Raw genomic sequence first — 63,446 nt, 5'->3', positions numbered from 1 at the left:
ATATCTCTTATCTCACATCCACTTTTCCTTTTATCCAATCCTACTGCCACCCTCCCCCCCAATCATTTCTCACTGTGAATACTGTAAGAGCTGCTTAAGTGGTCTCTTAGTTTCTAGTCTCTGTTAAGTTCATTTTTCATGCAGCTTCCAAAATATCTTTCTAAAGAGCATAGCTTTGTCAGGTCCCTACACAAAGACTGTCAGTGCTTCCCTACTGCCTACAGGATAATAGACAACTCAGTAACTTACAAGACAAGATTCTCCTTGAGGTTCCAATTTGTCTCTCTAGCCTTATTTTACTTTGCTCAGCTTTACACATTCTCACCTAAAAGAGAATTGGTTTGTTCCCAGTATCATTCTACTCCCTCAACTTGGTAAATTTCCTCATGTCCAGAGACCTGCTTCCAAGTCTGAGGCAGCTAATAATAAAGTGGATAGTGTTGAACTTGGATTATGGAAAACCTGAGTCCCTTTACACATTCTCACCTAAAAGAGAATTGGTAAATTTCCTCATGTCCAGAGACCTGCTTCCAAGTCTGAGGCAGCTAATAATAAAGTGGATAGTGTTGAACTTGGATTATGGAAAACCTGAGTCCAAACCCAACCTCAGATTTGCTTTATAATCCTGGGCAATCACCTAACCTTTCAGGCTATTTTGTCATCTGTGAGATGAGGATAATAGCACCTACTTCCCAGGGTGTCTGTGGGGATCAAATGAGATAGTTGTAAAGCACTGAGCAGTGACTGTCAGAATAGATGCTTAATAAAATGTTTATTTCATTCCTTTCATGAAGCTGCCTCTGATTCCCCTTTGCCCTCACCCAAAGATGACTTCTCCCTCTCAACCTTCCTATGGCACTTGATGCCCATCTTTCCTTTGCCCCTGAAGGCAGAGGATTTTTTTTTTTTAAAGAGGCAGTCTAGGGGCATCTAGGTGTGGAAGTGCATAAAGCACTGGCCCTGAAGTCAGAAGGACCCAAGTTTAAATTTGGCTTCAAGCCACATAACACTTACTAGCTGCATGATCCTGGGCAAGTCATTTAAACCCAATTTTCTCACCAGAAAAAAAGAAGCAGCAGCTATCTAGTATAGTGCATAGAGCCTAGAGTCAGGAAGATTACCTGGTTGATATTAAGCCTCAAACATTCTCACTAATTATGTAACGCTGAGCAAGTCATAATCTCTCATTCTGAGTTTCTTCATCTGAAAAATGAAGATAATATCTTCAGTACACAGGACTGTAATGAGGGTTAAATAGGGCTGTTAAATGCTATAAGGGAGGATTTCCCCTGCTCCATCATGGTATCCTAAGTACCTAACATAAACAAGCATTTAATCAAATCTTATTGAATTTAATTGCCTCATTTATAAAAGATTACATGTTTCTTAGTTACCTAACAGGGTTGGCGACTGAATGATATAAAGCACTTTAAAAAGAATATACATCAATACCCATGCTTCATGATACTTAAAATAACTTTCTACAGTTTTTTCTGTATTAATCCAAGTAATGCTCCCATTTTCTGTGCTCTCCTCCTACTCCATTGTTTGCTCCTTTTTTGATAACCAGAATTTACCTTATAATCAGCAATTTTCCAGCAAATGCCTGTATGTATACTCCCCACCTTGCCCCCTTTCAAAGATCTTATTCAAGGGGTACAATCTTTTGCAACAATGTGTGTGTAATGAGGAAGAACCTGAGGGTCAGAGATTAAGGGATTAGCTCAAAGTCCTCTAGTCACTAGGTGGTAAGTATAGAACCACAACCCAGTTCTTGACTCAATCCAGTTTCCATTTTAAGGCCTCCTCATAAAGAGTGCCATATGGAAAAAGAGCACTGCCTTTGGATTCAGTTTGTAAACACTGGCCTTGCTAACAACAAATTTCCACCCCAAGCAGGACTAGCATTCTTTGGAGGCTTCTGGGGCTCCCCTGCATGGATGTACCTGAAGCAGTGCCTCACCCAGTGCCAGGGAACTGCAGCTGGGCCTAAGAAATGCTAAATAGTTTATACAAAGCTTATACAAAGCCCCAGCAACTGGGCATGCAGGAGCTGTCCGTCGCAGTCCAGCTGATTCTCAGACTCTGCAAAGGGAGCTTGTCAAACCTCAAAGTACTAGGAGAAGGTAAGCACCTCTCCTGACTCAGCCCCTCCACTTCTAGGCCCATGTGCAACCTCACAAAAACAGGGAAGGGCTTCCTCTGGTCTATCTATTCCACCTCCTTTGGGTACAACCTAGTCTCTCATTCTCCTCCCTGCTCCAGAGGTTGCCCTAATGAACGAATCTCTCTCCCTCTCTCTCTACCTTCTTCCTATTCTTTTCTTCCAGGATGCAAACACACCTCTCCACAGGCCCAATCTTTCACCCCACCTCCTCCCCACCTTGATTCACCAATCAAACAGAGACATTTTAAAGGTAGTCCTATCAAATCCTTAGGCAGACCGAAGGCTATGGGGAAATTCATGGCAGGTACCCAGCACTCAGCACAGTGCTGGGCACACACCAGGCCCTTAACCAAAGACTTGGCAACTCAATCTCTCCATCCATCCCAAATAAACCCTTTTCTAACTGTCTACCCCAACATAAGGGCCAATCCAATCCTCAGCTATAAAACAGGACAGCTAGGAAGATGGGTAAGAGTTAGAGTTAGACTACATGATCTCTAAGGTCTCTAGCATATGAGAAACTTTCACAAAACACTCCTGCTCCCTTCGTCCTTCCCTCCTTACCTTAGGAACGCCTAAGCCCAGAGAAGAGTTCAGAAGAATGGTTTCTTTCCTTTTTTTTTTTTTTTTTTTTTTTTTTTTTTTTGGCAAGGCAGCTGGATTTAACACAATGTTAAGTATCTGATACTAGAGTTGAACTCAGGTCCTCTGGACTCCAGGGCCAGTGCTCTATCCACTGCACCATCTAGTTGCCCCAACCAAGAATAATTTCAAGATGAGACATTTTTGTTCAGATGGGAAAGGCTGGGAGTAGGGCAAAGGAGTAGAAAGAAAAATAAGGGAAATAGACTTTTTAAAAAAGAGCAGAGAAATCACAAGAGTGAAACTACACAAAGGTTGTCATCAGTAAATTCTTCACCATCCCCACCACTGACTGTCATCTTGGTCCCAGTCTTCAACTTTAACAATCCCCACTAGGACTATAACTAATAGGGTCCTTTCATTACTTCCTGAGGATTTTTTTTCTTCTTCTTGGGAGTTATTTTCCCCAAATTTCCAATTACTCTACTTGTCTGAGTACCAAACTAGGGCCCCTCTCCTTCAAGCATCCTCTTAGGATGGCGAAGGAATCTTTGTCATCTCTGCTTGACTCCAAGGGATCATTTCCCAAGAGAAACTGCAACATAAACCACTGGCTGCTTTTTGGTCTGCCTTTTCTTCTATTTTTCCTTAGTATCTTCACTTTGGCTTTTGCAATTCCAAAACTCCTCCCTACTTTTGGAACCAAATACAAGTTTCTAACAAAAATGAACAAAAATGTCTTCCACTAGTTCTTGCCAACCGCAGCCCAAGCTTTTCCCTTAACATCACAATTGCCTTCCTCCATTATGCCTGCTCTAGTAAATTCATATACTGTGAAAAAAAGATTCTCCATTACAATGCCTTTCTGCCCACATTTTCATGTGTCAAAAAACTGCTCCCAAAAATTCTGCCCATTTTCAAGCCCAATTTGCCAAGACTAATGTTTTCACATTTAAGTTCATTATTCCCAAATTTCAACTCAATATTCTTACGTTTCAGCCAACAGGATGTTGGTTTTTTCTATTTTCCCTCAAGTTTCCTGAAACTGAGTTAGTTTTATTATGCATACTATGCTGCTACCACAGCACTGTCTTTCATGGGACTTAAAGACTCAACTATCAAGTCAACACAAAAGCTATTATTGTATTCTTAAACTTAGAGCTAGAAGGAATAGTGGAAGCCATTTGATCTTTCAAAAACGAAGAAACTGAGGCAGAAGTCAAATGACCTACCCAAGTCATTATGGCATCTAAATAGCCTTTACTTCTCAAGGTAAGTCCCTTTACCTTTCGGTTTATTTGTTCACTTGTGAAATCAGAATAATAATGAGAAACCATATATAAACGCTATAAAAGTGTGAGATCATATTAAATGACAGAGCCAAGATTTAAAACCAGATCCTTAACTCCCCATTCAGGGTTTCTTCCACTACTCCAACCTGCTGCCTTAAGAGTGATAATTCAGGAATTAAAAGACTCCATTTGGTTGAGTCTGTAACACATTAGGTTAAAAAAATAATTGAAGCTGGATAGTACCATATAATTGTGAAGGCTTCTATACAAAAATTGGATCATTTTGCAGTCCCCCAGCCTTTGCTGCCCAGTCACCTCTTCTTTCTTGCATAGGGACTGTATACTCGACACTGCAAATGGATGAAATGACTGCCAGGTAGACAGAGGCTGAGTGTCCCTTTCGGACCACTATGAACCTGTCTAGCTCCAACTTGAAGTAGGTCAGGTTTCAGATAAACCCATGGCTTTCCTGTAAATGAACTCTCCCTTATACTTAATAAGAAACAGACTCCTAACTTACCCAGGCAGTCAGGGGTATCACAGAGCATTTGCCTGAATCCTGACCTATCCATTTTCACAGGCTCATTACACATCTCTTTACTATTCTCCTGACCTCTCCTCAACTGTGTGATATTGCCCCAAGAATCATTCAGTCCTACCTCTGCCTGCTCAAGGAACAGTAACTCCTTATGACTTACAGGAAAAAATCTTGTCCTGTGCTTGAGCCTTCCTTCCTCTGCTCCTTTCTTCCAGATGGGATTCCAATTGCCTTCATACAGAACATCTTTCTGTACTAGTGCACATTTTTGCACACAATTATCCCAAGTGTTTATATAAATATCTACTGTAGCATCTTGATTCCCAACTGAATTGTAAATACCTAAGGATTGTACAATATCTACTTCATTGTACCTAAGGCACTGCTAACAGTCCCACAACATAGTTTAGCAAGAAGCAAAGTGGAGTCTAGGGACCTGCTGTGTTTCTTTCAGGACTGGGAAATTATAAGTTACTAGTATAAAAAGACCTCCAAAGTTATTTGATCCAGCCCCCTGCCTTCAAACTATCTGGTCAAATTGACTCCAGGCTAAAACTACACTGATCCTTATTTTAATCATTAAGAATCCAACATCTCATTTGCTCCCAGAATTCAAATCTTTAAAGGTCAGATGGTACCTTCCTTTATATTTAACTTCTCAGGTTGCAGGGTTTAGAATGGCAAGTAGTAAGTCATGCTCCTGACCTCTCCTTGAACCTTCTTTTAGCCATCAAAAATGCCTCCTTAGATGGCTTAGGCTTTTCTCTTAGGAGAAAAGAGAAGCACTCAACAAGGAGCAGCCCAGGAAGTTATCACAGAGTACTTTACATGAGGTACAAACAAATCAGGGGCAAAGAACAACAAATAAAGAGGTGTGGTTCAGAGAAAGGAAACCACAGCAGAAGAGGAGGAAGGGTGCAGGGTAAGCAGCTTCTGTCAGGATGGATGTTTTATTTCAACAGACATCTTTGTTTTTGTTTAAAAAACAAAAACAAAAAACAAAAACAAAACAAAAACAAAATCCAGAATTCAACCAGTCATCTCACCCTGTTAGGGAGCTAAGTTCCCAACCTAGAATTCAACAGTTGTTTCTGGAAGAGTCACTCAGGAGTCTTTGTGGCTCCAAGAGATATGGAAGCTGCATTTTCTAAGTTTTATTAAGAAAATGAAATCCATTGTGTTCCTTCTCAAGGAAGTGATGGCTGGGGCCCTAAGGAAGAAGGTCCTGGACTTGGAGCTTCTGGGGCTCCCAAAGATGTTAGCTGGAAAGGGCAAGGCCAGGCCACCTGGTACTGGGTAAAGGGGAAGATGGGATCAGTTCCAGAAGCCTAGAATCCATATTTGGCTTGGGTCTGCCGACGACTGAGCTTGTTCTCTGACCAGGTATTCTTCAGCTCCAATTCTCGCTCTTTAGCCTAAAAAGTCAGGAAAAAATTTTAGGAAAAGATTTAATGTACTAAAAGTTTTTCCTCTTTGCCCCTAGGAGTATCAGCTTCCAAAATTTCCTATTGTGCTAACTATCCAAGCCTAGCCCTTTACCAGCCCAAGCAGATGGGAAAGTCATGTTTTTGGGTAGGAATGATAAAATGATTAATGATTACTGGGGAGCACATAAACCTTAAAATGCTATATAAATGTGAATTATGACTAATCATAACAAGCTATTTACTTTCCCCACTAGTCTCCTGGCTCAACTGTTCCTTGCTTCTTTCTAGAAATGAATAATATCACTCACCCATCTAACAAGACACTCCCTCTATCACCCCAAAAGAAAGACCTGACTCTTAAAAGCAAGTGACTGAATTTTGCTTTTTGTTTGATGGGATTCTCATTCATTTGTGAATTATGTGACCATTGAAAGTCTGTAATAGCTCATTTTCCCTAATGTTTGCAGGAATAAGACTAGAGATAAGGATTCGACCAAAGGATCACTGAATTAGGGAAGGCAAAAAATGCCACAAGAAAAACGAAAAATATCTTCTACGGATATTTTACTTGAATATAAGCTACCAAAGAAGATCATATCCAATATCTCTGCCTCTCCCATGATGCCTAGCATAAAGTCTAATATGCTGTAAAGATCCCAGTATATTATTAATAGCTGCCATTTATAAAACACATTCAAGCTTTGCAAAGAACTTTATGTATATATTATCTCATTTGTGATCCCAAATTGAAAGACAGCTAGAGGAGTTAGGAGACCTAAATTCAAATCCGAAGTATGATTGCATCCTACATAAGTCACTTAGTCTTAATAAACCTCAATTTTTCTGTATGAAATGGAGAAAATTCTTACACCACCCTCAAAGGGATGTTTTCAGAAAAAGTACAACTTTAAAGTTATATGTAAATGAGTTACTCCTCAGCATTCAAATGTTCAAGAATTGATATAAAAATCACATTTCAGAACAAAAACAAAGATATCCCAAAATCACAGAGAAAGATTACATGTTTTATCAGATTTACCTGTGCTACTGCCGCACTCTGGTCCTGAGGTGACTAGTGTTAATTATAAAACATAATTCACTTTTTATGCGCTAGATTCTGAAAATCTGGTCAGAAACTGAATTTTGGGAAATCATTTAGTTTAAGGAATCCTATGAGGGAACCTTTTAGAAACTCCCTTGCTTAAAACAAGGTACATACAAAGAAGTTACTGCCACCTAGTGGCATAGCTGGAGATTAGCCAAGCAATTAAGGTTGGCCACATAGCAGGCAAGCTCCTCTCCGGAACAGAGAGCTCGGGCTTCCCCCGTGGCTAGGAGCTATCTGGGGAGGGAGGCTGGGTCCCTGCCCTGGCTCACCTGGTGAATCAGATATGTGATTTGGTGTTTTCGCCTCTGCTGGCCGGTCGGCTGCTCACCCTTCTTCTATAAGACAAAGAAAGAAACTGTCAGTCTGGGAAGGCAGACCTGTCCATATTCGGGGAAGGACAAAGAAAAAATTCAGAATAGACATTTGAGAAATGATGTGGTTGTAGCTGTTGGGGGAAAAACAGCTGAAAACCCAGGTCAAAAAAGGTTTCTTTATTTTAAAAAACAAAGAAATTAAGCACTCAGCAGAAAACTTGGGCTCACCAAGCCCACTTGCTGGAGGTGTCCAGGCTGTACTGCTATTACGTTAGATTTCTTGAAGACAGATCAGGGTTTCTTCTTTCTTAAAATGCTCCCAGCACAAAGACATCATCTTGGACAGTCTTCCTCATGCAACTCCTACCTGCCTGGCATTTATTTCCAACCCAAAGCTCCTTCAACAGCTGGTCTTTTTTTTTTTTTTTAAACCAGTTGAACTTTTCTCATCTGCCATCCTTTTCCTGAGCCACAGAACTGGAAAATTCTCTTGCTCTCTGCCTCACTAGGTGCTCTCATTATTCAATCTCCTCCTAAATTGCCCCTCATTTGGGAAGTCTCTCCAGTTCTATCATGTAAAGGCCAATCATTTCTTTGAATCTGCAACTCCTACAACTATAGATGCTCTGCGCACCATTCTACCTCCATGTCCTTCTATAAATCCTCTACTGACATCCACCCAGAGAAATGGGAGAAAGGGGAAGGTTTCCTAGTCACTAATGAAACTACATATAACAACAATAACAAAATTATATTTAGTAGTAAACTCACTGAGGGCAAGAACTATTTCTTTTGCATATTATCAACAAAAATGTTATCCTTTGTGTGTAAAAATGATGCTATAACCTGCCAAAACTGGATGTGCCCTTTTTGTTTTATTTTCAGGAAATGATGGGGTGTTTATACTGCTCTAACTACTCTCTCTTGCTCAATATAACCAGAGACACTCAGATGCAAGACACATGTCTAAGGCTAAAGTGACCATCTGACCTTCCCTTTGTAGTTTGCTCATCCACAATTGTTTGTGTGTTGTCCCCTCCATTAGAGGGTGAGATCCTTGCAGTATGATCTGTCTGCTGCTTTTTTTTGTATCCCCTGACTTAGCACAGAGCCTGGGACATAGTAGGACTCACTAAATGTTTGCTGAATAACAGTGCCCATGAAACTGAGTCAACACAAATTTATGGCCTTGATCTCACCACTGCTGGGCTAATGCAAGGCTTCTAATATTTTTCCCTTTCCATGTTAGATCATAAATGTTAAATGCTGCATGTTGTGAAGCACTCCCCACTCCCACTGGGGAAAACTGGTGTAGACATGATGAAAGGGGGCAAGGATAACACACACCTTGCTCCAGTAGTGAAGGATAAGGACAGGAGGAAAAGGCACATGTATATAGAACTCAACAACTTAGCTACTGCCAGCCCTGCCCTATATTCTGATTCAACAAGATAGAAAGAAGAATGTGAGTGTGGGCTGTTGGATATTTGGGGATGAACATGAGTTCAAATATTAAACAGGGGCCATCACAATCACATAGTTCTTTTCACAAAAACAAATTGTGGTATATGTACGTAATGGAATAGTACTATGCTATGAGAAGTTACAAAAAAGAAAATTTCAGAGAAACCTGGGACAGTCAAATAAGCAGAATGAGAACAATTTATGCAATAATATGATGAGAAACAACTCTGAAGAATGTTGGTCAATGTAATCATCAGCTAAGAATCCTGAACATTCATAATGAAATAATGAAGCATGCTACCCACCCATCTCCTGACAACTTAGTGATCAACTAAACCAAGTGTGGAATGAGACATTTTTGGAGTTGACCCAATGTGCTGTAATTAAAATTATGCATACTTGCTACATGGGTCTGGCTTTTTTTTTCCCCCCCATGGGAGTTGGAGGGAGAGAGAAGAGGATAAGCTGTTTCTAACACTCCTAAGGGTGTTCACCAGTCCCTCTTATTCTACCTTACTGAATGACTTCATGGTTTTTTCTTCCGTCAAGGACTTGGTCATCCACTGCTGGGCCCCACTGAGCTGGTCATCTCCTTTGATCTCCACAAAATTAATTTCTTCTCTTCCCCGGTTCCTCTTGCCCTGAAGTCGCTTGAACTAGAAAAGAATATAAATTAGAAAAGTCATAAGTAGCCTATAAAGGAAGTGAGACAAAGGGTAGGATATAGAATAATTTGGACCACTTGGATTCTCAGTAAAGTTTGTGAAATGCCCACTCCCAATTTTACCCTAGTCACCTCCACATAATATACCCTCAGGTCACATGCCAAACTACTTCTTCTTTCAATTTCATCTGAAGTACTCCCTATTTCATAAAGTCCTCCTAAGTTCAACACAAGGTTAGCTGAGAGTCAAATGCAAATATACAACTATCTGCACAAGATCAGTTGCATTTATATTTAATCTAAAAACACTAGATAGAACATTTTCAAAATTTTTCCAATGAAGGTTGTTTCTCCACAATTTTGTCCAGTTTTTTTTTTTTGTTGTTGTTGTTCAATCTTACTAACCCAGATTACTATACATCAAAAATATATGGAAGACAGGAAAGAAATACTGAGTTTAATAAGGGTCATGAGAGAAAAACTGCAAAAGAGACTAATCTAGACTACCAAAGGATCTCAGGAAACTTGGTTATTATTCTAATAATTGCTATTTGTTGTCCTTCCTGGAAAAATATCAGTTCCATACATAAATTCAAGTTACCCAATTGGGGCATGAAGGCAGATAAATAGCCCAAATTACTAAAAACTTCCAGCTGAATGCAACTATGTAGTTCAATCACCAATGAGACCAAGGAGACAATTATTTAGATGTAATTATAATCATAATAAATATAATCATGATGATGGTAACACTGAAAGGGTAAGCACATAATTTAAAATAAACAAGATTTCAGATATGAAAAAATAAAAGGAAGAGAAGAAAATTTTAAAATAATTTTTATGCAAAAAAAAAATTAGTTTCCACAGTCTCAGAAATTTTATATCCCCAGAGCATCCCAATTCCCTTGTTTGAGAAACTCTATACTAAGCATCTCTGTGCTTTAACCCAAATAACATTTAGACAAAGTGCTTAGAGAGTTATTACTAAAGATTAGTCACTAATAGATAATTTTTTTTTTTTTTTTACTTATAGTAACTTGTGAGTGGCCAATACAAAAGAATAGAGGGGCTATATACGTTATACTGGTGGAGAAAGGGTAAGTTATCAATAAATTTATGAGGCTTTTTTTTAAAAATGAAAGTTTTTGAAAGAAATTAAGTTCTAGGGCTATGAAAATCTCCCTGCTAAATACCCCAAATATAGACTTAAAGACCATGAGATAGAGGTTTCTCAGCTTCCTGATTTAGGGAAGACTTCTAAAGGAAGCAGTACTTCAAATGGTCTCACAAACTGTGAGAGAACATACTTCTATGAAACAAATCAGCTGAGAAACCCAAATTTTTTTAGAATCTGTCAAAATCGTCTTAAGTCAAAATTAATAAAAGTAATATGTTAACTTACCGCTTCATCATCAATGAAAGAGGCGTCTGGGGTAATCTCCTGGGGAGGAACTAAGGCTGGATCAGACTCAGGGTAGTAGCCACTACTGTAATAATCCTAAAGCCAGAATAAATACAATTTAATATCAACATTTATTAAGCACCTACTATGTGAAAAGCACTGTGCCAAGCATTTGGATACAAAGATGAAATAAGACACCTTCCTTCACATTCACAAAGAGCTTACAATTTAATTGGATGAGGAGGAGAGATAAAACATACAAATAACTATAATGCAAGGCAGAAAATGATACACAGGAAGAAGAATCTCATAAAGTACTATGGAAAAGTTAAAGAGAGAAAAAGTATACACAAAGGGAAGGTCTACAAGGCATTTAGAAGGAGAAGAAAAAAAAAGGCAATCAATACTTGTACTCAAGTACTTGGAAACAACACTTTTTTTAAACTTAAAATTCACTATATTGCTTTAGATCTCTACGTTAAAAAAACACACACACACAATAAATTTCAAGAATAGAGAATTAAGATATTTTTATAGGGTTGTCAAAATGATAGGACCTCAAAGCTTATCTAGATCCCGGGTTCTTAAACTGTGCTTTGCAACCCCATATGGGATCTTGTAAATGAATGTGGGGGTCATGAAATTATGATGTATTATCAGTATATGGTTAAATTTTTTTTTTTTTTTTTTTGACTTGCCCGGGTCACCCAGCTAGGAAATAGTAAGTGTCTGAGGCCAAATTTGAACTCAGGTCCTCCTGACTTCAGGGCTGGTACTCTATCCACTGAGCCACCTAGCTTCCCTTATATGTTTTATTTTTATGCCTATTTTATATACCTACTTGCCCAGGTTCACATAAAAACATCTTGGGTAAAAAAGGGGTCATGAGTGAAAATAGTTTAAGAAAGCCTGATCTGGAACAGTGATGTCAAACTCAAATAGAAAAAGGGAAGGGATGACTAAACTGTATAGAAGAATCCCTGCTGGCCACAAATTGATCCCGAAAATTATACATTAACATTATTGATGTGTATGTGCACGAATGTTTGTGGCAGCCCTTTATGTAGTGGCTAGAAACTGGAAACTGAATGGATGTCCATCAGTTGGAGAATGGCTGAATAAATTGTGGTATATGAAAATTATGGAATATTACTGTTCTGTAAGAAATGACCAACAGGATGATTTCAGAAAGGCCTGGAGAGACTTACACGAACTGATGCTAAGTGAAATGAGCAGGACCAGGAGATCATTATATACTTCAACAACAATACTAGATGATGACCAGTTCTGATGGATCAGGCCATCCTCAGCAACGAGATCAACCAAATCATTTCTAATGGAGCAGTAATGAACTGAACTAGCTATACCCAGAAAAAGAACTCTGGGAGATGACTAAAAACCATTACATTGAATTCCCAGTCCCTATATTTATGCACACCTGCATCTTTGATTTCCTTCACAAGCTAATTGTACAATAATTCAGAGTCTGATTCTTTTTGTACAGCAAAATAATGTTTTGGTCATGTATACTTATTGTGTATCTAAGTTATATTTTAATATATTTAACATCTACTGGTCATCCTGCCATTTAGGGGAGGGGGGGGGGTAAGAGGTGAAAAATTGGAACAAGAGGTTTGGCAATTGTTAATGCTGTAAAGTTACCCATGTATATATCCTGTAAATTAAAGGCTATTAAATAAAAAAAAATAAAATAAAATAAATTTACCTCTAAAAAAAAAAAAAAAAAAAAAAAAAAAAACATTATTGATGTTTTACTATATTTTTGGCTGCACTCAGTGCTGTAAGCTGCAATTTTGACACCTGATACAATCCAACCTCAATATTTTACAAGAGAAGAAAAAGTTATACCATGGTCAAGTGTTTTATTCAACATCTAACAGCTGGTAACAGCAAGGATTTGAGGAGAGGTCTTCTAAATCCAAATCCAGTGCTTTTCCCTTCATACCATCCTGATATTCCTTTCAGAAATACCCATCAACACTAGACTCTTGAGAAACAAACCTTTAACAGAATGTCATCAAATAAATATTAGAGATTTTCAAAACTGGAAGGGACTTCAGAAGCCATCTATAGTTCAATCAATGCTCAGAAATTAATTTCTACTATGCAACACCTGACAAGTGATTACCTAATCTCTACTGGAAGACCTCCAAAAAGAACAAGGACCTCAATACCTCCTGAGGTAGTCCATTCAGTTTACTGAAAGCTCTAAAATTAGTAAAAGTTTCTTTACATTAAATTTAAATCTGTTTCTTTATAATTTCCATCCATTAGTCCTAGTTCTGACTTCTGAATCCAAATTTCTTCTATAACCCTTCAAAAATACATGAAAACAGCTATTATGTGCTTCCTGAACCTTCTCTTCTTCAAACTAAACACATACGGTTCCTTTAAACCATTCTTATGTGCAATGGGCTCAAATCTTTGCTGCTCTCCCTGGATATTTTCCAACTGCCAACATCCTTCCTAAATCGTAACCCCAGAAATGAATACAGTACTATAGTTGTGGCCTGACCAGTACAGTACAGTGAGACTCTATCTCCTCTCTTGTCCTGGATACAATGCCTTTACTAATATAAGCCAAGCTCACATCTGGTTGTCATGGCACGCTGAGTATGAAACTCATTAAAACCCTTGAGTCTTTTTTCATGACAAATTGTTTACTTTGTCTTTGATATTAATATTTATGAAATTAATTCTTGAACCCAAATATAAGACTTAACATTTATCTCTACTGAATTTCAAGTTGTTTAATTCAGCCAAAATTTCTAACCTAAAGCTCTTTCTGGATCCTGTCATTCAGAATATGACCTATCCCAGCATTGTGTCATCTGAAAGTCTGATAAGCATCAATATCACTTTTATATTTGCATTTCTAGTACCTAGCACAGTACCCATCAACATAGTCGATACTTACTACATGCTTATTGATTGATTAATCTATGCCTTTATCCAATTCTGACACAAATGTCAACAGCACAGGCCAAACAAAGATTTCTAGGATCTTCCACTGCAGAAGATCACCTGTCAAGTTGACATGAAATCATTAATTACTATTCTTTTGAATGTAGCCATATAATAAGTTCCAAATCTTCCAAATTATATCTTTATCTAGCTTACATCTCTCCATCTTTTACATAAGAATAGCACCAAGATGTTTTATAAAGTGCTTTGTTAAAAATCCAAGTAACTCTACCTATAACATTCTCCTTTCAGTATCCCTGTCAAAAAAAACAAACAAAAAAAAAAACTAAGGCTATTCTTGATGAAGTCACAGTGGCTTTTGTAATTAGTTGTTTATCTAGATAGACTCTAATCATATATTTAATAATTCATACTTGAATTTTAGAAGGAATTAAGCTTTACAAGGAAGATAAGTTCTCTATCTCTTCCTTTTTCTTAAATTGGGACACTTGCCTTTTTCTAGACCTGCAGTAGCTTTCATGTCCTCATGATCTTTCAAATATTACTGAGACCAGTTAATAGTCACAATAGGACTTAGTTCTTTCCTTTCTGGCCCCCAAATTACTATTTACTCAGTTCTGTGCCTTAGAAGAATTTGAAGATCAAAAGTTGGAAGACATGCTCAAAGAATTTTTCACTCTAAAAAGCAGACTAATCCAACACTCCATCCTTTTTCTTTTCTATGTTGTTTATGACAAGAGAATGATAACAGACAGTACCTCAGACATAAAGCAAACCAATACTCCAGTTGTTCACTATTGCTAAGTCACAAAATAACTTTTAAATGTAGCAAGAATCTGTGATTAAAACATGAAAATTCCTTCCACCACCACAAATCTAAACTAGTCTATATTTTAGCAAATTAGAGTTGCCTGAGGTTTGGAGAGATTAAATGATCTGCCTGTGACCACCCAGTTAATTAAATGTTTTTTTGGTTCAGTCATTTCAGTTCTCTCCAACTCTCTATGAATCTATTTGAGGCTTTCTTGGCAGAGATACTGGAGTGGCTTGTTACTTCCTTCTCCATTTCATTTTACAGGTGAAGAAACTGAGGCAAACAGGGTGAAGTAATTTGCCCAGGGTCACACAGCTATTAAGTGTCAGATTTAAACTCAGAAAAATGAATCTTACTGATATGACCTACACCTATATTAGTAAAGGCTCAGTACTCTATCCTTGATAGCACCATGAAGCTACCATAGTAAGTGTTTAGGTACAATTTGAATTAGCCCTCTGACCATACCCACAGGCCATAGAATTGGGTATTTCAGTGGTCTTCCTTCAAGGAATGCGTACAGTCTGGTACTATCCCACAAAGAAAAGAGAAAGGAACTTTTCTGGTCCAGCCAAGTCAGAGTCACAGTCCTCATGAGCTGCTCTCTGCTACCCTTGGAAGTCTTTAACTCCTACTCTTTGCCTATGTTTTCTGGACAAATCATCCATTTTAAGTCAGGAATTGAAAAGAAAATGAGACTCAGAAACACATGGAATACCTTATAAGCAAAATAAAAATATATGAGACAAAATTGGTAGTTGATTTTTCACTTTACAAAACCATCTGCAATATGGTGAATTTCAATAGCAAGTTTCCTGAATTTCAATAGCAAGTTTCCTTAGTAATTAAGAAAAAAAAAAATCCACTAATTAAAGGCCACCCCTAAACCAGAGATATCTGTGTTTAAATTTCATCTCCAACACCTACTGGCAATTCTCTATGAAAGTTTCCATATCTCTATGTCTCTTATACCAATAAACCATAGGTGTAGGTTCCTATCTTTATTTTGAATGCAAATTTCAACTTTATTTCATTTATGTGTGTGTATTCAGATATAGATATATAGAGAAAGGAAGGGAGGGAGGGAGAGAGGGAGAGGGGGAGAGAGAGAGAAAGAGGGAAGAGGGAGGGAGAAAGTGACTGACTCTTATTATCAGTCCGTTAGCTTCTTAAGGACAGGGACTATCTTTACTTTTATTTTTGTAATTCCAATCCTTAGCACAAAGTTTGGCATAACCCTCTGTTACTTTTGATTGTTAAGAGATAAAAACATTTTCACAGCTATAATCTTCTTTTTCTTAACATTCTTGGGGAAAAAGCAAATGGCATGATTATTACTGTACTCATTAAGCTATATGCTGCACCCAAGGTTTAAAAATTAAAATTGAAATAGAAACATCTTTTCAAATCTTTGTTGTATCTTGAAAAATAATTCCTGATTTTCCCAAAAATCAAAGCATTATTTTACTAAGAATCTCTCCACAAACCAAGTATAATTAGCATAGACCAATCCCTAAATTTCAGCTGCCTGCCTTTCTCTAACCCCACTTTTATGCGTTCTGATTTCCACTTCTGTATAATGTCTGGAGCTCATCTATTTACTCTTATTTGTCTGTATTTTAGAAGTGTATGTCCCCATTATTTGTCTGGGAACTATAAAAAACAAGGAATCTATCTTTGTCTGGCTCTAAATCACTGGAAATATTCAGTAAATGGTACTTATTAGTTATGAGACTTTAAGGCACGTAATGAATTTTAGCCAAGGTTATCCTGAATTTTTTAAATCATACTTATTATTAAACACAGTTTAACAGATTCCCCAAAAGGTTTAATTTAGCCAAAGTAACAACACACATCAGAGAAGGAATTTGAATACAGGTCTCAAATTTCTAACATACAAAATAACTGTTCCAGGTCATCTCTTTATACTTTCCACCTACCTGATAGTAAGCGCCAGTGGCATTAGCGTCACCATATGTAGGGAACTGGTTGTAGGGCTGACTGCTGTAGTCCTCCCCAGGCTTAGGCACCCAGGGAGCCCCACTTGAACCAGCCACCATCTTGAATTCAAGGGGAGCATTGGCTGCATCGTCCTGGAAGGTAGGATCTGGCTCTGTGCCTGGGGGTGGCTCTTCAGAAGCAGCAGGGACAGGGTAAGGGTATGGCTCAGCTCCAGGAGGCTCAGCCTTGTCTGGAAGGGAGAAGAAGTTCTCAGGGGCTACTTCCTCATCGCTGTCATCCTCCTCTTGTGTGATCTGCTTTGTCACCTGTAAGGCGGCACTCTTGGCAGCTGCTTTGATGGCTGAGGGCGATGGGGTAGTAGTGGTTGCACCCACAACAGGGGCAGAGGAGGAAGCAGAAGAAGCAGATTTGGTCTTGGGGGCTGGTTTGGAGACCTTGTTATCAGCAGAGCCATCAGTGGGTTTTCGGGAGAAAGCGTAGGGTAGGAGCAATCGGTTAGTCTCTTTTGTAGTCAGGTTTTTGGGCTGGGGAAGCAAAGCTGATAAACCTGTTCCTTCACCAGATCCCTAGTGAGCCAGAAGAGAAATAGGAAAAGTGAGACCTTGAATTTTCAGTTTATAATCACTATTACCAACAATAAGAGTCTAATGTTACAAAATCAAACCACCCTCATTTTTTGTTGCCCCTAACAACATCAGTTCCAAGTCTACCTTATTCCAATAGTCAAGTTTTTCCAACAAGATTTTGGCACATCCAACAAACAGAACTGATTTCTCTCTGCTCACCTCAACATGATCCCAATTCTGATCTAGCTCCACACTCTCCTCTCATTAGAAAACTTTCTAGACAAATTTCCTCTGCTTGAATCATGGATGAGATGACTAGGGGGAATTGTCTTGTCTATATGCTAAGGGTCTATTTCTCTTCTTCCCATTAACTTGGGAACAACGCTGTTTCCCTAAGTTTCCTTAGGCAAAGGGCTAAATAAAAGAGACACTCAATAGCCAAAATACATTTTTTTTCCCCCAAAAGCAGCTTTGTGCTCAACTCATAAACTGCTTGGTTATATTAAACAAGCAAGCAATTCGCTTGTCAATTTGAAACTATACCATTACAGTCAGTCTTCCATTATCCATAGAAATCTCTTGAAATCTACTTCCCGAGTGTTCTAATTGGCTCAAGACCTAAAGAGTGGGAATTAGAATAAGATTGCTGCCTTTTCCTCCTCCACCTCCATACAGAAAAAAGAAATGCCCAACCAAGTGGTGATTGACTCTTCTAAGTCAAGAATAAGAGAAGGAAGATGCAAATAATCAGCTGTTCAAAAGAAAAGTATTCTTCATTCCTTACTATTTATAGTTTATATATAGGTCGTAAAAGTTGGTCATTTCCCACATGGGCTGATGGTAGTATCAACAACAGTCCTAATCCTCATTATCACCATTCCATTTCTATAAGGTTATACAGCACTTTTGTCATAATACCCTGAAGAAGACATCACATGTCTTATTATTCCCATTTTACAGATGAAGAACTTGTCCAAGATCCCAATCTAGGGGTTAAGCTAGGACTAGACCCCAATGCCCTGACTTCTAGTCCAGGATTCTTTAAGGGTCAACAAAGAAAGATGGTAAAGCCATTCTTACATCATCCAGAGTTCATTCTAAGATCACACAAATTCCTCTTTAAATGGTGTTCAATCAAACCTCAAAGGAAGCTAAGGATTCTAAAAGATGGAGATGAGGCTGCAACACACTCCAGAAATGTGAGACAGCGCATGCAATGGCCCATGGGTGATAACTGGAATGCAGATTTGAAGAGATACCAAGTTGTCTGGCTGAAACTTAATAAGGAGGAACATTTATTTATTTATGTTCATAAAATGAATTTGGAAAGAGGCTGAAATTCTTTATGGTAGCAAAAAAGTGTCAATCAAATGGGTGCCCATATGTTGGGAAATGATGAAAAAATCTGTGTAATGTGAATATTATGGTTAGAATATAATAACAAATAAATGTGATACGTGAATATTGCATCATAAAAAATGATGAGGACTGTGATGGTCTTGACTCTTTTCATCAATGAAGTAATTTAAAGCAATTCCAAGACTTGTGATGTAAAGAGCCATTTGCATTCAGAGAGAGAACTATAGAGACTGAATGTGGGTCAAAGCAGAGTATTTTCATTTTTTGTTGTTGTTTGCTTTTTCTCTCGAACTTTTTTTCCCCTTTCAACCTTTTGATCTGTTTTTCTTGTGCAACATGATGAATTTGGAGATATGTTTAGAAGGATTGCACATGTTTAACCTATATTGCTTGCTGTCTACAAGAGGGAGAAAGTAAAATTTGGAAAACAAGATTTTGCAAAGGTGAATTGATTCTCTAGACTTCAAGGATTTATTACTTAAGTTCATACTCATGACAGTTCTTTGGCCATTTTTATCAATAGTTGTTATCATTAGAAGTCACTCCATCCTATCTCAGGCAACAGTCAATGGCTCTCACCAGTCCTTGTATAAAATCTACCAAGTACTTAACAAAACACACCTACAAGGAATTTCATTTCCTTATTTCTAGAGCTAAACTGTACTTGGGGTTTGGGAATTCTTGGAATCAGATGTCACTGAATATTTTCCTTGTGATTATCATTTGCCAATAAACATCCTAAATCAACTAATAAAATGCCCAAAAGGCAGTTGCTGATGTGGACTGAAGCCCAGAAGAGATTGTAAAACTGGACATATAAAATGGAGAGAAGTCAACATAGAAATGATAATTTAATTATGGAACTTGATGAAGTCAAGAAGGGATAGAGAGAGAGAGAAAAGAAATTTGAGGACAGAGTATTTGGATACATCCAACACAACTAGAGTTCAATATTATAAGAAGTGCTCCACATTGATTGTCTCTCATCTTTGCAAAGGAGAAAGATACATTTTCATCTCTTCTTTGAGACTCAAAACATTCAGTTCTGATTTTTGTGGTGCTGTTTTTTCTATCTTCCACTGTTGTAGCCTCTGTATATATTGTTTACCTGACTCTGCTTATCTCCCTTTGTGTCGCTTCATGTCTTCCTACACTTCTCTATTTTCTACATATTCAATGTTTCTTACAACACCACATCTATAATTGGATAAGCCTGATTTTATCACATTCATACATCAATATTTGTTCAGTCATTTCCTGGTGTATGGGCATTTATTCTCCTTCTTTGCAATGACAAAAAGTGCTATTATGAATATATGAATTTGGGATTTTTCTATCTTTGATTTTGGTATAAACACCTACCAGTAGGTTTGCTAGGTCAAACATAGTCCTTCCAACATATTTCCAACTTTTTTCATCTTTGCAAATTGTTGGATAAGAGTTATTTTGTTTTACATTCTCTTACATTTATCAATTTAAAACAATCTTTTATATTGTTAATAGTTTGAAATTGTTGTTTATATTCTTTGACCACCTGTCCATTGGGGACACATACATGTGTGCACAAACACACAAATATGTTTTAAGTCCCTATGTATTTCTTAAATATGGGACTTTTATCAGAGATATTTGTTAATAAAGAGCTTTAAATACCAAACTAATAAATCTAAATTTTATCTTAAAGGTAATAAAAAAGAAACCTTGGATGATTCTTGAGAGTGGAGCATGACCTTTGCTAGAGAAAATTTGGGTTTTTTTTTTTTAAAGCAATTATTTATGGAGGGCAAGTTTTCTTCCAAAGAAGAAAAAGACTCATATTTACAAACATATTTTTAGTAGGGGTTTTTTTGGTAGTGGCAAGGAACTGGAAACTAAGATACTGACCATCAACTGAGGAAGAGCCAAATAAAAAGTAGTATATAAATGTTATGGAATACTATTGTATCTTAAGAAATGACAAAAGATATGATTTCAGACAAATAGGAAAATTTATAAGCAGAATCTGGACATCAGTTTATATAACAAAAACATTGTTTAAAAAAAACCTCACATAACCACAACCATGGAAGACTTACTTAAGTACTCTGATTAATGCAATGATCAATCATGAGTACAGTGGAATAGTGAAAAAAATATACCATTTCCGGAAAGCAAAATGATGGATTCAAAAAGCTTAATGAGACATATATTTTGGGGCCTTACCAGTATGGGGATATATTTCAATTGACTATGAATATATGTATATTTGATACAAAATTTTTGTATTTTTTTTTGCAAGGGGGGCAGAGAGACATCACTAGAAACTGTGTTACAAAAGTGGGAAAAAAAAGAAAAAATTATTAAAACATTTTCAAAATGTACAGAAGAAAAGGAAGATCGATAAAAAACACAGATAAATAGAATGGCTCTGAATGTAATATAGAAATTGTACATAATACACATTCACAGATGCCTCTGCAATGCTATTTTTCTTCTGTGTTTTGTACATAGAAATAATCATCTTATGTGCCATTTGCCAAGTTCAGAATTTTAAAATTAAATCATTAATTAAAAAAAAAAAAAACCTGGAATGCTGTCCTTGCCCATTCTCAACTTATCACTTTAAATTTAGACTTCTCTTCCATAAAAAATAAAGATTTCCCATATGTTTGGCATACCGTGAGCAAAGAATTCCTCCTGCCTAGTTATCTAAAATCCAACAGTTCACAGTTATATACTTTTACAAAACACTTTTCTCCTGACGATCCTTTAAAGCAGATAGTGCTAAGAAAATAGCCTGCTCCCGTTTTCACACAAGCATTTAATAAGCAAGGCTCACTAAAATAAAGTGACCTGTCCATGGTCATGCAAGCAAGTTTTCAGAACTCTAATTTGAACCTGGATCTGCTAACTCTTGAGTTCAGTGCTCTTTCCACTATGTCAAACTACTTTTGATAGAATAGATTCAATCTGAAATTTTCAGGATGCATTATACAAAGAAAAGCACTTTAAGAAAATAAAAAAAGTTTATGAATACTGATAGTGAATTTCAAAGAAAATGAAGTAGTCTCAATACTATTGCCTAGACAGTGAGTTCCCATCTTTTTTTAGAACACAGTGCCAGGCTCATAATGAGTATTTAATAAATGCTTAGTGGCCGTTAGGACTAATTATTTTTAATTTCTCAAAATGTCATGATCAATAAGAGCACAGAATGCTCAGTAGTGATCATGAGAAGGAAAAGAATTCTCTGGTGTCAGAAATGGTCTTTCCACCTTCCACCTCATGGGTGAGAAACATGGTATGATTATCTCCTACCTAAGCTGAGGTAATCAGCTTAGAAATCAGTCAGATGATGCTCAAAGAGATCACTAGATTGTGACTGGTTTAGCCTCCTGAATTGAGTTCCTTATGAAGACTTCTTTCCTTATTTACATTCTCCCCATAGTTATTTTCACCTCTCAACAATTCCATAGACTGAGTGGGCAAAAATTACAGTTTTGGATCCTATTAAAAGTATTAAATAATCTGGTAAAAGTATTCTCTTCGTGGTAACCTGGCCTCAGAGATCAGAGATTCAGGATATAAAGCCTGGCAAGCTATAGATTACCACCCCTCACCTGGTCTGCTCAGCGAAGTGTCAGAAGTTTGAAACAACCAGCAATTTTAAGGGCACCTGTGACTCGGAGCCTCCTATCCCAAAGTTCCATCCCAGAGACACTAGAAGCTGCCATCTCTCGACTCGTCTCCCTTCTTCATGAATGCTTGTGAGATGACCTTATACTGGTATTTTCCCTAAACCTTCCATGAAGCCATGCTGGTTTGTGGGAAGCAGTGGGAAAAAAAGGAATGGCCTTGGAATAAGGGCCTCTAGCTTGGCATTGAATAGCTTTATGACTGTCAGCAAACCATTTTACTTCTCTGGGCTTTGGCTCCCTCTTTATAAAATGGAAAAGAATCTGCAAACCCTCTCTCACCTGGTACAGGTGGAATAGGAGGAAGGGAGAAAGAGTCTGCAAACAAAGGGCAGCAGAAATATTTGACAAGATGCCACGCACTTCATAGGGCTAGGCCAGTGTTGTCCATGACAACCTGAAATCACTTTTAGTTCTGCTGAGATTAGTTCAGTCTGATCTATAAGCAACAGACAGCACAAGCCCATTCCTTTCTTTTATCAAGAGCCCAACTCCCTCTCTGTAGAGAAAAATCCATTCTGCCAAAGGATGAAAACACTTAGGCAGGATGAAGATTTCCCCATCCTCCCTCAAGCCTTGAGATCAGGAATTCAATTAGCTAAGCAGAGCCCTTGCCATTTGGAAGTCTGTGGAACATCATCACAAAAAAGCCATTATCAAAATGTCTAATAATGCTAAGCATCCTACAAAGAGAACTACAGTCAGCTCCTGATTATCCACACTCTGACAGTAGTGGAATGAGTAATCCAAAATTCATTTCTATTTAGCATGTTCTTATACTTACTTTTGAATAATATCAGCAAATAACATTCATGTAGTGTTTTACAGATAAAGTGCTTTACAATTATTCTCACTTGATCAATTTGGGATAGTAGAAATGGCCTTGTTTTAATTTCATCTATGGAAACTGAGGTTGAGAAGTTACATGACTTGTCTACAGTTTCAGACAGTAAGCTGCAGCACTGGAACTGGAGCCCTTCTGATTCCATGCCTATTGTTCATTCCGTAAGAACACAGGACATACCTGCTTCTGAGACAATACCTCATACTAAATAATGAAGTCCCATAGTAAAGATTTAACTCCAAAGGAGCTAAAAAGCTATTCAGTTTTTCCTGTCTCCCACACATTGCCGGCTTAATTCCTTCCCATTCAACCATTCCATATCTGTTCTGAAAAACATCATCTCTCAGAAGCATACCAAGCCCTCTGAAAACCTGCTGCCTGGCTCACACCTTCCTACAGTGAAGTGTATGACTGAGCACATTTTGACTTAGAATGTTTTTTTTACTGGCAGAAAAACAAAAAAAAAATTCTGGTATCAATAAAAACTGAGCATAGTAGGTGACTCAAACTAACACTTGAAACTAAAGTTTGGAGAACAGGAATCAAGAATCAATTGATCTATGATGGACTTGGCTCTTCTCAACGATGTGATGATTCAAGGCAATTCCAATGCATCTGGAAATGCCAGTCGCAAAGAGAGAGAGAGAACTAGGGAAACTGAATGTGGATTGAAGCATAGTATTTTCATTCTTTTGTTTTCTTTCTCATGGCTTCCCCCCCCCCCCCCCCCCCCCCCCCCGGGTTAGGTCTGATTTTTCTCGCACAATATGACAAATATGGAAATACATTTAAAAGAAGTGTGTGTATGTATGTATGTATGTGTATATATATATAATATTTATATCTTGCTGTCTGAGATAGGAGGAGATAAGGAAGAAGAAAAATTTAGAATACAAAGTCTTACAAAAATGAATGTTGAAAACTGTCTTTATATGTATTTGGAAAAACAAAATACTTCTGGGGAAAAAAAAACCAAAGAATAAATTGACAGCAGACTTCTCTAGAAGGCAATATAGAGTTTACTGTTTTTCTCTTTTCTATACCCCACCTTAATTTTAGTCTAGGTTAAGTTACTATTGACTCATCGCTCTAATCTGAGCTAATTCATTATAAAATAGAAGGAAATCTTTATAAGGTTCTTTCTCTCTTTTTTTTTTTTTTTTTTTGGGGGGGGGGGGGGCTGAGGCAACTGGGGTTAAGTGACTTGCCTAGAGTTACACAGCTAAGAAGTATTAAATGTCTGAGGTCAAATTTGAACTCAGGTCTTCCTGACTTCAGGCCTGGTGCTCTATCCACTGCACCACCTAGCTGCTCCAGTTCTTTCTAATTCTAAAACTCTTCTATGCCTGTATTTAGACTTTTTGTTCTATAGTAACCTCAGAACTTTTCATCATCCCTGAAGAGAACACAAGAGCAAATAGATTTATTTTATAGGGCAAAAGGACAGAGAAAGGACTACTGATAATCACTTCCACAAAATCCTTGGACCTGAGTTATCAAGTACAAAAATATATTTCTTTGTTTCCTCTCCTTTGCCTACCCCTAGTCCTATTCACCCTTTGGTAAAGGTGGAAAAGTGCCAAACCCACAGAATAATACAGAGGAGAAAGGGCAGCAGCAAAGGACTTAAATAAAGAGTACTGCCCTGAACTAAGAATTACCTATAGCCAAATTTGGAAATTAATGAGCATGTAAAATGTGGTTAGGTCTAGAATTTGGACTTCCAAGATGGGACACTAAAGTTATTTCACATTGATAGAAAAATTACCTGAAGAACAGTTTTCTTCTTTGTAGGTTCATCTTCCTCTGAATCTGACTGAGAAAAAAAGAAATGGAATTAAGTTCCAGTTACTGCAGCAATAGGGAAGATGTGTAATTACATTAAAAAAAAAAATACAGACCATAGGACAGTTTTTTCCCCCCTCCCTTTTCCTCTATCTGTAAACAAGAGACAGAAGGACCTTCTCTCCTATGAAAGGAGTTAAAATTTGATTCAACAAACATTTATAAGGCACTTATTCTGTGTCAAGCATTGGGAACACAAAAATTAATCTTTCCCCCTCAATTCATCAAATATCAATTGAATATCTATATGAAGCAAATTAGAACAACATAGGATCATTTACCTCTCAGATCTGTGGAGAAGGAATTTGTGACCAAAGAAGGAACTGGAACTGATTACTGAACACCAAATAGATATTTTTGATTATGTTAAGTTAAAAAGTTTTTGTAAAAACAAAACTAATGCAGACAAGATTAGAAAGGAAGCAATAAATTAAGAAAACATTTTTATATTCAAGGGTTCTGATAAAGGCCTCATTTCTAAAATATATAGCAAACTGACTCAAATTTATAAGAATTCAAGCCATTCTCCAATTGATGAATGGTCAAAGGATATGAGCAGACAATTTTCAGATAAAGAAACTGCAACTATTTCTAGTCATATGAAAAGGTGCTCCAAATCAGTGTACATCAGAGAAATGCAAATTAAGACAACTCTGATATCACTACACACCTCTCAGATTGATTAAAATGATAGGAAAAGATAATGATAAATGTTGGAGGGGATATAGGAAAACTGGGACACCTATACATGATTGGTGGAACTGTGAACAGATCCAACCATTCTGGAGAGCAATTTGGAACTATACTCAAAAAGTTATCAAACTGTGCATATCCTTTGACCCAACAGTGTTTCTACTGGGCTTATATCCCAAAGAGATCTTAAAGGAAGAAAAGGGACCCACATGTGCAAAAATGTTTGTGGCAGCCCTCTTTGTAGTGGCAAGAAAGTGGAAACCAAGTAGATGCCCATCAATTGGAGAATGGCTGAATAAATTATAGTACATGAATCAACGTTGTGGAATATTATTGTTGTGTAAGAAACAACCAGCAGGATGATTCCAAAGAGGCCTGGAGTTACATGAACTGATGCTAAGTGAAATGAGCAGAACCAGATCATCATTGTACATAACAACATCAATATTATTATGATGATTGATTCTGATGAACACAACTCTTTCCAATGAGATGATTGATGCCAGTCCCAATGACCTTGTGATGAAGAGAGTCATCTACACCCAGAGAGAGGACTGTGTTATCTGAATATGGATCACAACATAGCATTTTCACTCTTTTTGTTGTTTTTTGCTTGAATTTTATTTTCTTTCTCTTTTTTTTTCCGTTTAGATCTGATTCTTCTTATGCAGCAAGATAAGTGTATAAATTTATATGCCTATATTGGATTTACATATATTTTTACCATGTTTAATATATATTGGATTACTTGCCATCTAGGAGAGGGAGTGGAGGGAAGGAGGAAAATTGGAACACAAGGTATTTCAAGAGTCAACAGTGAAAAATTATCGTTGCATATGTTTTGAAAATAAAAAACTTCAATGAAAAAAAAGTACCTATATAAAAAGTGCTAGGTACTACAGATACAATGAAAAAAAGCTCCTTATTTGAAAGAGCTTACATTTTACTTGGGGGAAAGGAGTAAAGTATAATAAATAACACAAATAAGAAAAATATAAGATAAAGTGTGGTCAAGAAAAAGGAGAAATCCAAAGTTCTCTAGGAAAATCTGAAGAATAAGAATATTTTTGGGGGGAGAGAAGGAACAAAGAAGAGAATCAAGCAAAAGCTTTAGAAATTCTATTTAACTTGAGCTTTTCAACACAAGGAAAGATTATGTCCAGTGTGGTTAGGGTGGTTGGGGCCTGCATTAATGCATGAAAACTGAAGGGATTTCAATACAAACAAACAAATAGTCCAATTGGGCTGGAACATAAAGAGTTCACATAGGGGAATATGAAATAAACTGGAAAAGTAAACTGAAGAAAAAGTACAGCAAACCTTAAATGCTAAGCTAAGGAATCTGTATTTTATATATTATTAACAACAGGGAAGCACTGAATTTTGGGGCAGGGAAATGACAAATCAGCTGTGCTTTAGGAAGATTTGGGATACATTATTAGTGAGTTGGTCAATAAGCATTTATTAGGAGCCTAAGTATTTGGCATTATGCTGAGCACTGGGAATACAAAGAAAATTAAAAGATAGTGGCTGTTCTCAAAGACGCCACAGTCTAATGGGGGAAAGAACATCCAACAAATACACAGATACAGACAAGATAAAAGGGTTGAAATAATCAACAGAATTGATAAAGGCTTCTGGTAAAAGGTGAGATTTTAGATGGGACTTGAAGGAGGCCACAAAAATCAATAAGTAGAGATGAAGAGAGAGAGAATTCTGGGCATAGGAGAAAGCCAGCAAAAATGTCTAAAATTGGGTGATTGTGCAGTGAACAGCAAAACAAGTTGACGTACAGAAGAGTATGTGGGTGTGGATAAGGAAGCTCAACAACTGAAAAGGTATGAGGGAGCTAGGGGATGTCAGAGGATTTTACACCTGATCCTGGATGTAGGAGGGCGTCAACACCGGAGTTTACTGAGGGAGGGGGAAAAGGAGTATGAGAAGGTAATATGGATAGGCATATGCTTTAGGAAGACAATTTGATAACTTTGTGGAGAATAGACTGCGTCATTCTGATCTATATCTGGATCCAGATGGCTCTGTGAGGGAAAAGTGAGGCAGGTGACCTTGCCCAGGCCTCCCTCCCTTAAATCCAATTCACTTGCATGTCATGGATCACCTCCCTGATGTCATGGAACTCTTTGAAAAGGAAGGATAAACAACGACAACAGAGTATAAGTGAAAAATGATAATGGTCTGAATCAGACTGTTGGCAACATGAAGAGAGGAAATATTGTGGTAGAATCAAAAGGACTTTAATGAATAAATAGATACAAGAAGTGCAAGAGAGAAGAGTTACACGTACCTCACAGGTTTCAAATCTGAGTGACAGGGAAGATGATATCATCAAGAAAAGTAGGAAAACTGGAGAGAAGCTGAGAGTAAACTCAATCTCCATAGGGACATGCAGCTGGAGATATTCAACCAGCAGTTGTAGATAATGTACTGAAGCTCAGTGAAGAAACTAGAGATAGATAAATCAACTTTGGAATAATCTATACAGAAATAATGACCGAACCTCTGGGAACAGATAAGCTTACCAAAAGAAATAGTAAAGTACAAACAAAAAGGGCTAAATTAAACCTAGTCCATACCCACATTTAGAGAGGTAAAAGAGTGAGCAGTGGGCCAACAGGGAGAATCAAAAGGGAAAATACAGTGTTCAGGAAGCAATAACCAATGGGGTCAAATGCATTCATTTTTTGTTGGAAACATATCTCAGCCTTTGTTGTTGCTCATCCTTCATTCTCAAAGAGGACCAGCAAAGATGATGTCTTGGCCTGCGAGTAAATAGGATTTAAGGAAGCTGATACACTGTGCAAAGTAGTCAGACTTACTCTTTCCTACAGACATAAGTCAAGAGAACTGGCAATTCCCATCCCTCAACTAAATGTAATACTTACTTCTGATTGTTTAATCACTATGTATTCTTTTACCTCCTCTCATCTGGCCCCAGATGGAGATGACCAGCCCCCAGAAAGATCAATGGGGACTGGCCCACAACCTCACCCAAGTAACTGAAACCACTTAGAAAGAAAGAATATATACAACCACAGAGCAGGAGGAATCCACAGGGATGATTGGTATGTTAACTACTTTCCCATAGGTTATTAGAGGTCAAAGCCATTGGAGAAACCTATTTTCCTTCCAGATTTGATCTATAGCCTCAGAAACAAAGAAGTATTAAAGATTCCCAGAAGACCCGGAGAAAAGCAAGTTTGAATGTCTGGAATAAGTCAGAGTCACCCCACAACTCCCCTACCTAAAAAAAATGTGGCTCTATGATAGGCCTCTCCAATATTGAAGAGATCTTCAGGGAAGTTTTCTATCATTTATGCACACAGAAATTCTTGGCTCCCATCCCTTTGCTTTGACATCAGAGATTATGTCTCAGTTTGAGATTTCTTCACAGTACACAGTGCATCCTCTACAAACGCCAGGGACTGACATTTGTAACCAACAACTGAGATCTGCTTTGCTAAGCTAACTACATTCTCAACTAGTCCTAAGCCCTTTAGTTAACAAACACATTTTCATATTCTCAAGTTTTCCTTTCTCCCAGACTGAGAGAATAACTACTTTTTTGGGAAATATTTAAAGGGCAAGAAATTAAACCTCAGATTTTCAATCTTTTGATCCCTTTCTCTATCTCTATCTACCTATTCTGACTGGTTTCTAGCTACCCTCTTTTTGCATTATCATTCGGATAAGAAGAGAGCTATGTTACCCCTCCTCCAAAAGGATTAATGCAGTTTTCATTTACTATCTTAGGCAGAACATAGGACATCCAAACAAGCTTTAAGTAACATTGAAAAGCAAGTTTATTTAAATTTGGGACATTGATACAACTATAGATAATATATTCTTTTTTTCCAATTCTTGTGACAAATATGTTTATCACAAACGGTTCCCTAGGGCTAAAAAAATTTAAATAAGTCAATTATGGGAAAAATATTCAGTATATTTTTAAATACTATTACAATATATATTACATAATTTATAAAAATTTAAAAGTCACAGACTCTTACAATTGGAAGAGACATCAAAGACCATATAGTTTAATTTTAACCTGAGCAAAATTCTCCTTTATAAAATATCTGACATCAGAAAAACAACTGATCTGGAGGAGAAATAATATGAGAATAGTCTGACTACCTGAAAATTACAATTAAAAAAAAAAGAAACTTGATACAATATTATAAGAAATCATCAAAGAAAACTGCCCTGAAATTCTAGAAAAAAGGCATAGTAGAAATGGGAAAAAAAAAAAATCCACTGAATATCACCTAAGAGATCCCAGGAGGAAAACTTACAGGAATATCATACCCAAGTTTCAAAGCTCTCATGTTAAAAAGAAAATATTGGAAGAAACAACAACAAAAAAATTTTAACATCATTGAGTTACAGTAAGGATTATATAAGACTTAACAGCTACTACATTAGGTCTCAGAATATTATATTTAATAGAGCAAAAGAAATGAAGTTACAACTAAGAGTAAATTACCCCACAAAGTTAAATATAATCCTGAATGAAAGAAAAAAAAAAGGACATTTAACAAACTTAAAGATTTTCAGATATCTGTGACAAAAACAGCAAAACTTATGGGAAAATTAGGCATATAACATCTAAGAGAAATAAGAAACATTAAGGACCAAATATAAAGCATTCAATAAGGTCAAATTGTTTATATCTTACATGTGAAAATATCTTTGCTCTTATGACTGTTATTATTTGGGTAGTCTGAAAGAAAAGTTGGGGTTGAACTGTGTATGATGATTTTAAAAAAAATAATAATACATAGGGAGAGAAAAAAAGGAGTAATTACTTCATATCAGTGAAGTATAAAAAGAAAAACTGATGACAGAAAAAGCTAGTGGGGGGGGGAAGTTGGATAGTCTGGAACTTTACTTTCATCAAGAATCAGTTAGAAGGAAAAACATTCATCTAAAAGCATATACAAGAGTAAATTCAGACAGAAATAAAGTGGATGGGATGAGGGACAGGACAAAGAAGGAATTCTTGAAAGGGTAAATGGGTTGAGAAATAGGAGGGCAAGGTAATAGGTAAAAGTAAAGCAGAGGAGTAACGATAGATAGAATAGCATGAAAACAAGAGTGAGGAAAAATTAGGAGGAAAAATAACTATTATAGCTTAGAATGTGAATGGAATGAATTTACCCATAAACTGGAAACTGACAGCAGATTAAAAATTTGAATTCAACATGTTGTTTTCAGGAAATGCTATTAAAAACAAGGAATATACACAAAGATAAAAAAAGTGCTAGAGTAGAATTTTTTTTTTGTTAAGAAAAAAGCAAGGGTAGTAATCATGATCTCTGACAAAATTAAAGCTAAAATAGGTTTAATCAAAAGAGAAAAATAGGGAAACTACACTATTTTCCAGCAATATTATTCAATATTGTATTAGACTATTTAAAATAAAAACATATAGTATAAAATACCTGATAGTATACCTGCCAAAACAGACACAAGAATTATGATAGGCAAAGCCAATATAATAAAAACAATTTTATTTAACTAATCTATTTATTCAATGTCATCTGAATTAAATTACTAAAAAAAATTATCTTACTGAGTTAAAAGATTCATCTGGAAAAACAAAAAGCCAGGAACTTCAAAGAAAGCAGGGGAAAAAAAGCTGCAAGAGAAGCAGACTCGGCAGTATCAAACCAACAGCAATCAGTGCTGTTGAAGTAAAAAAAAAAAAAAAAAAAAAGGAATATTTTAATTATTTTAAATTAAAATTTTGTTATATAAATAAAACCTATGTGGCCAAGAGCAGATGAAATGTAGAAAATTGAGAAAAAAACTTTCATAGACAATCTCTTAGATAAGATGTGATCAGGTTGGAATATAACTGTGGTGTAGTAAATGATGAGCTGGTTGATTTAGAGAAACATGGCAAGACTTGAACTTGATGAAGGAAGATGCTATCCACCTTCAGAGAAACAAATGGCATGTGGAAATAAGCAGAGTACAGTCTTACACATCCAAATATAATAGATCTATAGATATACATGAGTATACATATACATGTGTGATGCTTATAGATATAGATATTTATACACACATATAGGGGAGTTTATTTGTAGCCTTTTAGGAGGAGAACTAGGAGGGAGGGGGAAAAGTTAAAATTCACAGCAGAGAACAAAAGAAAACCTAGAAGAAAGGAATGAAAAGCTAGGCAGTTCTGAAAACAATATATAGTACTTATTATATAGGTTTTCTTGAAATAGAAATTTATTGCTTTATATTGAATCCTCTCATGTTCTGCTATGTTCATGGGAGTGCTTTTTTTTCTTTTCTCATTCTGTATTTAAGTTTAAAATAAATTTTAAAATTTATCTCTCTCCTCAAAAAAAAAAAAAAAAAAAAAAAAAACATCTAGCAAATGATCATTCAACCTCTTGTTTTAAAACTTCTAGCAATAAATGACCTACTACCACCCCCAAGCAGCCCACTTTTGAATAGCTCTTAGTTATTAGATCAAACTAAAAATCTGTCTCTTAAACTTTTATCCTTTCTATGGTAAACTACCTTGCACTCTCATAAATACTATACTTCCTTTTTTAACAAAAGAGAAAGGAAAATCAATTTTTATAGATGTTGAAATGCAGGTTTTTTTTTTTAAAAGGACAAATCTGAGGATCTATGTAACTCAAATTTACATAGTGCTTTAAGGTTTAGAAAGCACTTTCCTCACAACCATTCTGTGACATAAGTAATACAAGTATGATTCTTATTTACAAATGAGGAAACAGGATCAGAAAGATTGAGTCCAGAGTCACAAAGCTTAATTAAGTGGCCAAGATTGGAGTAAATCAGTCTTTCAATTCAATCAGTCCTCCTGACTTACAGAAACAAAACACTCTCTAACAATGGAAAGGGACCTGCATGACCAGGTGGTACAGTGGCCAGGATAGCAAGCCTGGAGTCAGGAAAACCTGCATTCAAATCTTGCTTCAGATACTTACTAGCTATGTGATCCTGGGCATATCACTTTGCCTGTTTCCTCATATGTTAAGATGAGTTGGAGAAGGAAAATGGCAAACCCTTCCAGTATCTTTGCCAAGAAAACCTCAAAATGAGGTCAAGAAAAGTCAGAAGCGGGCAGCTAAATGGTGCAGTGGACAGAGTACCGGCCCTGAAATTGAAAGGACCTGAGTTCAAATTCCATCTCAGACATTTAACACTTTCTAGTTGTGTGACCTTGGACAAGTAACTTAACCCCAAGTGCCTCGAATTAAAAAAAAAAAAGTTAGACATGACTGAACAACAACAATGGGATACCTCAAAGGTAAAGAAAAAGCTAGTACCTTTGTCACTGTTACTGGCAACAACTGATGCCTTCCTGTCCCTTCACCTTCTCCCCAGATCAATTGTCCTTTAAAAAAGAAAGAAAAGAAATGCTTTCTGAGCATTTCTGGTCATGTGGAGGCATGACTTAAAACTAAAAGGAAGCAGAGGGAAGGCTTAGCAACGAGTTATTCAGTTATTTTAATAAAATAATGAAGACTAAGTGATAACTGTTCATTCTGCACCCTCAAAGAACTGGGCTAGGAGTGTCCTACAGCAGATCAGATGCAATTTAAAAGTTACAACCTTCAGGGGCAGTTAGGTGGCGCAGTGGATAGACCACTAACCCTGAAGTCAGGAGGACCCGAGTTCAAATTTGGTCTCAGACATCTAACTAGCTGTGTGACCCTGGGCAAGTTGTTTAACCCCAACTGCCTCCAAAAAAAAAAAAAAAAAAAAAAAAAAAAAAAAAAAAGTCAAGACCTTCTAGGAGTTGTGTGAGATGTTAAAACCTATTTAATGAGAAGTTGTGGAAACTCCTGAGTTTCTGCCAGTCATATGTGCGACAGCAATCCATGTCGGTCAGAACTACAGAGGTAACAGGTACAGAGACTTGACAAAGACCAAAGGGCCGGGAGAAAGTATCAGGTCCTGGCCGTCCGCCTGTGGTTCAGTGATCCAAGGCAGTCCCAATAAACTTTGGATAGAAAACGCCATCTGCATCCAAAAAGAGAACTATGGAAATTGAATGTAAATCAACACATGCTATTGTTTTTGTTTTCTTTCTTGTGGTTTTCCTCTTTTGTTCAGATTTTTCTTTTCCGACGTGAGTCATAAAGAATATGTATTTAAAAAGTTAATATATGTGTATAACCAGAAAAAAAAATAAATTTAAAAAAAAAGTGGCAGACACAGCTCAGATAGCAGAGCAGGAGCGGAAACAGACACTGTCTATTAAGCTAAGTCCAGTGGGATAAATGAATCTATCAGAGCCTCATTCCCCATGACCAGTCTCTCTTTATCTTTCCAGGTCTTGCTCTTTAAGGCATCCTCTCCAAAAAGCAATCTCCATCGCCAAGGGCCAGAGAGGAAATAAAAGCCAACAATAGACCCTAAGAACTCCAACTATACTCCTCTGTGCTATTATCTCAATTAAGGGATTCACCATATATTTTATTTTATTTTGCCATTTGGTTTCAGGCATCTCCTGAATCTGTACCTTAGTCTTCTTACTTCAATTCAGGATTTCTTAGCTACTTCTCTAAAACTCATCTTTTATTCTTTTTTATCTCTGGTCCAAACCTTTTCCTTTCTAATCTTTCTACTTGTTTGTCATTCTACTTTCTGGTGGAACGACTGAGGAACCTTACAGAATCCTAAATTACAGATTAGTTTTAATTATTTCAATACATCAAAGGCCTGGTCTAGATATCTGAAATCTTCAAATAAACCCAAACACTCATTCAAATCATTACAATTTGATTGTTTGCACTGTTTCAGAAGCAGATCTAAATCCAGATAAGCCCAAAACTCTTACTTGTTTTTAGAATCAGTATGGATTTCAAATAAAAAGAGATAGATATAAAATCTAAGGATGAACACAGAGTACCAGATGGTATAATGTATGCAGGAGCATACGTTACAAATTACATATAAATTTTATATAAAATACATAAAAATAGTTTTTAATGCTAATCTCAAAATAAATTTCCATTCTCTAAGAACCCCAAAATAAGGGTCAAAGGAATTAAGCTAAAGGCAGCACTATGGGATAAAGAAAGCCATAGCAAATTTACACATGGGTAGTAAGAACTGGACATATTTAACCTGAGGAAGAAAAGACAAGAAGATAGCACAATACCTGTCTAAGTATCTGAAGAGCTGGCATATGAAGAAGTGATTAAATTTGTCCTGTTTGACCTAAGAGTTCAGAACAAGGAATAAAGAATACAAGTTGCAAAGAGGAAAATTTAGGCTTAATATCTCAAAAAATTTCCCAACAATTTTGCTGTTTAATCATTTTCAGTCATATCTGACTTCATGATCCCATTTGGGGATTTTCTTGTCAAGATATTGGAATGATTTGCCATTTCCTTCTCTACCTCATTTTATAAATAAGGAATTGAAGCAAACTGAGTAAAGTGACTTGCCCAGGGTGACACAGCCAGGAAGTGTCTGAGGCTGGATTTGAACTCATGAACGTGAGTCTTCCTGATTTCAAGCCCAGTACTTTATCTACTAGCTGCCCTTCTTACCAATTAAAGCTATCCAAAAGTGGAAGGGGCTGCCTTGAGAAAGGGTGAGTTCCCTCCCCATACAGGTCTTCAAATAGAGGCTAGAACAAGTACTCACCGGATATCTTATAGTAAAAATTCCTCCATTTAGGTGAACTATTTCAATGGCCACTGAGGCCCCTGACACTGGCAGTATTTGGCTTTACAATGTAGTTGTAAACACTTTTTACCTGGATCTTGTTTTCTTCCATCTAGGACTTTGACACAAAAATCTGGTTATCAAGTAGAGTCAAAGAAGAAACTCATAAAATTTGCAAAGTAAAATAGTTTACTATAGTAATAACAACTCACCTTCATAAAGTTTAAAATATTTTCTACACCATACCTGTGGGAAACTGGTACTGTAATCATTACCCCCATGATCACATAGTCTGATAGCAGAAGCTGTTTTAAATCTGTCCCAGTACCGTCTGTGCCTGCAAATAGTAGTTGCTAATACACTGGAAAGAGACTAGAACCAGTCTCCCCACTCTGGATCCACCATATAACTGGTTAAGTTCCCCTGAAGAACCAGAGCTCCCTGCCCCGGTACGTCCTCTAGTGGCACTTCAGACAAGTGTACGCTACTGCCAAGAAAGGAAGCCAAAAAAGCCTCAAAAGGGGAAATGTTTAAGGGTATATAGATATATTCCAATGTCAGAACTCATCTCTTTAAAATGAAAGTGAAAGATCATTGATCTGAGATGAGTTACCATCAATGGGTAACAAATGAATAGGAAGCTCAGCTCCTGTTCAAAGACAAGTAGATTCTCTGGATTCTTGCTGGATGGTCTTTATTACTCTCACCCCCAGCCATACCACCCAAGAGCTGCCTGCCCAAGGCATCTGTTCCAGCACCCTGGTCTGGGAAACTCCCTGGCTACACAGTCACTAACATACCCAACTAGGGGAGCCAGCTTCTGCTGCAAGAGCTCCAAGTGGGGACAAAATCACTTGTCCAGGCTGCTGTCCCACTCTTAGACAACTCTGATCACTGGGAAGTTTTTTCCCCATCATCAAGCCTAAGTCAGCCTCTCTGTAACTTTTACCATCCACTGCTCCAACTTCTGCCCTCTGGAGCCAAACAGAACAAGTCTGATGCCTCTTCACACACCATCAGTTCAAATGTTTTAAAAGTTTTCACAGCTTCTCCAAGAGCAGTTTCTTTTCTAAGCTAAGCTCCTTCATCTAATTTTCATATGACATGGACTAAAAAGTCCTTCACTGTCCTATTCCTTCTGTGATTCTGTAATTCCTTATTATGTGATGGCCAGAACCAAACAAAATAATATTTAAGTGGTTTGACTGGGGCACAGTCGGGTAGTACTAGCAGCTCATGTAAACTAAATTTTTGGCTGCCAAATAACTGACTCATAAGCTTGCCTCACAGATAACAGTCCACTAAAACCCTCTGATCTTTTTCACACAAACTGCTGACTAAACAAGCCTCCTCTATATTGTATTTGTGAAGGGATTTTCTTAAGTCAAATGTAAGATTTTACACTTATCTATAAATTTCCTTTGATTAGATTCAGCCAAATGTTCTAGCCTATTAAGTTAATTGTGAATCCTGACTCAATCATGTAGCAAGTTAGCCTTGTATCATCTACAAATCTGGATGAGCAAGCTGTCTATGACTTTCTCTTAAAGTGATTGATAATGTTAAAAAGGACAAAGCACAGATTCCTGGGCCACTCCAATGGAGAACTCCTGACAAGCTGACAAGAAAACATTACTGACAGAGTCCATTCATTCAGAGTTCCAAATCCATCTCATTATACTATCATCTAGTCCACATTTTTCTACCCTTTTCACAGGCATTGTATTAATACACTTAGCTAAAAACTAAATTTCCTGAAGCCTACCCATATTCCTTCCCTTCAGAGATACTTAAAGTTAAAGTAAAGGAGTGTTAAAGTTAAACACTCCTCTAAAACAGTTATATTTTACAGATAAGTTGTCTGTAAGTTGTCTGTGTATCTTATATTTTATAACAAAGTTTCTTAAAACTATGGATTGAGAACATAACTGAATGTGGGGGTCACAGAATTATGATTTATTATCAGTGAATATTTGATTGTATACCACTTTTATATATCTATATACTCTGGGTCAAGCAAACATTTCTCAGGTGAAAAGGGGTCATGAATGGAAAAAGTTTAAGAAGCTCTGACTTTTAAGAACATAAATTACACAAGAACAGGACCATGTTGTAATTAAATTTGTGTACCTTCACTAACTCCTAGAAGTCCTCCACACAGTAAATTCTTAGTAAATGTTTGTCAGATGGAATTAAAAATATGGTATATGAATGTGATGAATATTGTGTTGTAAGAAATAAGAGAGAAGTTCAGAGAAACCTGAAAAAACTTAAGACTGATGCAAAGTGAAATAAGTGGAAGCAGAACAATTCATACAACACTAACAATCCAAACACAAACACATTTAAAAGACTTAAGAATTATGATCAATGAAGTGACCAACCATGATTGCAAAAGTCTGATTATTTATCTTACCCACATTCTTATAGATTCAATATTCAGAAAGAGACATGTTTTTGGACATGGCGGATAATGTAGGAAACAGTTTTGTTTGATGATACAAATTTGTTATATATTTGTTACAAGGGTTTTGTTTTAATTTTTTTCTTTTAAATAGGGGAGATGAATAAGAGTGAAAATAAATGCTTGTTATGTGAAAGATAAAACAGGGGAAAAAAAGATTACTAAATTAAAGTCCACAAAGGGAAGTTGTTTTATATCACATCCATCAGGATTAGTAAAGTTACTATGAGAAATAAATCCTGGAGGGACTGTGAAAAAAAAGGTACATTAATGCACTGTTAGTGGAGATGTGAATTAGTCCTATTATTCTGGTAAACAATATTGGAATTATGCCTCCCAAATTATAAAACTGTGTAAACCCTCTGACTCAATAATACAACTACCCCTCTATATCTCAGAGGTCAAAGAAAGAAGAAAAGAAAAATATCTGTAGCAATTTGGAATTCTGCCTCCTTAAGTCATTAAAACATGTATGATCTTTGATCTAGCAATACCCTAGGCCCATGCCCCAAAGAGATTAACAAGGAAAAGTTCCTATACGCACATACTTAGAGCAGTTCATTTTGTAATGGTAAAGAACTAGAAAGTAATGGGATGTCCATCAACTTTAAAAATGGGGGAGCAAGTAAGCAGTTTGTGACCACAAGGGAATTATTCTGCAGTAAGAAATGATGAAAGATAGTTTCTAAACTGGGGCAGAATGAAATGGGCAGAACAATACGCTAACAGCAATTTTATAAAGATAATCCATTTTGAAAGTCTTGGGAATTCTGATCTACACAATGCCAGAGAACTCATGATGGAACATGCTACCCACCTCTAGTCAGAGATGCACTCAGAATGCAGCTTGAGAATTATTTTTTTGGAGATGGTCAACAGTGGAATTTGTTTTGTTTGACTATGCATGTTTGTAAGAAGGCTTTTTTCCCTCAATAGAGAAAAGGGTAGATGGAGAGTAAAAGAATATTTCTTTTAAGAAAATTGTTTGATTTAAAAAAGTTTGAAAAAGGAGGAAAAAACATCTAATGTAATAAGGCCCACCCCACAAAATTACAACTCAGGAGTCCACAGGATGAAATATGCTAATGAAACATGCTACCTTCTCCTCCTGACACAGGGTGATGGACATGATTACAAACCGAGTCATTTTTGTTTCACAGACATGGCCATTGTGGGAATTTGTTTTGCTCGGCTACACAAAATTGCTTGTTGGGAGGCCCTTCTTTTTTCCCCCCTCTATTTCTTTTTAGGACGTTGGGGCGGGAGGAAAGGTGGGAAGAGAAGGATATTGTTTAAATGAAAAAAAAAAAAAGAAACCACAGAGGGTCTACCCCTCTTCATCTGGCTCATCAGCTTAATAATTCTTGCCCAGAATTACAAATGCCTTTTCTATTTATCACAGTAGAAACCTACCCGCTTCAAAGTGACTTCTTCCCCATTCATCACCTGCATGTCCCTTAAGACTATGACCATAGTAGGTACGTGAGCAAAAAAATGGGGATCCCGTTTTTCTCTGCCTCATGCAGGTCCTTCCCTATGCAGGAAGGGACAAGCTCCTTCAAAGTATCACAAGAAGGTAAACCAGTCATGTCTGTCACTTTCAACTCAAGACACCAAACCTAGGGCAAGACTTCTAGTTAGCGAGCTCCTTGGCCAAGAAGAGCGCCGGAACAGGAGCACCGCCTGGCTGTCAGTGACCTGGGAAGCCGGGGGGTGGTGAAAATGTGCGGGAGAAAAGAATTGGCCGCTCAGAGAATCACGACAACACGCCAGCCCCGAACTAACCGGGGCAGGGGGAGAAGGGACCGGATGAGAAAGTTAGAGAAAGGAGCTTCAGGCAAGTCCCGGCCCAGGAGGGGCGGGTGGGCCCAGCTCTGCACGCGTGCTGGGCTGCCCCCGAGCACAAGCGAGAGCGAGGCCGGGAAGCCTCCCCGGGAGACGTGTTAGAGGGAAGTCGCACGCCAGGCGGTCCGGGCTGGCCGGGCTCGCGCAGCGCACCTTTTCCCGGACGCTGGAGGTTTTTAGCTGACGCAGGGGGGGAAGGGCAACGGGCAGCAAAGCTAACTCACAGAGTCTGGGAAGGAAAGGCGCAGCTGGTGATGCCCCGACCCTCACCCGGACACAGAACTCGGGAGTCTGCTCCCTCTCCGAGGGCCCTGGGGCGAGGAGGGGGAGGGGTGGAGGAGCCACAGACCGCAGCGGGAGCGGAGTCCGGACGCCCGACGTGGGACCGGGACCGGCCGGGCCCTGACAGAAAAGTGCCATTGCAAGTCGCCCTAACTCTGGGGGGTCGGCCGGAGGCGGCGGCCCCCACCCGGAGCCCGGCAGAGCGGGGGGCTCTGGGGGCGGGGCGGGAGCGCGCTGCGGCTACTCACATCTCCCAGGTGCAGCTCGGGGGCCGCGATCCGCACCGGCTCCGCAGTCCTCTTCTTTGGCTTGGGGAGCCCCAGAGGGGGCCCGGCGCCGCCGATCGGAGGGGGCAGGTTGAGGCTTGGGGCCCGCGGTAGGGGCAGCCCGAGCCCCAGTCCCTCGCCCACCCCCGCAGCCTCGGCCAAACTAAGGCCCGGGGGCGGAGGGAAGCCCCCCAGGCCGAAGGGCAGCGGGGGCGGGGGCTGCAGCCGGGGGTCTCCGGCCGGCGGCGGGGGGAGCAGCAGCGGCGGGGGAAAGGCCGGGGGCAGCAGCTGGGGAGGTGGGGGCAGCAGGGCAGGACCCTTGGGTGGGGGGAGGGAGGCGAAGAGGCCTCCCAGGCTGGGTCCAGCAGCCGGGGCAGAGGCGGCCGCCTCCTCCTCGGGTTCCGCTTCATCCGGCTCGCTCTCTTCGCTGCTGGCGTAGGCGACTAGAGACATGGCGCTGCCCTCCCGCCTCCGGGGTGCCCTTGCCGGAAGGAGCGGCCTAATCGAGGCCGGGGACACACAGAGGCCTAGCGGGCCCCACCGCGAGGCGGGGCGGGACAGGAGGCGGGAGGACCCGCCTGCTCCGCTCTCCGAGGCCTAGCCTCGGCGGGAGCCCATGGCTGGGGTTGCGTCCCTACAAGATTAAGGCCTCCCTCTTAGCTTGGGCTCCCGGTCCCGGGCAGCTCCACACAAGTAATGGCCGCCGAGTCACTCCGCCTCCCCCTCGCCTCACCGCTCTAATACTACAGCTCCCAGCAGCCACCTTGGCGAAAGTCCCCTCCGTCGCCTCCTGTGATTCGGCGCGGGGCACGGCGGGAGGTGGAGTTTGGAGGTGAGGGTTAGACGGAAAGCAGACCCCGCCTCCGGCGCGGGGAAACTTGGGATGAGTAGTTTCCTTGCCTTGGCGCCTCCGACAGGACTACAATTCCCAAAGAACACCGCAGTGATCGCTACTTGTGTTCGGGAGCATCTCGGGACCTGTAGTACGCACTTTGGGAAAATTGCGGATTCTGCAGCTTAGACTTGTGGGAAATTTGTTTAACTCTGGGTAATCGTGCAGTGGTACTAGGAAGGAGAGGGGTGCATGGGAATTTGGAGGACTCAGGAAGGTTATTTAAAGGGGCAGTAACCAGGTTTAATTAAATGCTGCAGCCTTGTTTCTCTTCTTGGCCGGTACGTCCCGGTCCCAGAGTCCCCCAAAGGTACCAGGATTAGGCGCTGGCGTGGTGATGACCTGAAATCGCACTCTTGTCCCGAGAGAGAGAAGTCCCAAAGGGAGATGCCCGAAAACGATTCCTTTATAACTTTGAAATAAGGTGGAAAATACAATATCCGCAGCGGTGTCTGGTCTTGCCCTCCCTTAGCTCATCATCATCCCTCCCCAAATCCCGACCCGTTCTTCAATAGCCTCCTACCTTACACCTCGGGCCGGAGGAAAGTTCCCAAGCTTCCTTCCCTCTCCCTGCAAAGGGACCAAAAATGCAAATCTCTCTCCCCTTCTCTGCTACCGGGCCAGGGAAGTATCCCCTTCTCCAGCTTGGAGTCTACCTGTTGGCTTCCCGAGCAAAGCTGCCTTCAGATAGAACACTGATGGTGGGATGCCACGGTGGGAAAGGACCGCGTAATTCAACTAAGTCCTGGGCAAGATTCTCATGCACATCTCCGACAATGCTTATCCAGCCTCTGTTTGAAGATGTCCAACATAACAAAACTTTGGGATAGGTTAGAATAGTTAAGAAATCCTTCCTCTGAAAGTACAAATGACTTGGAAAGGAACTCCCTAATATATTAAGAAATACTGGGAAACTAGCAAGCAATTTGGCAGAAACTAAGCTTGGGCCAACATATTACACTATACTCCAAAATAAATTCAAATTGAATGTAAGACTAGATCACACCATGAAAGAATTTGAAGACAAGTTGATCTTATACTTTTTACAACTAGGTAGGAAATGAATTCTTAACTGAATAATGAAGAGAGGCAATTGCAAAAGAATTGCAAAAAAAAAAAAAAGAGAGAGAGAGAGAGAGAAAAGATAATTTTGATTATATAAAATTGGAAAGTCTTTGCAAATAATATTGTTGTTCAGTGTTGTCCAACTCTTTGTGATCCCATTTGGAGTTTTCTCAGCAAAAACACAAGCAGTTTGTCATTTCCTTTTCCAGGAAGGAAACTGAGGCAAAGAGGATTAAGTGACTTGATCAAGGTCACATAGTAGTAAGTTTGAAGCCAAATTTGGACTCAGGAAGATAGGTCTTCTGACTCCAGACCTGGTTCTCTATGCAATAACCACCTAGCTGCTCTAACATTAGTATTTATATAGCACTTTAAATACACTATCTCATATGATTCTCACAACAAATCTATGAAATAGGTGCTATTATTATCATCATTTTACAGATGAGGAAATAGGGACACAGAGATTAAGTGACTTGCCTATGTTCATATAGCTAGCAAGGTCAGAGGTATGATTTAAATTTATCCCTCTAACAACTACATTATCTAACTATGAGGTGAAAATAAAACTAATACATATGGGATCGGGAAAGCCAGTAACTAAGATTAAACATACATACATACATATATATACATACATACATATATGTATACATGCATACATATATATACATACATACATATATATCAGATTTCTTAGATAATATTTTGGCATTAAGATATACTCTATAGACAACTAACAAACATAAGACCAAAAGCTATTTTCTAATAGATAAGTAATTAAATTATATAAACAGTTTTCAAAAGAGTTGCAAACTATTAACAATCATATAAAAGAATGATTCAACTTACTAACAAAAGAAATATAAAAACATTACTGAGGTTTCTCCTCACACCTAGCAAATTGACAAAGCTAGCAAAAAACTGGAACAGTCCAAGAGGGGTTGTATAAAAACAGGCATACTAATACATTGTTAGTGGAGCTACCAATTAGAATAACCATTTTGAAAAAGGAATTTGGCATTAAAATGGCTAAAATGTCCATGATCTTTGACCCAGAGATTTTACTGCTAGGTATATTCCTTGGAGAAGTCATTGATGAGATAAAAGGTCTCATATACACTATTTATTTATAACACTACTTATGGTAGAAAAGAACTGAAATCAAAGTAGATGCCCATTGACTGGGGAATGACTAAACAAATTGTGGCATACAAAAAAGATGGACTATTACTGTACTGAATGTGACGAATATATAGAGAACCCTAAAAAGATTTACATGAAATGATAAAGTGAAGCTGAGTCCAGAATCCAGGAAATTGCCTGAGCCATCACCAGTTTCCCCTAGAAACAACATTAAATCAAACCTCTAAAAGAATTTGGAAGCAACAGAATGCACAAAAAGATGAAATGAAACCATTTTCCAACACAAGAAGGACTTTTAGAAAGATCTCTTTCTCTTATGTAAAAAGGGAGAGCAGCACAGCACAGAGAATATCCAGGCAAGCCAGTGGGACAATCTTAGCCACAGTACAGCACAGCAATCAAGGTCGGGATTTATCAGGCTAACTGTGAGGCTTCCAGCACCAGTGCAGTAGGCAAATTGCCAACTCTGGGACCCAGGGCACACCAGGGCAACTAGACTGAGGCACCCTAATACAGTGGTAAGCCTTCAATTTCAGAGGCCCTAGAGCAAAAAGCTGAGACCAGATCTCTAGCCCCCACTACAAGAATCTTAAGACAGTGGCCTTAGTACTCCAAGAGCAGAACTCAAATTTTTAAAAATGAGCAAAAAAACAAAAAAAAGAACCTTGACCTCAGAGTTATTATGGCAACAGGAAATATTAAAACAAAAACTCAGAAGAGAACAATATCAAAATGACTACATGTGAATCCTCATAGAAGAATATGGGCTTGAGCCCAAAATATCCTTCTGGAACAACTCAAAAAAGATTTTTAAAAGTGAGAGAAATAGAAGAAAAATTGGGAGTGAAAAAAGAGTTATGCGAGAGAATTATCAAAAAAAAAAAAAAAAAAAAAAGAACCAACAACTTGGAAAAGAAAGCACCAAAACTGAATGGAGAAAACATCTCCTTGAAAAATAGAATTGGTCATGGGGTTGGGAGTGGGGGGGTAGATGCACTGAGGAAAAAACTTGCTTAGAAGTATAATTAGCTATATGGAAAAGAAGAAACAAAAACTAACTGAAGAAAATAATTCTTTAAAAATTAGGATTGGTCAAGTGGAAGCTAATGATTCTATGAGACATCAAGAATCAATCTAACAAAATAAAAAAAAAAATGAAACAATAGCAGAAAATGTAAAATACCACATTGAAAAAACAACTGACCTGGAAGATATATCCAGGAGAGAAAATTTAAGGATTATTGAACTACCTGAAAGCCATCAGCAAAAAAAAAAAAAAAAAAAAAAAAAAGAAAGAAAGAAAGAAAGAAAAAGAAAAGAGCCTGAACATCTTTCAAGAAAGTATCAAGAAAAATTGCCTTGATATCCTAGATCCAGATAGGAAAATAGTAATTGAAGGCATCCACTAATCACCTAAAAGAGAACTCAAAATGAAATGAAAATTCTAAGGAATAGTATAGCCAAATTCCAGAACTATTAAGTCAAAAAGAAAATAATGTAAGCAGTCATAAAGAAACAATTCTAATATCAAGGAGCCACAGACAGGATTACACAGGATTTAGCAGCTTTTATGTATTAAAGGATTGTAGGACTTGGAAAATGAAATTCTATAAGGCAAAGGAGCTTATAGTACAACCAAAAACTAACTAGCAGAATTGAGCATAATTTTCCAGGGGAAAAGATGAACATTCAATGAAATAGGGGACTTGCAAATTTTCCTGTTGATGATGTTCTAGTGGCAGTACAGAGAGTTGTGGGAATCCTCTTCCTTGGTCAGAGGCGCAGGTGTGATATGAAAAGAATACATGAACCCAAAAAGTTTGAATGGCAAAGGGAAGTCTTATTGGTACTGAGAGGTCAGCTTTGCTATGAAGGCAGACTTCTGAGTGGCAAAGTCCTGTTAGGGAAATGAAGGTTAGCACTGAGAAGAGAATGTGTTCCCAGTGGGCAAGAGTTCTGGTGGGCAGCTGTGCCAAGAGGAGAGGTCCCTTGGCAAAAGCATATTTCTACTGCAGACTTCTATAAAGATATGAATTTAGAATTGTCCTTTATAGAAGTCTGAGGTTAAAGTTCCCAGCTGAAAAGAGAGCCAATGCTCCCAGGCCTAGATACTTATCTTGGAGTTTCAACCACTCAGTATCAGATCAAGATCTCCCAACTGAATGAAAATCACTTTGAAGGCTTTTTCCCAGAATGGGAAATTTCTTGAATGGGGATCCAGCAAGCCAAAAGACCATTGGGAGGTGATTTGCCCAAGATCTCCAGTTGAATAAAGCCGCTTATCTTAGGAAAAGGTTTGTCTGGAAAATATGCCTTCTCCTAGACTTTCTGGAGTTTGGGAGACCCTGAATCAAAGGGGACACAATTTCAGAGTAATTATTTACAAATTAAAGGGCTCACAGTTTCATGCCAGTCACTATGAAAAGACCAGAACTGAACAGAAAATTTGACCTTCAAATACAAGATTCAAGAAAAGCATGAAAAGGTAAATAGGAAAGGAAAAAAGAAAAGAAAACTATATTATTTAATATGGTTAAAATGTTTATATCCCTACATGGAAAGGTGATACTTGTAACTCTTAAGAACTATATCTCTATTAGGGCAGTTAGAAGGAGTATACTTAAGTAGAGGGTGTGCACATAAGTTGGTTTTGATGTGATGATTAAATAAAGTAAGGGGTGAAAAATTGTACTGGGAGAAGAGAAAAGGGGAAGGCAGAATGGGGTAAATTATATCATATGAAAAAGCATAAAAGACCTATTACAGTAGAAAGAAGGGAGGAGTTGAGCATTGTTTGAACCTTAATCTCGTTGGATTTAACTCAGAAAGGGAATTACAAAAACATTCAAGTGGGTAAAGATGTCTCTTTTACACTAAAGGCAATAGGAAGGGAAGGCTCAAAGAAAAGTTAGGGGAGGGGTTGAGAGAAGGGAGATAAGATTGAAGGAGGCAGTTGTCAAAAACAAAACACTGGTGAAGAGGAAAAGGGTAAAAGAAGAGAGGAGGGAGAGAAAGAGAAATGAAAGTGAGGGGGAGGGGAGGGAAAGGGGAAAATAGAATGGAAGGAAATACATAGTATTCATAATACTATGAATGAATGTGAATGTAAATGGGATGAGCATTCCTATAAAACAGGAGATAGCCCAGTGAATTAAAAAAACAGAATTCTACAATACGTTGTTTACAAAAAATACATTTGAAGCAGAGACACAGGAGAAAGAGAAAAGGATGGAGCAGAATATATTATGTTTCACCTGAAGTAAAAACAAAAACAAAATGCAGAGGTAGCAATCTTGATATCAGATCAAGCAAAAGCAAAACAATAACAAAACAAAACAAAAGCAACTACATCTTACTAATGGTAAAAATAGACAATAAAAATAATATTAGTACTAAACATATATGCACCAAATGGTATAATAGCATTCAAATTCTTGTGTGTGTTTTCTCTTTATTAAAGCTTTTTATTTTTCAGAATATATGCATGGACAATTTTTCAACTTAGCCCTTGCAAAACCTTGTGTTCCAATTTCCTCTCCCTTCCCCCATACCCTGGCAATAGTGTGGCATTTTGCCACACTATTGGCAAGTAGTCCACTATATATTAAACATGGTAGAAATATATGTTAACTCGAATATATGCATACATATTTATACAATTATTGTGCTGCATAAGAAAAATCAAATCAAACCAGTAAAGAGAGAGAGAGAGAGAGAAGCAAAATAAAATGTGAGCAAACAACAAAAAGAGTGAAAATGCTATGTTGCAAACCACATTCATTTCCATGGTCCTCTCTCTAGATGTAGATGGCTCTGTTCATCACTAAACATTTGGAAGTGGTATGAATCATCTCATTGTTGAAGAGAGCCATATCCATTAGAATTGATCATCACATAATCTTGTTGCCATGTATAATGATCTCCTGGTTCTTCTCATTTTACTTAGCATTAATTCATGTAAGTTTCTCCAGGCCTCTCTGAAATCATCCTATTAGTCATTTCTTACAGAACAATAATATTCCATAACATTCATATTATTCACTTATTCAGTCATTCTCCAATTGATGGACATCCATTCAGTTTCCAGTTTCTTGCCACCAAAAAAAAAAAAAGGCTGCCACAAACATTTTTGCACATGTGAGTCCCTTTCCTTCCGTTAAGATCTCTTTGGGATATAATTCCAGTAGAAACACTGATGGATCAAAGACTATGCAGTTTGATAACTTCTTGAGCATAGTCACCAATGGCTCTCCAGAATGGTTGGATCTGTTCACAATTCCACCAACAATGTCCCAGTTTCCCCACTTCCCCTCCAACATTCATCATTATCTTTTTCTGTCAATTTAGCCAATCTGAGAGATAAGTAGTGGTATCTCAGAGTTATCTTAATTTGCATTTCTCTGATTAATAGTGATTTGGAGCAGCTTTTCATATGACTAGAAATAGTTTCAATTTCTTCATCTGAAAATTGTCTGAATATTTCAGAGTTCGATTCTTTTGTACAGCAAAATAACGGTTTGGTCATGTATACTTATTGTGTATCTAATTTATATTCTAATATATTTAACATCTACTGGTCATCCTGCCATCTGGAGGAGGGGGGGGGGGAAGGAGGGGAAAAATTGGAACAAGAGGTTTGGTAATTGTCAATGCTGTAAAGTTACCCACACATATAACTTTTAAATAAAAGGTTATAAAAATATAAAAGAAAAGAAAAGAAAATTGTCTGTTTGTATCCTTTGACCTTTTATCTATTGGAAAATGGCTTGAATTCTTATAAATCTGAGTCAATTCTCTATATATTTTAGAAATGAGGCTTTTTTCAGAACCTTTGAATGTAAAGATGTTTTCTCAATTGATTGCTTCCCTTCTAATCTTGTCTTCATTGGTTTTGTTTTTACAAAAACTTTTTAACTTAATATAATCAAAAATATCTATTTGGTGTTCAATAATGAGTTCCAGTTCCTTCTTTGGTCACAAATTCCTTCTCCACAGGTATGAGAGGTAAATTGTCCTATGTTCCAATTTGTTTATAAGATCATTCTTTATGTCTAGATCATGAACCCATTTCGATCTTATCTTGGTATACAGTATTAGGTATGGGTCAATGCCTAGTTTCTCCCATATTAGTTTCCAATTTCCCCAGAAGTTTTTTATCAAATAGTGAACTCTAATCCCAAAAGCTGGGGTCTTTGGGTTTGTCAAACACTAAAGATAGTCATTGACTATTTTGTCCTTTGAACCTAACCTATTCCACTGATTGACTATTCTCCTTCTTAGCTAGTACCAAATGGTTTTGATGACCACTGCTTTATAATATAGTTTTAGATCTGGTACAGCTAGGCCACTTTCATTTGAATTTTTAAAAATTAATTCCCTTGAAATTCTCGACCTTTTGTTCTTCCAGATGAATTTTGTTATTTTTTCTAGGTCAGTAAAATACTTTCTTGGGAGTTTGATTGGTATAGCACTAAATAAATAGTTTAGGTAATATTGTCATCTCTATTATATTCGCTCGACCTATCCAAGTGCACTTGATATTTTTAGCATCCAAATTCTTTTTTTTTTTTTCTTTTCTTTTTTTTTTATTTAATAGCCTTTTATTTACAGGATATATACATGGGTAACTTTACAGCATTAACAATTGCCAAACCTCTTGTTCCAATTTTTCACCTCTTACCCCCCCCCCCGCCCCTAGATGGCAGGATGACCAGTAGATGTTAAATATATTAAAATATAAATTAGATACACAATAAGTATACCTGACCAAAACGTTATTTTGCTGTACAAAAAGAATCAGACTCTGAAATATTGTACAATTAGCTTGTGAAGGAAATCAAAAATGCAGGTGTGCATAAATATAGGGATTGGGAATTCAATGTAATGGTTTTTAGTCATCTTCCAGAGTTCTTTTTCTGGGCATAGCTAGTTCAGTTCATTACTGCTCCATTAGAAATGATTTGGTTGATCTCATTAGCATCCAAATTCTTAAGAGAAGTTAAGTGAGTTGTAGAAAAATAGACAGAAAAACTATTCTTGTGGAGGATCTTAACCTCCCTGTCTCAAAATAAGATAAATCTAACCACCAAATAAACAAGAAAGAAGTTGAGTTGAATAAAATTTTAGAAAAGTTAAGTATGATATATCTCTGGAGAAAATTGAATGGGGATAAAAAGAAACATACCTTTTGCTCAGCAGTATATGGCACCTACACAAAAATTGATCATATATTAGGGTACACATCAAATATAGAAAAGCAGAAATACTAAATGCATTCTTTTCAGATCATGATGCAACAAAGATTATGCATAACAAAGGGACATGAAAAGATTAATTAAAAAATTAATTAGAAACTAAATAATCTGTTCCTAAAGAATAGGTCAAACAACAAATCATAAAAACAATAAATTCATCAAAAGAGATGACAATAATGAGACAACATATAAAATTGTATGGAATACAGCCAAAGCAATACTTAGGAGAAATTTTACATCCCTAAATGCTTAAATGAATAAAATGCCAAAAAAGGAGATCAAGGAATTGATAATGTAATTTTAAAAGCTAGAAAAACGAACAAATTAAAAATCCCCAAGTTAGAAATTCTAAAACTCAAAGGAGATATTAATAAAATTGAAAATAAGAAAACTATTGAACTAATACATAAAACTAAGAGCTGGCTTATCTAAAAAAATTTTAAATTTTGATTTAAAAAAAGAAAGTAGAAATTACCAGTATCAAAAATAAAAAGTGAATTAATCACCCATTAAGAGAACATTTAAGCAATAATTGGGAGCTACTTTGTCCAACTGTATGCCAACAAATCTGACAATCTAAGTGAAATAGATAATTATTTACAAATATATATATATAAATATCCAGGTTAATAGAAGAGGAAATAAAATACTTTAACCACATTTTAGAAAAAGAAATTGAACAAGCCATCAATGAAATCTGTAAAAAAGAAATCTCCATGACCAGATGATTTTACAAGTGAATTCTATCAAATACTTAAAAAACACTTAATTCCAATATTATATAAATTATTTGGAAAAATAGGTGAAGAAGGAGTTCTACCAAATTCCTTTTACAACACAAATATGGTGCTAATACCCAAACCAGGAAGAACCAAAACCAAAAAAGAAAATTATAGACTAATTTCCCCAATGACTATGAATGTGAAATTTTTAGATGAAATATTAGCAAAGAGATTACAGCAATTTGTCACCAAGATAATACACCATGACTAAGGGGCATTTATACCAGGCATGCAGGGCTGGTTCAATCTTAGAAAAACTATCATCATAATCAAGTATATCAATAATAAAGCCAACAGAAATCATGATTATCTCATTAGATGCAGGAAAAATTTAGACAAAATACAGCACCATTCTTATAAAAAAAAATTAGAAAACATAGGAATAAATGGAGCTTTCCTTAAAATGATAAGTAGCATTTATCTAAAAACATCAGCAAGCATTATCTATAACAGGGATAAGCTATAAGCCTTCCCAATAAGATCAGAGATGAAACAAAGATGCCCATTGTCACCTTTATTATTCAGTACTGTACAAGAAATGTTAGCTTTAACAATAAGAGAAGAAAAACAAATTGAGGAATTAGAATAGGCAGTGAGATGACAGTATAATCATTCTTTGCAGATGATATGATGGTACATTTAGAGAATCCTAGAAAATCAACTAAAAGATTTCTTGACATAATTAACAACTTTGGCAACATAATAGAATATAAAATAAACCCATACAAATCATCAGCATTTTTATATATTACTAACAAAGCTCAGTAGCAAGAGATAGAAAATGAAATTCCATTTCAAATAATTGTAAACAATATATAATATTTGGGAGTCTAGTTGCTAAGACAAACCAGGGAACTATATTAACACAATTAATTACAAAATACTTCACACAAAATCAGATGTAAACAACTGAAAAATATTAATTGTTCAAGGTTAGGACTAGCTAAATGTAATAAAAATTCTACATAAATTAATTTACTTATTCAGTTCTTTACTAACCAAATCACCAAAAAAATTATTTTATAGGACTAGAAAAAATGGTAACAAAATTCATCTGGAAGAACAAAAGATCAAGAATATTAAGGGAATTAATGAAAAAAAGTGCAGGTGGCTTCACCATACCAGATCTAAAGCTATATTGTAAAGAAACAATCATCAAAATTTAGTATTGGCTAAGTAATGGAATAGATTAAGTACAGTTGTAAATAACTATAGTAATCTATTGTTTGATAAACCCAAAGAATCCAGCTTCTAGGATAAGAACTCACTATTTGATAAAAACTGCTGGAAAAACTGAAAAATAGTATATCAAAAACTAGGCATAGATCAATATCTTACCTTTATACCAAAATAAAATCAAAATGGATACATGATTTAGACATAAAGGGTGACACCATAAGCAAATTGAGAGATCAAAGAATAGTTTACCTGTCAGATCTATGAGCAAACAAGAGAGAGAAATGCAATATGAATAATTTTCATTACATTAAATTTAAAAGGTTTTACACAAATAAAACCAATGCAACCAAGATTAGACAGAAAGCAGAAAAATGAGAAATGATTTTTGTAGCAAGTGTTTCTGATGAAGGCCTCTTTTCTCAAATATATAGAAAACTGAATCACATTTATAATAATACAAGTCATTTCCCAGTTGACAGTTAAAGCTTATGAACAGGCAAATGAAGAAATTAAAATTATCTATAGTCATATGAAAAATGCTCTAAATTACTATTAATTAAAGAAATACAAATTTAAAAACTCTGAAATACCACCTCACACCTATCAGATTAGCTAATATAACAGAAAAGGAAAATGATAAATGTTGGAGAAGATATTGGAAAATTGGGACACTAATGCACTATTGGAATTGTAAACTGATTCAACCATTCTGGAGAGCAAGTTAGAACTATGCGCAAAAGGCAAAAAAACTATGCATACCCTTTGATCTAGCAATACCACTACTAAATCTATATCCTAAAGAGATTATAAAAAGGGGGTAAGGATCTACATGTACAAAAATATTTATAGCACCTCTTTTTTTCTGGTAGGAAAGAATTAGAAATTGAGTGGATACCGATCAAAGGAAAATGTCTGAATATATGAATATAATGGAATACTATTTTGCTATAAGAAATGATGAACAGGTAGATTTCCAAAAAATCCTGGAAAGGCTTACATTAATTGATGCTGAGTATAGTGAGTAGAACCAGGAAAATATGCTCAGTAACAGTAATACTATGAAATGATCAAATATGATAGACTTAGCTCTTCTCAGCAATACAACAATCTAAAACAATTCCAAAAGACTCATGACAGAAAATGTTATCCATGTCCAGAAAAAGAACTATGCAGTCTGAATGGAGATTGAAGCATATAATTTTCTCTTTGTGTATTGTGTTTTGTTTTGTTTTTTGCTTTGTTTTGGTTTTTATCGCTTTTCTCTTTTGTTCTGTTTCTTCTTTTACAACATGACAATGTGGAAATATAGATCAGGACAATTGCTTGGCTCTGGAAGAGAAAGTGAGGCTTGTGACTACACATCCTACCCTCACTTAAATCCAATTCTTGCATGTCATGGCATCACATGTCATGGCCCTCTTTGAGAACAAAAAACAGACAAAAATGTGGAAATATGCTTCTGTGGAAATATATATTTGCATATATAACCTATAAAAGACTTGCCTTTTAGAGAAAGGTGGAGGGAAGAGAAAGAAGGAGAAAAATTTGGAACAAAAAAAAATCTTTTAAAAATAAATGTTGAAGACAATTTTCATATGAAATTGAAACAATTTCTAGTCATATGAAAAGGTGCTTTAAATCACTATTGATCGGAGAAGTGCAAATTAAGACAACTCAGATACCACTACACACTTCTCAGATCAGCTAAGTTGATAGGAAAAGATAATGATGAATGTTGGGGGGATATGGGAAAACTCTGTTAATGTGTTAAAAAATGTGTTAATACACATTGTTGGTGGAATTCTGAAATGATGCAACTATTCTGGAGAGCAATTTGGAATTATTCCCAAAGAGCTAAAAAACTGTACATACCCTTTGACCCAGCAGTGTCTCTACTGGATTTGTATTCCAAAGAGATCGTAAAAAAGGGAAAAGGATCCATAAGTGCAAAAATGTTTGTAGCAGCCCTTTTTGAAGTGGCAAAGAACTGGAAATTGAGTGGATGTCCCTTAGCTAAGGAATGGCTGAATAAATTATGGTATATGACTATAATGGAATATTATTGTTCTATAAGAAATGATGAGCAGGCTGATTTCAGAAAAGCCTGGAAAGACTTACATGAGCTGTTGCTGAGTAAAATGAGCAGAACCAAAAGAACATTGTTCACAGTAAATTATGTGATGATCAACTGTGATGGACTTGACTCTTTTTAGCAATGAGGTAATTCAAGGTAATTCCTATAGACTTGGAATGGAAAATGCTGTCCACATTCAGAGAGAGAAGTATTGAGACTGAATGTGGATCAAAGCATAGTATTTTCACCTTTTGTGGTTGTTTGTTTGCTTGTTTTTTTTCCTTGTGTTTTTTTTCCTCCTTTTAACTGATATTTTTGTGTAGCATGATGAATATGGAAATATGTTTAGAAGAATTACATGTTTTATTTGCTGTCTTGAATGGGGGAAGGAAGGAAAAGAGGGAGAAAAATTTGGAATACAAGGTTTTGCAAAGGTAAATGTTAAAAAGTGAATGCTTATATTTGAAAAATTAAATTCTATTGAAAATAGTCAATAAACATTTATTAAGTACTTGCCCATGTATTGGGCTCTGAGCTAAGTGCTGCAGCAGGTGGTGCAAAGAAAGGCAAAAGACATACCTATTCTCAAGGAGCTCACATTGCAACATGGAAATTATATACAAACAGGAACTATCTAAGATAAAATGGAGAAAATCAATAGTGGGAAAGGCATTAGCATTTAGCATTAAGGGGGCATTATTAAAAGCTTCCTGTGGCAAACGGGATTTTGTTTGAGACTTGAAGGAAACCAAGGAAGCCAGAAATGAAAAGAGAGAGCATATGAGGCATAGAGGATAGCCAGTGAAAATGCCTGCAGTAGGGAGATTAATTATCTTTTGAAAGGAACAGCAAGGTGGCCAGGTATCACTGTAGCACATGCAGGGAAGGAAGTATTGGGAGGTGCAGGGGTTGGGGTGGGGTTGGGAGTGGAGAAGAGGTTGTGAAAAGGTTTGAATGCCAATCAGAGGGATTCTGGAGGTAGTAAAGAGCCACTGAAGTTTATTGAATGGGTTAGAAGTGAGGATGATATAATCAGACCTACGCTTTAGGGAGATCATTTTAACTGCTGAGTTGGGGATGGGCTGGAGTTTAGGGAGAAACTTGTAGCCAGGATATCAGCAGATTATTGCAATAGTAGAAGCATGAGATGATGATAGCTTATACCAGAGTAGTGATGGTGTCACAGGAAAGAAAGGAGTATATTCAAGAGATTTGTTAATAGATTAGAAATGGGAATAGGTGTGGGGAGAATTAATAATTGAGAATGACACTAAGTTTCAAGTCTGAGTAACTGAAAAGATGGTGGTATCTACAAATGTCAGACAATGTATTGATGAATTTTGCTCAATTTTTCCCTTTCCCCCCAAAAAAATTCTTTGTTATGAAGGTTAACACTGGAAAGGAAAGAGAAAGGAAAGGGATAGTTGAGAAAATCTAGGCAATATAAAAACAAAAGATATCCAATAATTTAATTTAAAATAATTTTAAAATTATGTTTAATGTGTGGAACAAAAAAGGTATTTCTATAATATAGTACAATAAAAAAGATGATTACACATGGAATTACAAGTCTACCATACACAATTTGCTATTCCTTTCATTTTTGGAATGCTATTCCAAACATTCCTTGTTTGTTGCTATACAACAACAAAATTATCTGGTAAATTTCTTTTTTTCCTCTTTTTTTCTTCCTCACTCCTCCCCCTCATAGATGGTTACCATTAGATATAAATAGATATATTGGTGTATGTGTCTATGTGTGTTGGGGAGCAGAAGTGAACTCTAAAAATATATTGAGGTTTCTGGTCAATGTCACACGGTATCAGAAAAGAATTTGTAGGTTTAGTCATCTCTAAATCAAGAGGAAAAGATTCAATAAATTGTCACCAGCTGGCTAATTTTCATATGGGATTTTTAGCCATTAAAAAGGCAAAGACTCAGTGAGTGGAACTCACCATTAACAAGAGGAAAGAAGCCATAAGGTAGATAAAGTTCCTAGAAAACTTGCTACCATAAGCAGGACAGTTCCTAAAGAACTCACAGAGAAGTGGGGTACCAGTAGGTTCTTTTAGAGGAGAAAAATATCCTTGGGGGTTGATATTATATATAGTAACCACGGGATCACAATAAGTTTTCAGTGCTAGGAATCACAGTAAGTTTTCAGTGCTAGGAATTCAGCAAGGGCCCACTGCCATAAAGGCCTACTTAGGATAACAACAGGTTTATTTAAGAATAAAAGGCCAAGTTACTGAGATATAATTCTGTCAGTGGGAATTAAACTAAAGCCCAAGACCACAAAGATTCATTTAGGGGTAATATAATCTTGTCAATCTCATTCCCTATGGTCCATCCAGATACTGCCTTCTTAGCAAGGACATGGCCTTTTGCTAGTCTTATTCAATCTCATCCCCTATCATATATGTATGAATTATGTATGTGTGTGTATATATGTGTGTATGTGTATAGAATGTAGGTATATCATTCTATACATTATTTTTCTCTGCAGATAACATCTTCCTTCATATGTCCTTTGTAAAAGTTAATTTGGGTATTTATGATCGTCAAAATTAGTCTCTCAAAGTTGTTCTTAAAACAATGTTGCTGTTGCTGTATACACATTTTCTCTTAGTTCTGCTCAATTAACTCTTCATTATTTCATTCAAATTTATCATGTTTTTCTAAAATTAAAGAACTCGTCATTTCTTAAAGCACAGTAATGTTCTAACAAAATTATATTCCACAACTTTCTCAGCCATTCCCCAATTGATGAGATCTTTAAAATATATAGTTCTTTGCCACCACAAAGAATGCTGGTAGAAATATTTTAGTACATATAGATTCTTTTCTTTTTTGCCTAATCATCTTTGGAAATAGACCTAGTAGTGATATTGTTAGATGAAAAGGTATAGACAGTTTAATAACTCTCTGGGCATAATTTGATTTATCTACAGAATGGTTGGATTGGTTCACAATTCCACTAACAATGAACAGTGACCCATTTTTCCACATCCCCTCCAATATTGATTTTCCCACCAATCATTTTAGCCAATCTGATGGAGGTGTATATATATATATATATATATATATATATATATATATATTTAAATATTTTTTCTGGATTCAAATTGCATAAAGAACTGAGAGGTTAAGACATTTGCCCAAGAAACTGGAAATTGAATGGATGCCTATCAGTTGGAGTATGGCTGAATAAGTTATGGTATATGAATGTTATGGGATATTATTACTCTATAAGAAAAGATCAGCAGGATGGTTTTAGAGATGCCTGGAGAGACTTACATGAACTTATGTTAAGTGAAATAAGCAGAACCAGGAGATCATTGTACACAGCAACAACAATATTATATGATGATCAATTCTGATGGACGTGTTTTTTTTCAACAGTGAGATGATTCAGACCAGTTTCAATGGTCTTGTGATGAAGAGAGCCATCTACACCCAGAGAGAGGACTGTGGGAACTGAGTGTGGTTCACAGTGTAGCATTTTCATTCTTTTTGTTGTTGTCTGTTGCATTTTATTTTTTTCTCATTTTTTTCCTGTTTGATTTAATTTTCCTGTGCAGCAAGCTAATTCTATAAATATGTATACATATAGTGGATTTAACATATATTTCTACCATGTTTAACATATATTGGATTACTTGCCATCTAGGGGCAGAGGGCGGGGAAAGGGTGTGGAAATTGGACCACAAGGTTTTGTAAGGATTCATATTGAAAAATTATTCATGCCTATGTTTTGAAAATTAAAAAAAAACTTTAATTAAAAAGAACATATAGAACTTGAATCCAGATTGTTCTAATTATTATTTAATACACTAACAGGGCAGCTAAGTAATATAGTGGATAGAGGACCAGGCTTCTGGTCAGAAAGACTCATCTTCCTGAGTTCAAATCTAATGTGATAAATTTAGACATTTTCTAGCAGTGTGATCCTGGGCAAGTCACTTATTCCTATTTGTTTCCATTTCCTCATCTGTACAATGATCTCCAGAAGTAAATTGCAAACCCTTCTAGAATTTTTGCCAAGAAAATCTCAAATGGGGTCACAAAGAGTGAGACATAATTGAACAATAACAAATTAATTATTTTTACACCAGAATTCTTCTCTTAAAATTGTTATGAGGACTGAATGAGATAAAGTTTCTCATAAATGTATGCTGGCATTGATGGTTGCATGTGGTAGTATTTAGGCCCTTAATCCCTGCAGCTGAGAGAGGCCGAGTCTAGTGGATTGCTACAACTTGGCTAAAACCCTAGGTAAGGTTGGCACTAAGTCCAATTTAGTGAGCTCTGGAGACTGGGAAGCTACCAGACTTCTAATCAACTTTTTCAACACTTTTAGACTTGCCTTTCTTCCTAACCTACAGGTGCTTATCTCACTAACCAGCTTTGTGAATAATTTTTTCAGACCAGAAATACATTATTCCTCTCCAGCAGAACTTTCCCAATTTTTCTCATCCCTAAGATGGGCAAACCAGTCCAGGTCAGAAATGGAGCAGGTTCAAGCTCCTCTGGGATCAGGTTCATGAGTGGCCACTATGCTTAAAGTCTAGGCCAGTTAAGGAGACACAGAGTCCCTAGAAATAGTAGGGATAGTAGTAGTAGCGGTGGTTGTGGTAGCAATGGTAATGGTGGTAATGGTGGTGACAATAGTGGTGAGGGTAGTAATGGAGGTGGTGCTGGTAGTGATGGTGGTAGCAGTGGGAGTGGTGGTTGTAGTAGTGATATTGGTTGTGGTAGTGATAGTAGTGTATTTATTGCTGTTGTGATGCTTGTAGAAATGATGATGCTTCCAGGCATTGATGGTACATTGGAAAGAAGGCTCCATTCTCAATCAGAAGACCTAACTTTGACAATTTATAGATTGTGTTATGTAGTCATTTAATTTCTCTGGGAATCAAAAGGGTGTTTTGACAAAAGCTTTGTGTAAACCATGAAGTGTTAAAGAAGGCAGGCAATAATACTTAGACCGGGCCAAGCAATGGAAATACAAATAAATACAAATATGAGTAAAAGTCCCTGTCATCAAGGTATTAAATTTTAACAGGGAAGACACCATGATTCCAAACTGAGTCCCTCCCCTTCCTCCAGAAGCTCACATGTGGGAGAAGGGGACTAAAGTGGTGAACAAATGTTCTAGGATGAGAAGATCCCAGACACTTGGAAAAGTTCCAGCTGAAAAGGTAACCAAAACATGGTGGCAAAGTCCTGAGCATCAAAAAAGCAGAATCAGAAAGGGACCGATACATAGCTTGGCCCATCTCCAAAATTGAGGCCCCTGCGGAGATATTCAGTTCTACGGACAATTCAACAAACATTTATTAAATGCATACTATGTTCTCAGTACCAAATTAATGATGGTATGGGGTTAGATAAACCCCAAGTCTAAATCACCAAGCTCTTGGATTTAGACAAAAGTTTCCTTAGGCCCACCTCCAACCTATCACCTCAGTCTTCCTGTTAACAGAATCAACTTCTTTGAATTTTATGACCTGCCTGTCTTCCTAAATTGTAAGCACTTATCTCACTAACCGGCTCCATGAACAATCTTATCAGACCAGAAACATGTTAGCCCCACCTCCCTTCAACAAAGCCCTCTCAAGTTTTCTCCATGCCTTCTTCCAAATGTTTGAGAAGTAATTCAAATAAATATTTCTCTAGGGTTTTAAATATTCAAATATTTAAGACCACAAAAAGAGTCTGTGGATGAGATAATTATTATCCCCATTTCACAGATGAGGGAACTGTGGTCCTGGATCACATAGCTATAGAATTTTCTCAGGCAAGATTCAAATGCTATTCTCCTGACACCAAATCCAACTAACTTTCTTTCAACTACAGCACCTTGTCTATAATGGGAGGAACCTGAAAACAGGTCTGAGAACAGAGACAATACTGAGGCTGGAAAACAGGCAGGGAGAATGTTGCATTTCCTCTTGGCTAGATCCTCATTTCTTCCATGCTGGGAGCAACAATTATTTTAAGGTCCCTGAGTGTGTGGGATTGGACAGCTGCTAGTCAACTGGTTTACCATTCAGATTTTACTTTTTCAAATTTGTAGTTGGAGATTGCATGTACTTTTCACTGCACTTTTCTAAGTTTAGGCTTCTCGAGAGGCCAATTAAAGCCTCAGCAATAGGAAAGCCTAGAGTTACCTGGGCAGAACTGAAAAAGGAATCCAGGTGGTTGGTATTGGAAAGAACAATGAACTCCAGGGAGTCACATGAATTGAATTTGAATCTTAGCTTTGCCACTTACTACCTATGAGATCTCAGGCTTGATTCTTAACTTCTGTGAGACTCAGTTTTCTTTTCTCTAAAAGATGATTTGACTAGAAGGGCTCTTAACAATTTTTTTCATGGATCCCTTTGGCAGTCTGGTGAAGCCATAGACTCCTCAGAATAATGTTTTTAAATTTACAAAATGAAACACACAAGACAACAAAGGAAATAAATCATATTGAAATAGTTATCAAAATGCATTTGATTCAATTTATTTTTTGCCAAAAAAAGAGGCAGCTAATAGAGTAACATGAAGAAATTGGATTTAATAGCTTCTAAGTTCTCTCCAATTAATTTTTTAAAGTTTTAGTATTTTATTTTTCCCAGTTACATGTGAAAGCAATTTTTAATTGTTCACTTTTTAAATTTGTTTCAGATTCTTTCCCTTCCTCCTTCATCATCCCCTCATTGTAAAAAAAAACCATTTTTACATGACAATTATATAACATATTTAATTGCTTACATTTTCTATATATATATATTATAATAATCATATTGTAAAAGAAAACATAGACTCCCCCCCAAGAAAAACCCTCAAAAAAAATAAAGTAAAAAATAAGTATGCTTCAATCTGCATTTGGACACCACCAGTCTTTTCTCTGGTTCTTTTATCATAAGTCCTTCAGAGTTGTCTTGTATCATTGTATTGCTGAGCATGGTTATGTCATTGACAACTGATCATTTTATAATATTGCTGTTACTTTGTACATAGTACACTTTGCATCAACTCATGTAAGTCTTTCCATGTTTTTCTGAGAGCCCATTCATTTCTTATAGCACAAGAGTTTTCCATTACAATCTCATATCAGAGTTTATTCAGCTATTCAGAGTTTATTCGGCTATTCAGCCATTATTCAGTGTTCAGTTAATGAGCATCCCTTCAATTTCCAATTCTTTGCCCTCATAAAAGAGTTGCTATACAATGAGATCAACCAAATCACTTCCAATGGAGCAGTAATGAACTGAACCAGCTACGCCCAGAGAAAGAACTCTGGGTGATGACTAAAAACCATTACATTAAATTCCCAATCCCTATATTTATGCCCACCTGCATTTTTGATTTCCTTCACAAGCTAATTGTACAATATTTCAGAGTCTGATTCTTTTTGTACAGCAAAATAACGGTTTGGTCATGTATACTTATTGTGTATCTAATTTATATTTTAATATATTTAACATCTACTAGTCATCCTGCCATCTAGGGAGGGTGGGGGGTAAGAGGTGAAAAATTGGAACAAGAGGTTTGGCAATTGTTAATGCTGTAAAGTTACCCATACATATAACCTGTAAATAAAAGGCTATTAAATTAAAAAAAAAAAAAGAGTTGCTATATATTTTTGTACATAGGTCCTTTTAGCTTTTAAAAAAATCCCTTTAGGGATACAAATCTAATAATGGTATTGCTAAATCAAAGAATTACATGGTTTTTATAACCCTTTGGGCATAGTTCCAAATTGCTCTACAGATTGATTGAATCAGTTCATAACTCTACCAACAATGCATTATTGTCTCATTTTTCTCACATCACCTCCAACATTTGTTATTTTCCTTTTCCGACCTATTGACTAATTTAATAGGTATGTGGTAGTACTTCAGAATTGTTTTAATTTGAATTTCTCCAATCAATAATGAATTAGAGCATTTTTTTCATATGATTATAGAAAGCTATGATTATTTCAAATAAAAACTTATTATTTTTTGATCCTTTATCAATTGGGGAATGGTTTTTATTTTCATAAATCTGACTCCATTTTCCATATGTTTGAGAAATTAGGCCTTAATCAGAAAAACTTCCCACAAGTTTTTTTTTTCCTCCCCACAATTACTCTTGCTGACCTGGATTATTCCCTCCTCCTGCCCTACTCATTCTATTCTCTCTTTTCATCTTGTCCCTCCTCAACAGTGCTTCTGACTACCACCTCCTCTAATCTATCCTCCCTCCTTCTATCATACACACACACCATGCCCTCCCCCTCCTACTATCTTGTAGAGTAAAATCGATTTCCATGCCCAATTGAGTATATATGCTATTCCCTCTTTGAGCCAATTCCGATAAGAATAAAATTCACTCACTCTCCCTTACCTCTTCTCCCTTCCTTTCCATTATAAAAGCTTTCTCTTAGTCTTTTATATGTGATAATCTACCTCATTTTACCTTTCCCTTTATCCCAGAACATTCCTCGTTCATCCTTAATTTTCTTTTCTTTTAGATATCTCCCCTTCACATTCAACTAACACCTGTGCTCTCTACTAAATAATAGCCCTAATAATGAGAAAGTTCTTATGAGTTACAAGTAATAGCTTCCCATGTAGCAATGTGAAACCTTATTAAGTCCCTAAAGATTATTTCCTGTTTACCTTTTCATGCTTCTCTTAAGTCTTATATTCAAAAGTCAAATTTTCTATTTGGCTCTGGTCTTTTCATCAAAAATGCTTAAAAATTATTTATTCCACTGAATATCTATTTTTCCTCAAAAGGTTATATTCATTTTTGCTGGGTAAGTGATTTTTGGTTGTAATCCTAGCTCCTTTGCCCTCTGGAATATTATATTCCAAGCCTCCTGACCCTTAAATGTAGAAGTTGCTGAATCTTGTGTTATCCTGGCTATGGCTCCAATGTACTTGAATTGTTTCTTTCTGGCTGCTTATAATATTTCTTCTCATCCTGGGAGCTCTGAAATTTGGGTATAATATTCTTGGGAGTTTTCATTTTGGAATTTCTTTCAGGAGGTGATCAGTGGATTCTTTCAATTTCTGTTTTACCATCTGGTTCTAGATTATCAGGATAGTTTTCTTTGATAATTTCTTGAAACATGATCTCTGAGGTCTTTCTCAGATCTGTTTCTATAGTCCTGTGATCCTGGAATCTTGATCCCCCTAAAGCCTTCAAACATCATCAAAATTTTTTTCAATTAACAAAAATCTTCCCTCCAAAATAATTCTCTAACTACACCCCCATACTAAAAATTATAATAACAATAATAAAACCCTTGTAACAAATATGTATAGTCAAGCAAAACAAATTTCCTCATTGGCCACGTCCAATATATATGCTTCAGTCTACAGTCTGATTCCATCACATCTCTCAATCAAGAGGTGAGTAGCAATTTCATCATATGTAGTTCTCCTACGTTAGCTCACTTCACTCTGTATCATTTCATACAAATCTTCACTGATTTCTCTGAAACTGTCCCCTTTATCATTTCTTACAACATGATAGTATACTTTTATATTCATTAGCCATGATTTGTTCAGCCAGTTGCCAGTTGATGTGTACCCTACTTGTTTCTAGTTCTTTGACAACACAGAAATTGCTACTATAATTTTTAAAAAATGTATGGGTCCATTTTTTGTTTCTCTCTCTCTCTGTGTGTGTGTGTGTGTGTGCTATACAATTAGAAGCACACAAATTTTTTTTATTTTATTTTTTTCTGGTTATACATGTACATTCATTTTTTAAAAACATATTTTCTTATAAATCATGTGGGAAGAGACAAATCAGAACAAAAAGGAAAAATCATGAGAGGGAAAAAAAAAAGAAGAAAAA

At 36.9% G+C, this 63,446-nt stretch overlaps 1 protein-coding gene and 2 long non-coding RNA genes across 3 annotated transcripts; all 3 read right to left on the bottom strand.

Moving 5' to 3' along the window:
- Nucleotides 1–263: 263 nt before the first annotated feature.
- On the bottom strand, nucleotides 264–1,014 carry LOC116423352. The gene is made up of 2 exons (XR_004233934.1): nucleotides 589–1,014; nucleotides 264–462 (listed from the first exon to the last, which is right to left on the bottom strand). It is a non-coding gene; the product is annotated as an uncharacterized LOC116423352 (long non-coding RNA).
- Nucleotides 1,015–2,806: 1,792 nt separating this feature from the next.
- PRCC (proline rich mitotic checkpoint control factor) lies at nucleotides 2,807–41,012 on the bottom strand. Its single transcript, XM_031966793.1, has 7 exons — nucleotides 40,191–41,012; nucleotides 24,892–24,939; nucleotides 16,659–17,246; nucleotides 10,959–11,054; nucleotides 9,405–9,548; nucleotides 7,384–7,449; nucleotides 2,807–5,994 (listed from the first exon to the last, which is right to left on the bottom strand). Exons 1-7 carry the CDS (start codon nucleotides 40,659–40,661, stop codon nucleotides 5,908–5,910), a joined length of 1,500 nt encoding a protein of 499 aa, XP_031822653.1. The 5' UTR covers nucleotides 40,662–41,012; the 3' UTR covers nucleotides 2,807–5,907.
- On the bottom strand, nucleotides 32,999–34,990 carry LOC116423351. The gene is made up of 3 exons (XR_004233933.1): nucleotides 34,840–34,990; nucleotides 33,462–33,695; nucleotides 32,999–33,066 (listed from the first exon to the last, which is right to left on the bottom strand). It is a non-coding gene; the product is annotated as an uncharacterized LOC116423351 (long non-coding RNA).
- Nucleotides 41,013–63,446: the final 22,434 nt, after the last annotated feature.

The sequence above is a fragment of the Sarcophilus harrisii genome, chromosome 4 (assembly GCF_902635505.1).
Source record: "Sarcophilus harrisii chromosome 4, mSarHar1.11, whole genome shotgun sequence".
In the NCBI taxonomy this organism is placed as follows: domain Eukaryota; kingdom Metazoa; phylum Chordata; class Mammalia; order Dasyuromorphia; family Dasyuridae; genus Sarcophilus; species Sarcophilus harrisii.
The sequence above is the reverse complement of the archived record's forward strand: the minus strand, read 5'-3'. Positions and strand labels throughout refer to the sequence as shown.

Coding starts and splice junctions, on each gene's coding strand:
- PRCC (XM_031966793.1), bottom strand. CDS start 40,661: ATGTCTCTAGTCGCCTACGCCAGCAGCGAAGAGAGCGAGCCGGATGAA. Junction 24,940..40,190: donor CCGAGCTGCACCTGGGAGAT/GTGAGTAGCCGC, acceptor TTTTTTTCTCAG/TCAGATTCAGAGGAAGATGA. Junction 17,247..24,891: donor AGAAGAAAACTGTTCTTCAG/GTAATTTTTCTA, acceptor CTGGCTCACTAG/GGATCTGGTGAAGGAACAGG.